This window comes from Sciurus carolinensis, chromosome 16, assembly GCF_902686445.1.
Source record: "Sciurus carolinensis chromosome 16, mSciCar1.2, whole genome shotgun sequence".
NCBI lineage: Eukaryota > Metazoa > Chordata > Mammalia > Rodentia > Sciuridae > Sciurus > Sciurus carolinensis.
In genome coordinates this window covers 56,313,266-56,374,213 of record NC_062228.1, presented here as the reverse complement: position 1 = coordinate 56,374,213, position 60,948 = coordinate 56,313,266, and the positions used below count along the sequence as shown (strand labels likewise).

The window sequence follows — 60,948 nt, the reverse complement described above, 5'->3', positions numbered from 1 at the left end:
GTACAAGACAGACCTCTTAATAATTCATGTGTAACAATTCTGAATAAAATACTGAAACTAAAACATGAATCACTGAAAACCTAATATGCATTCCTATATCATATGAAGTAAAAACAGTAAGAAAGAGGCTACCACCCTCAGGAAGCCTACAGTCTAGTTGGGAAAAAAAAAAAAAAAGGATCTAGACAAATAAAATTTGACTGTTTCTTAGCTGTAGGATAGGAGGAGAGACAGAAATTAAAGAGGTCCAGTTGTCACCCTTGGGGAATTTGTGTTTTATCTGAGAACTTGTGCTCCCGAGACTCATAGAAAGGGAAAGCACCTCTGCCTAAGAAAAGCACGATTCAGGGTGGGCTCCCTGGAGGGCATGCCATTTGAGCAAGGCCTTGAAGGAAAATTTTGGCGATGAAGAGTGCGAGCATTGAAGTCAAGTAAAACAAATCAAATTCCAGCTCTCCAGTGTCCTTGCTGTGTGATCTTGGGCAAATGACCTCCCCTCCCTGTGCCTCGACTTATAAATTGAAGCATTTCACCCTGTCTGTGGGTTGATATGAGAACTACCTTGCTGTGGTCTGGATATGATTTAACTGTGTCCCCCTCTCTAAGGTTTGTGGGATTAGAGGCTGGTCCTTGAGATGACGCTATCGGGAAATGCTATGGCCCCTTTAAAAGGTGGGGCGGCTCTGGGAAGGCGGGTCTCCCGCAGTTCCTTGCCTCTCATAGGCTAGTTGAGCAAGCCTGGCCCCGCCCCGCTCTGTGCTCCGGATTGGCAGGCGGTCTGCCCCTGCGCACACACTCCCACCTGCTGTCCGCTAGTAGGCGGTGCAGACCAGGGGACCCTCACTGAGCCTGTGCTATGCTACTCGGACTTTCAGCTTCCTAACCTGCAAACCAAACCTCTTGTGTTTCTTTTTTCCCCATAAGTAGCCTGTGTCAAGTATGTGGTAACAGTAACAAAAAGGTGACTAATGTGTACTCTCACGGAGAAATATGTGCAGAGTGCCATCCATACACAGGTGCCACTACCACACGGTTCAAAAGACCCAAGCAGTCAGGCACGGTAGCACATGCCTGCAATCCCAGCAACATGCGAGGCTGAGGCAGGAGGATTGCAAGTTCAAGGTCAGCCTCAGCAATTTAGTGAGGCCCTAAGCAACTTAGTGAGATCCTCTCTTAAATTTTTTAAATTTTTCAAAAGGGCAAGGGGATGTAGTTCAGTGGTAAAGCACCCCTGGGTTCACTCCCCAGTACAAAAAAAGGAAAAAAAGGGGGGGGGGGGGGGTAAATCCCCAAGCCGTTGAAATTCTAGAGGAGATTCTAGAGAGGCAGGGTCTTATGGAACTTTCCACAGTGTTGGGAATGTTCTATACCTTTGCAGTCCAGAATGGCAGACACCAACCACATTTGGCTCTTGGACCTTCAACTATGGCCAGGGTACCTGAGGACTAAATTTTAAACTGCAGTTAATTTTAGTTCAGATAGTCAGAGGTGACTTGTGATCACCGAATCAGACAGCACAGATGAGACAGGCATTCCAGCCAGCTTGAAAAAAGGCTCAGAGGCTTGAGAAGAAGCTGCCCAGGCAGTTTGTATAAGCTCCCTGTAGCTGCCGTAACAAGCACAGTGACTGAAAACAGTGACTGAATATGACATATTCTCTTAAAATGTTGGCAGTCCAAAGTTTAGAGTCAGGGTGTCGGCAGTTCTGCTTTCCTTCTGGAGGTTTGGGAGAGACTCTGTCCCTGCCTTTTTTCAGCTTCTGGAGGCCACCTGCATTCCTTGGCTTGCAGAACCTTCCTCTTGTCCCTGGAACCTCTGTTCCAGTCATCACATCTTCTGCTACTGACTCCAATCTCCTGTCTTACTCTTTAAAGGATCCTTGTGATGACTTTGGGCCCACCTGGACAGACCAGAATAATGTCCCCATCCTTAACTTCATTATATCTGCAAGTCCCTTTTGCCATGTAAGGTTCCCTAGTGTCAGGAGGTTAGGATGTGCACAACATCGGCAGCCATTAGTATGTCTACTACAGGGTCTGAGAAGCTAGAGCAGAAGTGGTGGAGAGAAGCCTTGAATGCCAAGCCAAGGGGCTTGGACTTGGCCTTTTCTTCAAAATGCCATAATTCATCAGCATCCCAGTACGTCTGCTCTACCACCCTGATCCAAGTTACTACCACGTCTTTTTTGCTTGGACTATTGCAGTAGCCTCCTCACTGGGTTCCTCACTCCTTGCTTCCCATAGCCATCTCCACCAGCAACCAGAGAGGGGTTTTATTAAAATCTAAGTCAAATCAAGATGCTCACAGTAAGGAACTTGGAAAAGAAATATTGAATGCTCTGCCTTCAAATTTTAGATAAACAACAAATAATTTTTTGAGTATAAGTATGTCCAAAATATTTCATGGGACTTACTAGGCCAGTGCTCTACCATGAGCTACACCCCCAGGTGACCTCAGGGCCTTTGCACTTACTGCTTGGCTGGTCCCTCTGCTTGGAACAATTTTTTTCTCTCAATTATGCTCTCCCTTGTTCAGGTTTTGGCTCCCATTTCACCTTCCCTGAGGGACCCTTCTTGACTGATCTCCACTGTCCCACCCAGCCCTCTTTGTCTTCTTTAGATTTCTTAGCACAGATCATCCTTCACATGTTCCATATTCATTTATTTGTTGGTTTATGGTCTGTCTTCTTCCCCCATAATGTCAGCTGTCTGAGTGCAGGATTTATGTCTCTTCTGGTCACTACTATGCCCCCGTGCCTATATCAGTGCCTTGCATACAGCAAGTGGATAATGAATGTTCTTTGAATGAATGGATAAAATGAGCCCCTGGATCCAGCCATGCCTGATGCTGTTTGCGAAATGGACTAGGAGATTAAAAGACAGTGTCCCTCTTGCCTACACCTCCATCTCTGACACCAGGTCATGACTGGTGAATACCTTGCTTACCACATTTTCCTCTTCATCCTGGGACGACCTCAGGGCAAAGTGACAGGCAGCTGGCAGTGACCTACGCAGTTGAGCCCGCCCAAAATACAGGAAGAACATAGGATTGAGGCAGCTATGAGCAAGGGCCAGGCCCACGACCAGGGGTTCAGCCCGCAGGGCCCGGGCCAGGAGCGCGGAGTTGGGGGCAGCCACGGTGAGCACCAGCCCCAGGAGGTGGTAGGGGGCCCAGCAGATGAAAAACCCCACCACGACGGCCACGCCCAGAGGCCAGTGTCGTCGGGTCACCCGGCACAGGAGGACGCCGTGGCAGCCGACCACGAAGACCAGCGGCCCCAGGAAGCCAAAAGTAAACCGAAGGGCCGTCACGGTGTACTCGGCCGCGGCGGAGCCCCCGTAGTCCACCACGCACAGCAGCCGGGCCGGGAAGTGCTCCTGGTGCAGGCGGCGGTGCAGCGCCGAGGGCACCGTCAGCAGCAAGGCCAGGGTCCAGGCTGCGCCCTGAGCCGCCCGCACGGCACGCGGCCGCCGCACCGCAGCCCACCCCGGGAGCCCGAGGGCCCGCAGGCAGAGGTCGGCGCTGAGCGCGGCCAGGAGCAGCACGCTGGCGTACATGGACAGCAGGATGGCCGAGGGCAGCAGCCGGCAGCCGGCCGCGCCGTAGGGCCAGTGGCCTTCGCGGGCGATGGGCACCGCCAGGATGGGGAGGGACAGGCAGCACAGCAGATCGGCCACGGCCAGGTGGAGGAGCCAGGTGGCCCCCGCCCGCCGGCCGGCCTCCTTCCCGGCCACCCAGGCCACCATGACGTTGCCCGGCACCCCCACCAGGAAGACTGCGGCATACAGCAGCAGAGGGGCCACGCGGAGGGTGTCGGTGGCGACGCAGGAGCCATCCGGGCAGTCCACGGGGACATCCAGAAGGTCACTGTAGTCCCCGTACTCCAAGGGGTAGCTGAGAGAATCGTTCTCCATCTGGGTCCAGACACCTGGGCAGGAGAGAAACCCAGCGAGATTTCAGAGTAGCAAGCTCCGGAGGGTTTGGGACTCCTGGGGTAGTGGAAGCCACTCCACCAGCATCCTGGGCACCGGAATACCGGGGCCCTAGCCCACTGGCATCTGGAAGACTGGAGCTTTCAGCACTTGCTCCCTGGAATTCTGGAATATTGCAACCTGGAATTCCAGCACAACCGAAGTTTTGTTTGTCTGTCTGTCTGTCTTTGATACTGGAAATTGAACCTAGGGGTGCTCTACCACTGAGCCACATCCCCAGCTCTTTTTATTTTTTAATTTGAAACAGGGTCCCAGGCTGGCCTCTAACTTGCCATCCCCCTGCCCCAGCCTCCCAACTCACTGAGACTCCAGGCGTGTGCTATTGCACCCAGTACAGAAGCCTGGAACTCCTGGATGCTCAGATGTTAGAACGCCGGCTTGTGCACGGTCTGGAGTTGTAGGGTATTGAATCTTTAGAACCCCAGTAGGTCAGAAAACTGTGATTCCAGAATGTGAACACACTGGAGCCCGAGTTCATCGCTAGCTTGAAATTCTACAATAGGACAGCAATGGTAGAACACTGTCACAATAAAAATCTTGGAATTATAAAATATTAATTTATTAGAACCCTGGCCAATTATTATTTGAGTCAGGAGAATCACCTTGGGACCTGCCTGGGCAACATAGCAAGATCCCATTTTGAAAGAAAGAAAGACATCTCCTTTTATAATTATAAAAAATTAAAAATAAAAATGAAAAGCAAATGAAACAAAATATTGTACTCTAACTGTTCATCAAGAGGGGAAAACAGCCAGGTACGGTGGCGCACACCTGTAATCCCAGCAGTTCAGGAGGCTGAGGCAGGATTGTGAGTTCAAAGCCAGCCTCAGCAACTTAGCAAGGTCCTAAGCAACTCAGTGAGACCCTGTCTCTAAATAAAATACAAAATAGGGCTGGGGATGTGGCTCAGTGGTGGAGTGCCCCTGAGTTCAATTCCCAGTGTCAAAAAAAAAAAAAAAAAAAAGAGGGAAAACATCCATCTGTGTTCACAGCCAAAGTATTTGTCTTAGTTCTTTTTCATCTGCATTTTCTGATCTTGATACCATGGAAATGCACCTGTGAGCAATCTTTCCATCCTTTTTTAGCATAAACAAGATCGTGGGAAAACACGCGGACAGCGGAGTGCTCATGTCACACAGGTTCAGCTTTCTGGATTTTGTACCCTGAATATGCCACGTAACTGGCACACAGATGGAGAGCCAGAGCCCTTACAGAATCCTACTGCTTTTCATTCTTAAAATCATGTTAATACTGAGAAGGCGCGACCATGAAAGATGGAATTCGTGACCATTCATTCATTCACACAACACAGTTCCTGAGCCCTTGTTCTGTTCCACGTGCTGTTCCAGGTCCTGAGGCACAGCAGGGGGTCAAGACAGACAAAAGACTTTCTCCTGGGAGCTCACGCTCCAGTGGGAGGATTCAGTCATCAAGACAGAGTGAGCAAAATACATTGTGTCTCATAAGGTGACAAATGCCATGGGGAAGCTGCCACGGGGGAAGTTACATGAGTGGGCAGGAAATGCTTCTCTCAGTTGGTGACACTTGAGGAAAAAAACTAAAGGAGCCAGGCGCGGTGGCACACCCCTGTCATCCTAGCAGTTCGGGAGGCTGAGGCAGGAGGATTGTGAGTTCAAGGCCAGCCTCAGCAACTTAGCAAGGCCCTAAGTAACGTAGCCAGACCCTGTCTCTAATGTAATATAAAAAAGGGTTACAGGGGCTGGGGTTGTGGCTCAGTGATACAGTGCTTGCCTGGCATGCGTGAGGCCCTGGGTTCCATCCTCAGCACCATATAAATAGAAAAGATAAAGGTATTGTGTCCACCAATAACTAAAAATAAAAAGAGCTGGGGAGGCGGCTCAGTGGTTCAGTGCCTCTGGGTTAATCCCCAGTAGAAACAAAAATCTAAAGGAATTGAGGGAGGGTACTATGTGAAGATCTGGGGGAAGAGTGTTCCAGGCAGAGGGAACAGCCAGTGCGAAGGCCGTGAGGCCAGAACATGATCAAGTTCAAGGAAGAGCAGTGAGGAGCAGATGAGGGGGACAGGGTGGCGGGGCTGGAGTACCTCGGGCCACACGGGCTGGTAAGGACTTAATCTTGTATTGCTAACAAGATGGGAGCCAGGGGAGGGTGCTGAGCAGAGAAGCAATAGGATCTACCACCAATAATCACGTCACCATTTATTATGCGCATCCAGTTGTGTACCAGGCATTGGTCCAAGCGGCTTTAAGTGGCTTTAAACATTGTGTCGTCGCACCCTCCTACACCAACCCTCTGATTTTGATACTGCTTTGTTAAACCCATTCTGCAGATGAGGAAACTGAAGCACAGAGAAGGTGACTTACCCAAGATCACTCAGGTAAGTCGAGGACAGAACCGAGTTTCCAGCCATGTCAGCCCCACTCTGGAGCCCCGTGACCTGGGGCGTCCGTCATCCCCGAATCTGGGACTCCAGAGCTGGAGGGCAACACAGCTTGTGGCCCCAGTGGATCGCGGCTCTGTGACCGCGCTGGTCATTGCAGCGGTCTCCCTCACTTCCTGCCCTGGGGAGGGAGTCACTGAGGTGGACCCCCTCGCCCGTCCGGGGAGACCCTGAGGGGTGATGGGCGCCGCGCACCTGGCTCACAGGGGAACTCGACTGGACGGAGCTCTGGGGACAAGAGGAGCCAGACGGGAGTCCCCGCCCTGCCCCATGTCAAAGTGGCCCTGTGGCCCTCTGCTGACTATTATGGGTTGGCTGGCACTGCCCCAAGCTCTATCTGGTGCTGACATAACAGGAAGGACAGAGAGGAAGCCAGGCTCCCCACCCTGCCTGGCAGCACCTGAGGTCAAGCCGCTTTTTTGTGGTCGTGGAGTTGGGCACTCTGCTGCCGTCATCCCCAGAGTGAAATGTGCTGGCCTCTACAAACCACAGCCCTCACCATCCTGTGGCCTTGGGCAAGTCCCCTGGGCCTCAGCTTCCTCCTCTGGAGAGGGGATAATGGCATGCCTGCCCCCAGGGCGACCTAAGAATCCAGCTCGTTGAACGGGCACATCAAGGAGGGAAGCGGCAATAGCACTAGGCCACAGTGAGCGCCACTCACCTGAGCTGCCATTGTGCCCATCCCCAAGACCCCCGGGACCCACCCTGCTCAGCTCCTGCTGATTCAAACCGACAAACTTCCTGTGCACAGGCAACGGTATCGTCTGCCACATTTCCTCCTGAACATTCTAAGCAGAAATGGGGACAGGACACCGACGTCCCATCTCTTCACCTTTTCCTTTTAGTTTGCCTTGGATCCGCTTCCCCCTCTGTCTACTCGCATCTGCCTCACACTTCACGACAGCTTCGAACTTAGTCCAGAGCTGGATGGGTCATGCCTACTCACCAGCCTCAAACTAAAGGCCTTTCATAAGAACCGTGAGGATCATCATGAGAAGCATTCTTCTCTCGGTTTTATAATAAATCACCTTTGTGTATTTATATAGACTGCATTTACATGCTTCCATCTACAGATAAAACATCATGGCCATTATTATTTTTAATAATTAAAATAACAGGTGATGTTCATTGAACACCTATTATGTGCCTCTAACAATCCTAGGAAGTGAGTATGACTTTATCCCCATTTCCCAGAACACCAGCATCGCCCCGCCCTGAGCTCCACACCATTCCCGGCATCCAGGACAGTGCTCAGCACACGGTAAGTTCCCGTTCAACACCTGGCCAGTGAAAGAAAGAAGACAGAAATGGACACACAGAAGCCAAGAGCCTTCTTTCAGCCTCTCAAGAGCTGGGGATGTAACTCAGTGGCAAGGCCCTTGCCTAGCATGTGTGAGGTTCTGAGTTCAGTGCCCAGCACGTCCAAAACAAAAACTACCCAATTTCTTTCAGCTGTTCGAGAGGACGAGCGTCGTCGGACGTGCTCTCTGCACATGCGTGCTCGGCCATGGGCCAGTTTTGCTGGAACTTGTGCCCTGGATCAGCTACAGCTGAATGTGGGAGTCCTCTTCCATGACCCAGCGATCCTCCCCGCTTCCTGGAAAAGCACATACATGCTCACCAAAAGACATGCGCTAGAAGGTTCCCAGCAGCGCAGCTGGGAACGCACCCCGTCCCACCGTGGCATGGTTACCCAGTGGAGTGGTCTACACAGGGGAAGGACCGGGCACGGATTCCATCGCGCTGAGGACTGAATGATTCCATCCAGGTGATGCTCAGAAACAAAGGAGCAGGCTGCGGTGGCCCACGCCTGCAATCCCAGCTACTTGGGAGGCTGAGACAGGAGGATGGGGAGTTCAAAGCCAGCCTCAGCAACAGTAAAGGGAGATCCTGTCACAAAATAAAAACTAAAAAGGCTGGGGATATGGCCCAGTGGGTACCAATCCCTGGTACCAAAAAAAAAAAAAAGTCAAAGGGACTCTGTGGTGTTAAAAGTCACAATCGGCTGCCCTCTAGGGGCCCCTGGGGCACCAGAGATGGGGCTCATGCTAAGGCTAATACATGGGTGTGTTCAGTTTATGGAGAGTCACAGGGCTGGGGTGTAGCTCAGTGACACAGCAGCTGCCTGGCACGTGTGAGGTTCTGGGCTCCATCCCCGGCATTAAAAAAAGAAAGAAAGAAAAGAAAAGAGTCCCCAAGCTGCACTGTTGGGCATGGATGGGTCACAGGTCAGTGTGAAATGCAAGAAGCTGTCTTAGGAAGCAGAGTCGCCACGCTACAGGCTGGCTCAGCAGGCTCGCTGCTGAGCTCGGTTGCTTTACCACCAAGGCAAGAATTCCGGCAAGTCAGAGAGGGACAAAGGACATCCAAACGTAACAAAAGCACTTTCCAGCCTTCTCGGGGGCTTTTCCTTTGGGCAGCCCCAGTTCGTTCCAAGAGCCCAGGACTCTGACATGGATTCCAACGTGGTGACGGTAAGACTTCACGTCTCTGCCCAGATTCTGAAGGAAACGGTTCCAAGAAGCCAAGATCTGGAAGCCCCTCCCTCCCCCCTTCCCTCCCTCCTCCCCCCAGCCTTACCTTCTCTGCCAGGAGGTTCCCAGGTGGCCCAAACACCGCTGCAGGCCACCGATTGGCCCTGCGTGCCAGGTTGCTGTTGGATTCTCCAGGCGCTGGCCCCAGCGAACCTTAACCAGGAAAAACAGGAGTGGCCCCTTCCACCCCAGGCTGTTTGTCCTGTCTTCCCGTGACGCACATACCAAAATTACAGGACGGCCTGTGAAGGTCGGAGAGGGCTCGGGTAGGCAGAGGTGGGTGGAGAGCCGACCCCGCCCCAGACCCTACACTTGAGGTCACCCGCTTCCTGGTGTGGTTTGACCCCCAGGGTTTGGTGGTCTTGGCTTGGCCTCCGACCCCCACAGCGCCCTTTGAGGTCCTTCTGGCAAGAACCAACTGCCCACTACCCCCCTCCTGGCTTCCAGCTGTGTGCCCAGCTCTCCCTCTGGTATCCGCAGACAGATAAATATTCTGCCTTCCTTGCACGTTCTGAGGAAAACATCCTGCACCAAAAGGTCAAGGCCGCTAAGCCCAGGGCCCAAACACAGTCCTATCCCTTCTCTGGGCCTCAATTTTCTACCTATAAAAATGGGAAGACGTTGGCCATAATGGTTCTCGTTTTGTTTTGTTTTGTTACCAAGGATTGAACCCAGCGGTGCTTAACCACTGAGCCACCTCCCCAGCCCTTTTTATTTTTTATTTTGAGACAGGGTCCCACTAAGTTGCTTAAAGTCTTGGATAAATTGCTGAGGCTGGCCTCCAACATCCTCCTGCCTCAGCCTCCCCAGCTACTGGGATTACAGGGTACACCACTACGCCCAGCTCCATAGTAGTTCTTTTTTTTTTTTTTTTTTTTTTTTTTTGGGTGCTGGGGATCGAACCCAGGGCCTTGTGCTTGCAAGGTAAGCACTCTACCAACTGAGTTATCTCCCCAGCCCCTCCATAGTAGTTCTTAACCGCCTCTCCCAGTTTACCATGACTGAAAACATGAACTAAGGAACCAGAATGATAAGATTCCTCTCCTAGGTCCACTGCTGATGAGTTTCAGGTCTCAGCCCCTCTCAGCCTTGACTTCCTCATCTATGAAGCAGGTGGATACAATGAGCAGTAAATGGCTGACTAGACTTAAAACCCACAGACCAGCACCTGGCACCTAGTACAGATCGAGCATCGCTTATCCAAAATGCTTGAGACCAGAAGTGTTCCAGACTTTGGAATATTGGCTTATGCATAATGCCACATCTTGGGGATGGGACAAAAAGTCCAAACATGAAATTCACTTTGTTTCATATATATACCTGGAGCCTGAAGATAATTTCCCTTGGGGGTGGGGGACAGTACTGAAGCCATATCCCCAGTCCTTTTTATTTTATTTGAAGACAGGGTCTAAGTTTCCCAGGCTGGCCTCCAACTTGCAATCCTCCTGCCTCAGCCTCTCAAGTACCTGGGATTGCAGGTGTACACCACATGTCCAGCTGAGCCTGAAGTTAATTTTTATGGAGTATTTTCAATGCATCTGTATTTTGATGGCAACTCTTCCCATGAGGTCAGGTGTGGAACTTTCCTCCCGTGGTGTCCCATTCGTATGCCACAAGTTTCAGACTTTGGAGCATTTCAGATTTTACATTTCCCAATTAGGGATGCTCAACCTGAACACGCTAGCTGCATGTTTGTCAAATTAACAACAGCACAAGGCCCTGGGTTCCATCCCCAGCACTGCAACAGAGTGAGAGAGAGAGAGAGAGAGAGAGAGACATTAACAGCAACAACAAAGAACAGAGTGGACGCTGGCCGTCCTTAGGACGCACGCACAGTGTAGGCCTCACAAGAGGAAGTGGCTCCAGCCCGACCCAGGAACCTCTTCATTCAGCAGATTTTTCTCTTTGCTCTTCTGTCTGCATGCTTCAGGAGTTGAAGGGGATCTATTTACACTTTTGTTGCTGTTTGAGAATAAAATCATGTTGCTAGAGGAAGTCATTTCTGAGTCAAGAAGCTGGGACTGGGGGCCAGGGTTGTGGCTCAGGAAGAGCACTCCCCTGGCATGTGAGGCACGGGGTTCGCTTCTCAGAACCTCATAGAAATAAATAAAATATAAAGGTCCATCAACAACTAAAAAAAAAAAAAAATTAAAAAAAAGAAGCTGGGTCTGGCTCTGTGACCCAGGCATTTCCGTCCCCTCTCTGGGTGGCCCTGTCCTGGCTGAGCCTGACCCCTCCCCCACAGAGACAAACATCCCCTGGGTCCCCTTGCCCCCACTCTGTCCTGGGGGCCTCCTCATCTCCCACCTCCTGCCAACCCCCGGCCCCTAGAGAAAACATCCCTGGTCAGAAAGTCCCTAGGCTGGATGCCACCCAGGGCAGGCCCCCAGCCTTCGTCCACTCAGTTCTGAGTCTGAAGAGGGTGCCAGGTGTTTCTCAGGTTGATTCGGCTTGGCGAAGTCCTCAGCAGGTCATGGGGTCATTGGCATAAGGTTCTCTGATTCTGGCTGGCAAACATTTCTGGTGTCCCTGGAGCTGGAGGCTCTTACTTGGAGACATGGGGGTGGCCATGCACAGGGCCCCCACGAGCTTAAGGAGAGGCCTCGCGGGGCTCCATTCTCAGTCACCCTGTGGGTGGCTGAGCACAAACCCCTCAGCTCACTAGTCATTTCCTGCCAGGAGAAACCTAAGATGAGAACATCCTAGAAAATGAGCAAGTGGACCCAGTTGAAGTGGCCATTTCTGTAAGTCCAAGTAAATCATGGCAAATCCATAGACACAAAGCAGATCCACGGTTTTCAGGGGCTGGGGAGGTAGGGATGGAGAAGCAATTGCTTTAGGGACACAGGACTTCCTCTTGGGTTTCCTCTTGGGGTGTTGAAAATGTTCTGGGACCAGAGAGCAGTAACAATTGCACAACTGTCCATAACACACTGAACCTACTAAACGCCACTGGTGGGAAATTTTAGGGTATGTGCCTTCTGTCACAAGTTTTCAAAAACAACAAGTAGCCAGATGCAGTGGCAGAGGCCTGTAATCCCAGCAACTTGGGAGGCTGAGGCAGGAGGATTGCAAGTTCCAAACCAGCCTCAACAACTTAGTGAGATCCTGCTCCAAAATAAAAAAGTAAAAAGGACTGGGGGTGTAGCTCAGTGGTAGAGCACCACCAAAAAAAAAAAAAAAAAAAAAAAAAAAAAAAAAGAAAGAAAGAAAGAAAGAAAAGAAAAGAATAAAAGGCAAATAAACTGTCAGGTCCCCACACCCCAGAGTAATTTGACTCTTGACCATTTTATTGGGTTCGACCTAATGGAAGGACAGGAGCCTGCTAGAGTGAGTGGCTAAGATGGGGGAAGCATAATCTCATTTCATTTTTGAACAATATGCTGTAGAACAGAACATATTAGATGATTCTGATGCATGAAAAAGAATGTCTTAACCTATGTTCAAGTTACTAAACAATCATAAAATAGACATCTGTGAAGCCACATCTTAGAATCTTTGACTATCTAGATCAAGGGTTGGTGTCTTTGTTTTCGGTTGCTGTAACTGAGTACCGCAGACTGGATAATTTATAAAGAATAAAGGTTTATTCAGCTTACAGTTCTGGAGGCTGAGAGGTCCAAGGTCGAGGAGCTGCATCTTTTAATTGCCCTCTGCTGGTGGCAGCATAAGGACATCACGTGCTGACTCATGGTAAGCACAGATCTCTCTTCCCTTCTGTAAAACCAGTTTCACTTAACCTTAATTACCTCCCAAATGTCCCACCTCCAAATACCATAGACAGATCAAGTTTCACCCTTCCTCATACCTCATAATGGGGATTAAATTTCATGAGTTTTCAGCAGTTTATTTCTGCAAAAAGAAAGTATTTTTGTTTTTGTGGGTCAAGAAGACAGCCAGGGTCTTATCACTACTTCCCACCTATGTCCCAGCAGCATGAAAGTGGCCACAGATAGAACAGGCATGACCACATTCCAATAAAACTTTATTGACAAAAACAAGTCATGGGCCAGATTTGCTGACCCCTGCCCTTGATCTAAATCAAAGACTCTGAGGTAGAGTGTTACAATCACAGACTCGTAGCAAAAAGTCAGAACCTCTGGCTATTTGGCCCAAGGGGTCCTGCAATGTGAGTTACAGACTATTTAAATTGCAGGATTCTAGAATGTCACAGCAGCCTCAGAGGGCAAGAGGCACAGAGCTCTAGGTGTTAGATGTTAGAAATCCATAGATGCTGCCAGGTGCCCGGTGGTACACACCTGAAACTCCAGAGGCTCAGGAGGCTGAGGCAGGAGGATCACAGATTTGAAGCCAGCCTCCGCAACTGAGCAAGGTCCAAGCAACTGAGCAAGACTCTGTCTGAAAATTTAAAAAATTTTAAAAAACAGGCTGGGGATGTGGTCAGTAGTTAAGCACCCTGGGTTCAAACCCTGGTTAAAAAGAAAGAAAGAAAAGAAATTTGTGGATGCCCTGAACGTTAGCCAAGAAAGTCTCTCCCTGAGGGCCTCACGCTGTAACCACTGGTCACAGGAAACTGCTGAGCACTTGAATGAGGCAGGTCCACACTGAGGTGTTTTGAGTATAAAATTCACACCAGATTTCAGAGACTTAGTACAAAAAAAAAAAGATGAACAGATCAGAGTTTTGCTCATTTGTTTGTGCGCAGTGCCGGGACGACCCAGGCGTGATGCCCAGAGCGCGAGGGAGGCGCCCTCCGCCAGCACATCCCAGCCCTAGGACGCGATCTCAAGCAGACTGAGTCAGGTAAAATGTGTTCCCCAAGTTACTCTGACCTGACCTTTTCGTATCTTTTGACGTGCCCCCTGCTTGACGCCAGAAGTGAGGACCACGTCCACAACACATTGCATTGCTCGGGGCAGCTCCCGTCCAGAGTGGCAAGCTCCTGGCCCCTAGTCACATGAGGTGCAGGGCTCAGTCACATGGCCCTGACGCAGGTGGCTCTGGCCCCGGGCCTCGGGAGATCCAGGGCCAAACAGCAGATGGGTGAATGAGAGCCAAGGGTCCAGGAGGCTGGGACTGGGGTGGCCAAGCCCATTGTCCACTTCCTTTCCCCACCACTTCCCCTTTCCAACCTGTTGACCCAGCAGATTCCCCAGACCACACGTTGGGCAATCCTCTGGCCTTCAGCCCACTTCCCTCTCAGAATGGGCTGGTCCAGCCACAGGCAGAGGCTGCCTGGGGAAGGACCCCTGAATCCCACTCGGCAGCCTCCAACTGTTTCTAGAAGACTCTTGCGGGCCTGGATTTGGGGATGGATCTCCTTCCTGAAGCGGGATGAGCCTCGCTGGCTCCCACTTACTCCTCAGACCAGGAGAGCTAGAAGGTGGCCAGGAGCAGAGGAGGAAGGTGGGGGAGTGGAGAGAGGCAGACAGGAAGTCGGGGGGCCTCGGGGGGCAGGCAGGCACTCTGAAGGAAGGCAGAGAGGGGGAAGAGGGTCTTAGAAAGACAGGCTGGGCATCTGGGAGAACAGGGCTGGGCAAGGCAGGGCCCCGCAGGGAGAGGATGGAGGGCGTGGACCAAGATGAGGAAGAAGACAAAGGTCAGGATGAGTCGGCCTGGGTGACCAAGTGGACAACAGGGTTGTCCCTGAGATGGGGAGGCAAGGGGAAGAAGAGGTTTGAGGGAGGATGCTGAGGTCAGTCTTGGTGTGGTGATGGGTGGGGAGGTCAGAAGCAGAATGAGAGATATCAAAGATATGAGGTGAAGTCACAAAAGCTAGTAAGAAGAGAAGTGCCTTGAAGAGTGAGCATATCTGGGTGCGGTAGTGCACACCTGCTACTCAGGAGGCTGAGGCAGGAGGATCCAGAGTGGAGGCCAGTCTCAGCAACTTGATGAGACCCTGTCTCAAAATAAATCATACAGAGGTCTGGGGGGCGGGGTATTGCTCAGTGGCAGAGTACTTGCCTAGCATGGGTGAGGCCCTGAGCCACGAAAAAAATAAATCAATAAATAAAAATAGAAAGAGTGAGGTCCAGAGAGACAATGTTGAAGAGCAGATGTGCAAGTCAGCTTTCGTTACACAACTATAACAAACACCTGCAATAATCAACTTGTGTTAGTCAGCCTCCCATCACTGTGACAAAATACCTGAGAAAATCAACTTATAAGGAGGAAAGGTTAATTTGGGGTCACAGTTGCAGAGTTTTCAGTCCGTGCTTACCTGGCCCTGTTGCTTTGGGCCTGTGCTGAAGCAGCACATCACGGCAGGAAGTGTGGGGTATAGAGGAGCTTCCCACCTCATGGTGGTGGGCAAGCAAGGAGATAAGTGGGGTTAGGGTTCCAGTAGCCTGTTCAAGGTCACACTCCCACGATCTAACTTTCTTCCAGAAGATTCCACCACCTCCTGAGAGCATCATGCTCTGGCTTGCAGTTTTGGGGGTTCTAGTCCCTCACTGGCTGGCCCCACTCCTCTGGGCCTGTGGCAAGGCAGCCCATCATGGTGGATCACACTGTGAAGCAAAGTCACTTACCTCATGACCAGGAAGCAAAAGAGTGCAGAGGGGGCTGAGTCCCATGACTCCCTTCAAGGGCACACCCCCAGTGACCAAAAGGCCTCCAGCTAGGCCACACCTCTTAAAGATCTCAGCACCACATCCTAGTGCCACCCTGGCCAAACCCTTTAAGGGCCTCTGGGCTGTGTTGATAACCAAACCACAGGAGCAGAGAAAGAAAATGCAACAGAGGCAGAGAAGGATCAAGCTGGGAGGGAGCCAATCAGCAAGGAAGAGGTAGAAGAGCCATTCGGGATTAGGAGGCTCTTGGGAGAAGGCTCAGGAGCCCCTCCCTAAGCACTAGGGGTGCTTGGGGCTCAGGTATCCTCCCGAGGCCTGCTCCCAGGAGGTCTGCGTAAGTGAACACAAGTCTCAGAGCACATCTTGTCCCAGATATACCAACGTTCACTATCAAGCAGGCACAAAATTCACACAGAGCGCTTGGGAGGCTGAGGCAGGAGGATCACAAGTTCAAGGCCAGCTTCAGCAATTTAGGGAGGCCCTAAGCAATTTAGTGAGACCCTGTCTCAAAACAAAAAATACAAAAAGGGCTGGGGATGTGGTTCAATGGTTAAGCGCCCCTGGGTTCAATCCCTGATAACAAAAAACAAATAAAATAAAAAATAAAATCACACAAGCCTTGCCAGAAGCTTAACATGGTCTGCTACCTATATTTTACTTTGTGTGTGTGTACGTGTGTGTGTGTGTGTGTGTGTGTGTGTGTGTGTGTGTGATAGAGAGAGAGAGAGAGAGAAAGAGAGCAGGGATCAAACCCAGGGGTGCTCTACCACTGAGCCACCTTCACAGCCCTTATGTACTTTCTATTTTGAAACAGGGACCCACTAAGTTGCTGTGGTTGGTCTCAAACTTTGGATCCTCCTGCCTCAGACTCCTCAGTTGCTTGGATTGCAGGTGTGCACCACCATGCTAGGCTGAAAAGGAGATTTACTTAGGTCACAGTTTTGGAGGTTCAAGGTCATGACCTGCATCATTTCTGGTGAGAGCCCGGTTTTAATATGGAGAATGGCCATAGCAGATGCCCGTAGCAAGTGTTCACATCCCCATTAAAAACAGAGGCCTGGGTAGGGCCAATCAGACTTTTATAACCACCTCCCAGTGAGAGCCACCAAGGAGTCCCTTAGATGGGCTGGGGAGATAGCTCAGTTGGTAGAGTGCTTGGGTTCAATCCCCAGCACCACAAAAAAAAAAAAAAAAAAAAAAAAAAAGGAGTCCCTTAGAGCTTCCTTCGGAGGACACTTCCCAGCACCGAAGGCCCTCCCACTGAGCCCCACCTCCCAAAGGTTCCTCTGCCTTCCAACAGCACCACACTGCAGACCAAGCCTTCAATCACAGAGCCCTGGAGAACATTCCAACCACCCAAACCATGGCACATCTATGACAATGATCATTTCATCACTTTTCTATTTTATTTCTTTTTCTTTTTCTTTTCTTTTTTTTTTTTTTTTTTTTTTTTTGGTATTGGGGATTGAACTCAGGGGCACTGGACCCCTGAGACACATCCCCAGCCTTATTTTGTATTTTATTTAGAGTCGGGGTCTCACTAAGTTGCTCAGCACCTCACTGTTGCTGAGGCTGGCTTTGAACTGGTGATCCTCCTGCCTCAGCCTCCGCAGTCCAGTCTCTGGGATGACGCGAGCGCCAACGCATCCAGCCATTTCATCACTCTTTCACGTGTCTACTAGGACATTAAAAACTGCATGTGCCCCTGCTTTACACTATGGCACTTCTTATGTTGGTCTGTACTTATTTTCTAGCTAATCCACACACACAAACATGCACACACAGCATGCTGAAATTATACATTATAGATAACATGTTTCCATATTTGTTTATTTTCATAATACAAGTCATACAGGCTAGTTTTCAAAAAGCTTGCAAGGTTAGATATAGTAGGATTCTATTGAAAAGTGTTCTTGAAATGGCAAGATCGCAGATATAGAGGGTGGTAAACCACATTGGTGGTTTACTGGGGTAAGGGACAAGGCTGGGTGGGGAGGTGGGTGGACTTGACCATTGAAGGACAACTCCAGGGATCCCAGCAGTGATGGGGATGTCCCTGGACCCTTGGCTGTGTCGAGTTCAACATGCTGATGTGAGGAAACGCAGGTTCCCTTCCTACTAGTCCTTACAACATGAATCTGCCATGGTTTCAGAATAAAATGTCCACAGAAAAAGAAAGCACAGGGCTGGAGGTGTCGCCCAGTGGAAGAACTTCCCTGGTATGCACAAGGCCTTGGGTTCCACGCCCAGCACCACACACCCACACACACAGAAACAGCAGTTTTCGAAGCAAAACAGTCACATTTTCTATTACTCCACTTCCGGTGGATAACGCCGGATGTGTCAGCCCACCTCAGTCTTGCTCCTCCATTTCGCCATAACCACATAGCATCGTTCCACTCACTACTTAAAAAAAAAAAAAAAAAAAAAAAAAAAACCAACTCCCATTAAATCTCATATTAACTTAAAGCTTTTCTTTACGTGAACTCGCAAATTCCCAGCAGCTCAGAAGGCTGAAGCTCGAGGATCTCAAGTTCAAGGCCAGCCTCAGCAACTCATGGAGGCCCTAAGTAACTTAGCGAAATCTTGTCTCAAAAAAATAAAAAGGGCTGGGGCGTGGCTCAGTGAATCCCTGGTACCAAAAAAAAAAAAAAAAAAAAAAAGTGCAGAAAGATAGTGACCGCCCAGGAAGGGGGACTCCGGGGTGCTGGAGGCCAAGGAAGCCCCCGTCTCACACCGCTTGGGTCTTCTGCGGCAGGGTGTCCATCGTGGAGCGCGTGAAAGACTTGCTCTCCCGGCACTGGGATTCCTCGGTCAAGGCGTTGCGGAGAATGCTGGGGAGCGACCTGCGGAGCCGGCCCTGGAAGCCCCGGCCCGCCACCACGTAGATGACCGGGTTGATGCAGCAGTTGAGGTAGGCGATGGAGACGCACAGGGAGTCCAGCCTGCTCACCCGATGGAAGACGTGCGAGGAGTTGGGGAACAAGGCCATCATCATCCCTGTCACCTGGTAAGGCAGCCAGAAGATGAAGAAGCAGGTCACCACCGCCACCACCACCTTGAGCGTCTTGGTGGAGCGCGTGGCCTTGCGTCTCCACGTCCGGATCAGGAGGAAGGTGTAGCAGGTAGTGAGCGTGAAGAGCGGCCACAGGAAGCCCGCCACCAGGCGGACGATGGCCACCGCCTTCTCCTTGCGCCTGCCGTCCCTGCCGTAGTCGATGCCACAGATGACCTTGGATGGGAAGTGCTCCTGGTGCAGCGAGCGGTACAGGAAGGAGGGAATGGTCAGGAGCAGGGCCAAGCCCCAGGCCACCCCGCAGGCCATCCAGGCCACGCCCGCCCTGCGGAAGTTCTGGCACCAGATGGGATTGAACACCAGCAAGAAGCGATCGGCGCTGATGGTGGCCAGGAGCAGGATGCTGGCGAACATGTTGAGCAGGATGAGGGACGGCAGGATCCGGCACGCCGCCTCGCCGAAGGGCCAGTCGCTTTGCCGCACGACGGACACAAACAAGATGGGCAGCGCCAGGCAGGAGAGGAGATCAGCCACCGCCAGGTTAAGAAACCAGATGGCGTTGATGGCTCGCCTGACCTCGAATGCTGTCACCCAGACTACCAGGGCGTTGCCCGGCACGCCCACCAGAAAGACCACCGTGAAGATGATCAAGGCAATGATGTCCGCAGCTCGCAGGGCATAGGAAGTGTTATCCACAGGTTCGTCGGGGTCCAGGGTGCCCCAGGGGTAATCGTAGGGGTACTCGTCGGGGTAATGACTTGTGCCGTTATCCATGAGGACCTGTGTGGAATCGGGGAGACAGAGAGGGCCTGAGTTGGGGCCGTGCGTGGGGGTGGGGTCGGCACAACCGTGCGAGTTTCCGGTCACCTCTCTGAGCCTCCCTCCTCTGCAGCAGTAGGAATGCTGAAGACTGAAGGTAGTTGGGATGTCACGTCACTCATTAAAATGCTGAAAAAACGTCCATCCTGATGGGTCTACCTGCTCCCCTGCCCCCTGACCCAGAAGTCCCTGGACCTGGACTTCCCCATGACCCAGCACCAGCTACACCCTAGCCTGACTGCAAAGCTATCACCACTGTCCATTCTGATTGGTCAGTGCACATAACTGCTTGCTAGAGTTTTAATATTCCTAAAATCTCAGATGGTGTTAAGGGATAACTTTCCCCACACACGTCTACCACCATAACCCCTTTTCCTGGCTTCTGTCCACTGAGGTCCATGGCTGGTTCAAAGGTTCAGTGCTGGGGCTACCCGGAGAAGGCAGTGGTTTGGCAGTGCCTTGCTTACCTTGGGCACAAAACCTGGGGGGTACCCAAAAGACCCAGTCATCAAGATAAATAATATTTTACTTATTTATTATTGTCATCATCATTATTATTAATTCGTGGTGCTGGGGATCAAACCCAGGACCTTGTGCATGCCAGGCAAACACTTTACCACTGAGCCACATCCCCAGCCCTTTTTACTTTTTTATTTTGAGACAGGGTCTCACTAAGTACTTTGGGACTTGCTTAGTTGCTGAGGCTGGCTTTGAACTTGCGATCCTCCTGCCTCAGCCTCCCAAGCTGCTGGGATTACAGATGTGCCCACTGCTCCCAGCCAAATGTTGAATTTCTGACATCAATGACTACCAATGCTCGTGGAGGTGAATGTCCTCACTCGTGAGAAAGGGACACTGAAGTTTTGCAGCATAAAACAGCATGATGCTTGCACCGTACACCAAAAAATAAAAATAAAAAACACAACAGATGAGAGAAAGAAACAGAGAAAGAGAGAAGGGAGGTCTAGATGGTTGGATGATGAACAGATAGAAAATCGGATGGATAGATTGTATGGAAGATAGATAGTGGATAGATAGATAATGGATAGATAAGTTTGGAAAATCTGGGAAATTTTTATATGAGACTTCTTGTACTATTCTTGTAATTTTTCTGTAACTCTGAAAACATTTCAAAAGAGAAAGTTCAAATATTTGAAATATTTCCTTTGGTAAATAGCCCCTGCCCTAGGCACAGACTCCGCTCCCCTGCCCCCGGGGCCAGCTTCTCTGGGCTCCGCCCCCTCCTGGAGGCGCATGCTCAGGTTTCCACAGAACTCTGCAGGGCACAGCTGCAAGCCCCTGCTCTGGGAAGTTCTGCACCTGAGCAGGTTGTCAGACATTTTGCATGTCCCCTTTGGATGTGACACATGAAGCTAACATCTGCCTCTGCTGACTTCACAAGCCTTCAGCAGTCCTTGGCTGCAGAATGGTTCAGACCTCAAAAGCAAGGCCTCCTGATCCTTGCTCCCCACTTGCGCCATCATCCCCACCCCGCAGCTGACAAAGCTCCTTTCCTGCATGATGTCACTCTGTCCTTTCCTTTTGCTGACTTCATGAGGACAGAACACTCCGATTTCCAGAATCTTCTCCGTGCAAACAGCTCACCAAGTTTTGGTCCTTGCAGTATCCCTAACAAAGTTTGGAAATAACTGAAGTGCTCAGCAAGGGGGGATTGGCAAGCTAATTAGGCAGCAAGAGGGAACTGGATAAATTAATGGTGACATATTTTGACCAAAGAACTTGCAAAAAAAAAAAAAAAATGAGGAAGTTGTTAAAGTACAGATGTGAACATATTTCCAAGATCTAGGGTAAAGTAGAAAAGATCAGACACTCAGTCACAAAGCATAAGTGCCTGCAAAAGGGGAAACACTCTCGTGTGTGTGTGTTTACTTATGTATACTCAGGCTAGCTCGGGGATCTTGTCACAGTGTTTGCCCCTGGGGAGGGGGCTGGGGGAACTGAAATTAGAAGGCAATTTTTTTCTACATATGCTTTTGTTCTTCTTGGATAGAGAACCACGAAGTGCATTGCCGATTCCCAAACCTGAAAATTACGCAGGAGATGCTAGGCCTTTCGTGTGCCCAGGTTTGGACTCAACCAAACACAGATGGAAACTATTGGAAAAGAATAATCGTGTGGGTATTGAAAATGACACTTTTTTTCTCATTGTTATTCCCTAAACAATTATCTGCATGGCATTTAGATCATATAGGTATCCTAAGTCATCTAGAAATGATTGAAAGGACAAGGGAACAGGGCACGGTGGCCCATACCTGTAATCTCAGCAGGGCAGGAGGGCGAGGCGGAAGGATCACAAGTTCAAGGCCAGCCTCAGTGATTTAGTAAGGCCCTAAGCAATTCAGTGAGACCCTGTCTCAAAATAAAAAAAATAAAAAGAGCTGGGGATGTGGCTTTGTGGCTAAGGATCTCTGAGTTCAATCTCTAGTACCAGAAAGTACATAAATAAACAACATATAGGGAAGAATGTGCAGAGTTTAATGCAAACACTGAGCCATTTTATACAGGGACTTGCCATCTTTGGACTTGGGTACCTCTGAAGTCCCGGAACCAATACACTGTGGATGCCAAGGGAGAGGGTATCCCACAACCCAGTTATCTGTTCTACGATTCCAAGAGTCTAAGATAAAGATCCTAGGAGCATTCCTTCTGCAGGTAAATATTCACCGCCAGGGGACATCCCAGACATTCCTGACCTCTGCTCTTCGAGAGGTTCTGGTCTACAGGGAGAGGGAGAGTCAAGTGCCCTGATTAGAATCGTGAGTGTTTCACAGAGTCCGGCCTGGTGTGAGGCTTGGAAAAACATCCTGGAGAAAAAAGATTGCTGCCCTGTCCAACTGAACGTTCCTTGATGACCTACCACCATCTGTGAAGTTCAAGATGGCAGCCCCAGCCACACGTGGCTGTCGAGCACTTGAAATAGGGCCAGCTCTCTGAGGAACTGAACTTTTAATCGTATGTCATTTTAATTAAATTTAGATGGCCCATGTGGCTAGTGGCTAACTCAGGGGGCAGCACTGGCCGCGAAATGTTCCTGAGTGCCACGCACTGTTGGAGGGACTTCCCCGGGGTTGGCTCATTAATTACCTAATCACAGTGTCTTCAGGAGGGGAGCTCAGGGGCAGAGCAGCAGCCCTGGGCCCCACCCAGCACGGCAGATAAAACAGTAACTATGTCGCAGCCGGGAAGACACAGGGTACTCTTACTGCTTCTGAGTTCATGTGCTCATTTTAACCAGAGCTCTGGTCCGTTGCACAGAGAGAGAGAGACTCAGAGCAGACACTGGGAAGAATAGGAGATTGAAAGGGTCCGGGGAGGCAGGGGACAGGGGTGGCTTAGACCACAGGGTTGGCCGGGCGGACCCATGAATGGATAAGAGGTGAACAGGGCAAGGACAGCTGTAGTAATCGCCGAGCTCCGTCCTACATTCCGTTCCCGTTCGGGTGTTATCTCCTTTACTCCAGCTTGGGGCAGGTTGTTGCCGTGGTAATGCCCACTTTACAGATGAGTACACTGAGGCTTCTGAGAGGCGAGGAGACCTTTCTAACTGCTCAGTTGGCAAGAGCAGACATGGAAGAGCCCTCTCTGAGTCATGAGTGGCCACAAGAAAAAGAATGTGCATTCTAGATGGAAGGACCCGAGGCAAGAGGGAGGGCATGTGCCGCGCACTGGAAGATCAGAGGTCAGGGTGGCTGGCCGGTGTCTAAGCGAGGTTGAAAGACCCCAGGCACCATGTCAACGAGTTTGGGTTTTATCCTGGGGTAATGGGGAGCCATCCATGGTCTATGAGCTAGGGGCACCACGTTCAAGTTTAGGGTTAGAACTATCCCTCCAGCCGCTCTGAGGAGGTCAGACCAGAGGCGGGAGCACCAGAGAGGAGCTGGGGCAAGGATTCAGGTCAGTGAGGCTGGAGGCCTGCAGCGGGGATGGCCGAAGGAAGAGAAGAGACCCTGCCTGGCCACAGCCGAGCGGCGGACACTCGGGAAGAGCGATGGTCTTTACTCAGCTGCCCCGTTCTCTGTGCTTGGGTTTCCCCATTCTTCCAACAGGGGAAGTCCGACCACCTGTCCCCTATGGAAGTGGCAGTCACAGACCCGTGGAGGACTGCCTGGGCCCACCCTGGCCAGGCCTGCTCATTTTCTTGAATGCCCCCCCACCCCATCCCCACACAACACACTGGCTTCAAACAGTCCCCTCATAGAAGCACAGAGAGCCACCAGAGCATGTGGCCCTGCAGACGGGGGGCAAGTGCAGGGTCAGCAGGCAACGCTTAGGTTAAAGTTCTTCAGTTTGTACAGTCTTTGTAAAGAGAAAGCCCCGCACATCCCAAAACCAGAAATGGTCAGATTATAAGAAGCAAGGGAGGGCTGGGGACGCAGCTCGGTGGAAGAGCCCTCGCCTAGCGTGTGAGAGGCCCTGGGTTCAACTCCTAGTACTGTCCAAACCAAAAGTGAAAATGCAAATCTGTGGACCCTGAGAGGCTGCAAAGAACTACCTCTGAGATTGACAATGGCAAAAAGAGACAAAAAGAAAACTTTGGTAAGGTCTGGGATGAAGGGAAGGCCAGCAGGTGCTCTCCTGCACCATAGGTGGAAAGAGAAATTGGTACAGCTATTGGCCACGTCTGTCAAAATGACGTCTACCTGTGCCTTGGGTTCTGGAAAACCAGGGGTGAGTCCAGAGATATTAGTAGAGGTACAGACTTAGTTTTAAAGACAAAACCTGTAATCCCAGCAACTCAGGAGGTTGAGGCAGGAGGATTGTGAGTTCAAAGCCAGCTTCAGCAATTTATGATGCCCTAAGCAACTTAGGGAGAACCCTGTCTCTCTCTATAAAATATAAAAAGGGGAGAGGATGTGGCTCAGTGGTTAAGCACCTCTAGGTTCAATCCTTGGTACAAAAAAAAAAAAAAAAAGGTAAAAAAAAATACTGGAAATAACCAAAATCTCCATTGATAGGGAATGAAATTTCCCACTGGAATATTATATGACGGTTAAAAAGGATCTCAGCTCCCTTAAAATACGTGGGAATCTGGTACCTTTCTTATAGTTTAAGGTGAAATGTGTGAATGTAAAGTGTTTAGCATGATTCTTGGCATGCAGTAAGCTCTCAATAAAAGCTGGTTAATAATCTATGTTAACTGGGTGTGGTGGCACATGCCTGTAATCCCAGCAACTCAGGGGGCTGAGGCAGGAGGATCACAAATTCAAGGGCAACCTCAGCCACTTATAGTGAGGCTCTCAACAACTTATGGAGACCCCGTCTCAAAATAAAAAATAAAAAGGACCGGGGATATACCTCGGTGGTAAAGCACCACTAGGTTCGATCCCCAGTACCATAAGAAAAAAATAGATGATAGTCATGAAAAAACAAGATATGAAATAATGTACAAAACGTACAGCTGTTTGCAAGGGAAGGGTAGACATCTGGGGTGCAGGAGAGTGGCTTCTCTGAATACCCTTTGGTACTTCAGAACACTTTATGGGGGGCAGGGGAGCAGCAGCTGGTGGTTGGTCAGGTTCTGAAGGCCCAGTTTGCTCAAATGGCCCCGAGGGTGGGCTGAGGGGGGTGAGGCAATGTCGCACCCCTTCCTGCTCCATCAGCTGCTTCCCGTTTCCTCCCACACGCAGATGAAGCAAGGCCAGGGCCTCAGGCGCTGCAGATGCTAACGAGCATCTCTGCTGGCACAGTGCCCGGCCCGCGGGATGCAGGTAAGGAAGGGGAGCCCTGATTTAGCTAGCAGATGGGCTCCTCTGAGACTCAGAGTCCATGGGGCAGCTGGGTCTGCCACCAACGCCTGACGGACCCAGGAATGTGCTCCTGCCTGGGCGCCCGTTCCCCCATCTCTATAATCCCCCATCTGAAACACCTGCGTGGATCTTGACCATTCTTCCAGACCGGCTCTTTCCAGCCTGCCGACCTTGACCCTGCCATGACCCCTGCCTCGAAGACCTCTTCGGGATTCCTCCACTGGTGGAACTTTCCCCCTCTGCCGGGGACTCCACCCAGGGCTTCAATGCGTGGCATGCCAGGACGCGACCGCTGAGCCACATCCCCCGTCTTTTATTTGTTCAACTAGAGACGGGGCCTCCCTAAGTTGCTGAGGCTGGCCTGCAACTCCAGATCCTCCTGCCTCAGCCTCCCGGGGCAGCTGGGGTCACAGGTGCGTGTCACCACACCCGGCTACTTTGTGGAATTCTTAATCATCTTATGAGACCCAGCTCGAAGGCTTCCTGCCCTGGGGAAACTTCTGTCCTGTGAAGTGGCTGTAGCCCACATAATGACAGTTTTATTCCTTGGCCAGATCCCATCCCTGGAGCGTGAGAGCGTGAGAGGAGGGAGAGGGGGGAAGAGGGGACATTGAGGACGGGGAGGAGGCAGTGGCACTCACCATGTCCTGTGCTCCAGGGCTGTGTGGCGACTGAGGTCCCTCCTGCCCGTCTGGGCTGTGGTTTTTAAAGCCTCAAGGGACGATGCAGAGAGCGAGGAGGAAATGACCCATCTTTTCTCCCGGGGGCACCCATTGGTCTGTGCACTGGGCACCCTGGCTGGGGCTCCCTCCCTGGGGCACACCCCCAGGGAACCCCACACCTTCTCTCGGTCGGGGAAGACAGTTCAGGGCTTGGAAGCTGAGGAAGCTCCTGGTTCAAGAAGGGAGGAAGCCAGTGGAAAGGACCCCTCCCGTCTGGCTCAGTCCTTCTCCTGGCCTTGGTGTCCCCATCTGAGGATGCCCTGCCCTTCCCTTCCCCTCCCTCTCCCTCCCCTCCCTCCCTCCATCCCCTCCCCTGCCCCAGGTTTCTGGGGAAACTCTGGGGTCCAGTTGGCTTAAGGAGGATCCTGGAAGGCAGGGACTGTGTCTCCCCCAGCCCCCGCAGAAAGGGCATCCAGGTTGGCAGAGGTGGCCCAGCACTTGTGTGCGCTGTGCTGGTGAATCTTCCCTGTAGGGTTTTTTTTTGTTTGTTTGTTTGTTTGGTTGGTTTTTTTCGGGTTTCAAATGCACTTTTTATTCACTATTTTTGATGACAATAAATAAGTGTTTCCACTATGGAAAAGAAAGTTAGCACAGCACATTTTCATGACTGGGGAATGGATTTTCTCAAGTCATCTTCAATAGGGTAAAAACTTAAGAAAAAACCCTGAATGTTGGAATTCAGCTCTTTATATAAAGTCCCTTATGAAAACATAACAGAATAAAAATAAACCCAAAAGGAGGGGCAGGGCAAAATTAAAAAAGAAAAAGAAAAGGGAAAAGAAATTAAGACGACTCATTGCTTCTCCAGTTTCTCCTGGGTCTCCTCTCTAGGCTCCTTGTTCTCCTCCTTCACAGAACGAGCTTCCAGCTTTTCAGTCACTTTTTCAGCATTATCATTTTTTCCCAGTCCTACTTTCTTTTCTCTCTCTTCAATGGCTTTCCTGCGTTCTTCAAACTTTGTTTTGAATGTTTGTGCGTCCGCAGAGTTTAGGAAGTGGAGGGAAAGCAGCTCGGGCTTAGGGTACTCGTCAGCAAAGTCAGCATGGGTTCCAAACCCGGGCGGTCACTGCCAGCATTTGGCTTCAGTTCCATCTTTGGTGTGATATAGTGGTTGGTGCATATCTTCAGGGTCTTATCCCTCCTCATGAGAAGGCCAATGGTCCCCTTCTCCTTGTGTTTCAGGAGTTTGACTTCGCTGGTGCCTTGTTCCTTCCACTCTGGAAGATCGTTCTCTGAAGCAAATCGAAATAGCTTTGCTCGAATCTTAAAAGTTCCTCTTCATCTTCCTCCAGCGTTTTAATTTCTTGCTCAGGGAGTGAAACTATCGGCTCGAACTGGGGGTTGTGGTTGGACTCATCTGCTCCTGGGTTCACTCCCCCACACAAAAAGTGCCATCAGGGCCGCGTTCACTGCAGACTCCAGGGAGAAGTGTTCCTTGCCTCTTCTAACTCCTGACAGGTACCCTGGCCTGTGGCTGCCTCTCTCCTCTCCTGTCTCTGTGTCCACATCACCTCCTCCTCTACTGTGTGCTAAGATACCCTCTGCTTCTCTCAAAGGAGAACTGTTGTGAGCACTTGGAGCCCACTGGATAATGCAGGACAGTGTCCCCATCTCAAGATCCTCAACTCAGTCATGACAGCAAAGTGCCTTTTACCGCGTCAGAGTCACTATTTGCAGCTGCTGGGAGTTAGACGTGGCGTCACTGGGGGCCTTTTTCAACCTCCCGAATGAGTGTGGTTCTGCTGATACAGAAACAGGCTCATTTTTTCCCCCAGGCTGTCCTGCAACTCCACAGTATACCACCCCCATGATATTTTTCCTACAGAAACCTTCAATCTTTGAAAATCAAGTTTTCTGAACTGGGCACATGAGGCAGGAGGATCACTTGATCCCAGGAGTTTGAGGCCAACCTGGAAAAGACAGCAAGACCCCGTCTCAAAAAACAGGAAAGACAGAAATCAAGATTTCTTTTCATTGCAAAGGTAATCATGCTCTTTGTAAATATTCAACAATCTGGAAATGCCAGTCCCTCAAAAAGCATTGAAAGTCCCAACTTGCCTTCCCACCCCCCCATCATTCAGCCTCCAGTCTTCCGCTGCTTTTCCGAATTTACAGTTTGGAAGGGAGGCACCTAGACTTCCTCAAGTGTGGCATTTCAGACACACGGGTGCAGATGTTCAATTACATGTGTGGTTACTCTGGGAGGATTTTGAAGGAGGATTTGTGGGGATTCTGGGCCTTGTTGTTCTGACCCAGACCTGAAGGGAGCGCTGGAGAGGAGAGACTTGGGAAGCCAGGACATACATCCACTTGACCTACATATTCTATGACCTGGACCTTTGATAAATCTTTTGTTTTGGTATCAGGGATTGAACCCAGGGGTGCTTAACCACTGAGCCTCATCCCCAGACTGTTTTAATATTTTATTTAGAGTTGCTTAGGGCCTCACTAAGTTGCTGAGGCTGGCTTTGAACTTGTGATCCTCCTACCTCAGCTTCCCGAGCCACCGGGATTACAGGCAAACACCACCACACCCAGCTGGAATTGTGTTTTTTGTAAGTACATTTTTAGAATACCTTGTTTTGTCTCACCAGCATGATAAGTCCTTCGTTAGTTTGAAAACTGTTTGTTTACTCATTTCCCTATTGATAGACTTTTAGGTGGTTTCCGTACCATCGAAAGCTTTATACAGACCCTCGTGCATATATCCCAGTGCCAGCATGCAATTACTTATTGCGGATGACTCTCTAGGACTGCAATCGCAGGGCCAGGTGTGTATTCACCATCCCGTGTATGTCCCCTTCATGCTGGGGTATCTGCCTCCCGTCTTCAAGATCCAGACCTACACTGCCCAACACAGCAGGCATCAGCCTGGCGCACACTGGGTCCCTAAAATCCCACCAGTCTGAATTGAAATGGCTGTGACTATAACACACACGGTTTCAAAGGCAGGACAAAAAAGACAGGATTGTAAAAGACCTCGATAGCAGTTTTTAGACTGATTACATCTTAATATTTTGGATGAATTGAAATAAGCAAAATCTATTATTAATTCACATATAATGGCACACTAGAAATAATATTACTGTGGCTATAAGATAGTTTCACTAGTATCATTGCTATTAATATAACATTAATAATTATAGTACATCATTAAATATGTTACTGTTATCACTTCATCTGTTCTTCTGTATTTTCTTTTTAACAAGGTCGCTAAAAATTTTTGGATAGTATTTAGGACTCGCACTATATTTTTACAGGACAGTCCTGCTGGAGATCCAGCCTCAGCCCACCAGGAGCTTTTGTGTGGACACCGGGCAGTCAGACACACAGCAGGGCACACATGTGATGTCACAGGGACCCCCACTTCTGACCCCTCCCTTAAGTTCCTTATCCCTCACAGACCACCCCGTGTACAACCTGTGGCTGCCACTTTGGGGTCAGAGGTGACTGAGTTCTCCCCCACTCCCAACAGGAAGGGAAAGGGGTCTGGGGAGAGACGGCCACTGCCACCAAGGGTGAGCCTGGGAGTGGCACACTGGACCTCTGGCTCACAGCCCGTTGGCTGGAGCAGAGTCACTTGGCCACACCTAGCTACAAGGAAGGCTGGGAAACCCATTCTGGGCAGCAACCACGTGTCCCTTTAAAATCCTGTTCCAGCAAGGTGCAGTGCGCACACCTGTAATCCCAGCTACTCGGGAGGCTGAGGCAGGAGGATCACAAGTTCAAAACCAGCCTCAGCAACTTAGTGAGGCCCTAAGCAACTCAGTGAGACTCTGTCTCTAAATACAGTACAAAAAAAGGGCTGGAGGTGTGGCTCAGGGGTTAAGTGCCCATAGGTTCCATCCCCAGTGCAGGAAAAAGAAAGAAAGAAAGAAAAAGAAATAAAGAAAGGAAAGAAAGAAAGGAAAGAAAGAAAGAAAGAAAGAAAGAAAGAAAGAAAGAAAGAAAGAAAGAAAGAAAGAAAGAAAGAAAGGAAGGAAGGAAAGAAAAGAAAAGAAAAAGAAAAACCTTAGATTCTGGTGTTATAGGCCAGGATAGAGGTTACTTTCTGGGGTAGCAACTTGAAGGGGTACCAGGGACTCCAGAGTCTGGAAACTTTTTTTTTCTTCTTGATCTGAGTGTTGGTGGTAAAAATTAATTAAGCTGGTGTGTGAACTTTCCTGTCTGTGTTTAGACTTCAATACAGTCGTGTGTGTGTGTGTGTGTGTGTGTGTGTGTGTGTGTGTGATTTTTAAAGTAGAGCTGAAGGGCTCAAAAGAAACGGAATAGAAAGGAAAGAAGCAATAAAGCTTCCTGACCAAGTGGCACACGGAGCAGCACAGACCTTGGCACCCGGTGAAAGGCGCCCAAATTGGAGGGGAAGGAGCTGAGCCGGGACCGCGGACTCCACGCCCCGAAGAGAAGCCACTGCTTATCACCAGCCCCCACGCCCAAACTGAGACTCCGCCAGCTGCTGGCTTTCGAGGCAGGATGTGGTGGTCACCCGAGCAGCACTGCTTGGTTCTGGGCAACCTTCCCACCTTGGCTTGACCAGAAATCCCAGCATGCCCTGGGCCTGAGGACCAGGAGGCGGAGGCTGGACTCGACCCCAGCGCTGACAGCACCACCCGGGCGCGCTCAGGCCGCGCTGCACAGAGTGCAGAGAAATGGCAAAGCGGGAGCTTGTGTTACTGTTACCCTGAAAAGTCTAGAAGTTTCTAACTCTAAAGTGTATGAGTGTGGTTCAAAGATGTCAGTTCCTGGATCAGATGATTTTGTATGTGTGTGTGTGCCAGAGGTTGAACCCAGGGGTGCTTAACCACTGAGCCACATCCCCAGCCCTTTTAGAATCTTTTATTTTGAGACAGGATCTCACTGGGTTGCTTAGGGACTCACTAAGTTGCTGAGGCTGGCTTCGAACTCGTGATCCTCCTGCCTCAGCCTCTCCAGCCACTGGGATTACAGGCATGCCACACGGTGCCCAGCTAAGATTGTCTGATTGATTGATTTTTAACTCACAACAAAATGCACTCTTGCTTTCTTTTTTTCTTTTCTTTTCTTTTCTTTTCTTTTCTTTTTTTTTTTTGGTGTATAGTTCTAGGAGTTTCAACAAGAGCGACGCCATACAACACGGCTGCAAATAAGACACAAAGCAGCCACATCACCCAGGAAATTCTCTCAAGCTGCTCCTTTTAGAGAACCTCTCTCCCACCCCCACAAGCCCCCCACTCTCCAACCTCTGGCAACCACAGTTCTTTTCTCCATCACTGTGGCTTTACCTTTTCCAGAACATTATTTGAATGAAATTATATGATATGTAGTGCTTTTTTTTTTTTTTTTTTCAGTACTGAGGCTTAAATCCAGGGGTGCTCTACCACTGAGCTACATCCCCAGCCCCTTTTTAAAATTTTATTTGGAGACAGGGTCTCCCTAGGTTGCCCAGACTGGCCTTGCACTTGGCGATCCTCCCGCCTCAGGCTCTGGCCATGGGATGATGGTGTGCACCACCTCAGGCAGCAGGAAGGGGCCTTTTGACTCAGCTTCTTTCACTTAGCCTGATACCCCTGAAATCCATCTGTGTTGCTGCATGCATCTTCACTTCCTGTTGCCAGGTGAGGTGGTGTGGCGCCTGCCCGCAGTCTCAGCTTTATAGAATTTGGACCTGGAACGTCCCCAAGCCCATGTGTTAAAGGCCTGGTCTCCAACCTCAGGGCTCATGGAAAGAGATGGAAACTTTGAGGGGTGGGGCCACCTTGGAGAGGTTCAGTTACTGGGGACATGCCCTTCAAGGGGATATGGGACCCTCACCCCTTCCTGTCTCTTGCTTCGCAGCCACCATGAGGCGAATGGCCTCCTGCACCAAGTGCTCCCACCAGGATGCCACAGGCCCCAAGCAGCAGTCAAGCCAGCACAGACGGAAACCTATGAAGCCATAAGCCAAAACAAACCTTCCCTTCTTATAAATTCATTATCTCGAGCATTTGTCACAGTAACAGAAAACTGACTAACACACAGCTACTCGGAGTCTGAGGCAGGAGAGTCACTTGAACGCAGAAGTTCAAGGCCAGCCTGGGCAACACAGTGAGGCTGCACCACAAAATAAAATAAAATAAATTAAATTGAAAAATGCCTACCAAAAGTACTGTTCCCTTGTACAGAGATATCATAGTTTATTTGTTCATTCACCATGGAAGGACCTTGATGTTTCCACAGTTCAGACAATTTTGAAAAAAACCCTCTATAAACATTCTTACAGCTGGTCTCAGTGGTGCACGCCTGTAATTCCAGCAACTTGGGAGGCTGAGGCAGGAGGATCTCATGTTCGGGGCCAGTCTCAGCAACTTGGCAAGACCTTGTTTCAAAATAAAAATCAAAAAGAGTTGGGGGGTGTAGTTCAGAGATAAAGCACCCTGGGTCCAATTCCCAGTATGAAAGAAAGAGAGAGAGAGAGAGAGAGAGAGAGAGAGAGAGAGAGAGAGAGAGAGGAAGAACAACAACAAGAAGAATAAGAAGAAAAGAAAGAAAGAAAAAGAAAAAGAAAGAAGAAAGGAAGAAAGAAAAAAAGAAAGAAATTGTACGGGGTTTTCTGTAATTCCTGTTTTTGTTTTTTTTGGTTTTTTTTTTTTGGGTGCTGGGGATCAAACCCATCCTGTTTTTATTTCTACTGAGCAAACACCTATAACTATAAGCAGTGGGTGCAGCCGGGTATGGTGGCACAGGCCTGTAATCCCAGCTACTCAGGACCCCGAGGCAGGAAACCCACAGACGTGAGGCCGGGGCAGCACATCGAAACCTCTGTCTCACAAAACAAACAAAACAGATTGCATTAGTTTCCTGTGGTCGCTATAAGAAACGACCACAGACCGGGAGACTTGTGACAACTCAAAATGATGGTCTCACAGTTCTGAGGACAGGAGTTCAAATCGAGATGTAGGTAGAGCTGAACTCCTACCAGACGCTCCAGGGTGGGATCTTTCCTTGCCCCTTCCAGCTTCTGGGGGCCGCTGGCCTTCCTGGACCTGTGGCCGCATCTCTCCAGTCTCTGCCTCCATCTCCACATGGTCTGTGTGTCACTTGTCACTGGGTTTAGGGTCACCACCTGGATAATTTAGGCTGTCATCTTAAAATACATACCTTAATTATGTCCAAGAAGACCCATTTCTCCCCCCACCCTCTCTTTGGTACTAGGAATTAAACCCAGAGGTGTTTTACCACTGAGACACATCCCTAGTCCTTTTTATTTTTAGTGTCATTTTTTAATTTTGAGACAGGGTCTCACTAAGTTGCTTATGGCCTTGCTAAATTGCTGGCCTCCCACTTGCAATCCTCCTGCCTCAGCCTCCCAAATTGCTGGGATTACACTGTGCCCGGCCCTGCTTTTCAAATAAGTAATTTTACAGGTGCCAGGTGAGCACATATTTGGGGGACACCATTCTACCTACTACGCCCACAACCTGTGCTACACAGTGGCTGTACCATTCCGTGGTTCGCCATCACACTCCCACCCGCAGAGTCTGTTTTGAAGATCCTAACCAGAGTTGGGCGAGGGGGAACAAGGGAGAGGGGTCAGGATGAGCAGTGTGACATCTTCTTAGGTTACCCACATTTAGGGACAACCCCTCACTACCCAAAGTAGTTCCCAGGTCCACAGCATCCGCATCTCCTGAGCACGAGGGAAATTCAGGAGCTCAGGCCCCACCCAGCCCTGTTAAGTAAGAACCTGATCTGCTGGGCTCAGTGGCGCACGCCTGAAATCCCAGTGCCTTCAGAGGCTGAGACAGGAGGATCACAAGTTCAAGGCCAGCTTTAGCAACTTAGAGAGGCCCTAAGCAACTTAGTGAAATTCTGTCCCTAAATAAAATACAAAAAAGGACTGGGGGTATGGCTCCATGTTTAAGCCCCCCTGGGTTCAATTCCCAATACCAGAAAAAAACAGAAAGAACCCAAATCTTAGCAGGATGCTCAGGTGAGCGTGGTCACCTTAAAGGTGAAGTAAGCAGACAATCTCAGGGAGAAAGGTCTCCTCTCCTCCTCTCCTGCTCTCGCTGAGCAGATGGCGCCCTCCTGTGGAGTGTGCTGAGCCTTCTCCTTTTCCACTCAAGTTGGGTTTCACAATTGCAAGCAGCTGAAAATCTGAAATGGACAGAAAGGTTTTCTTAGAACTAATCAATTTATATGAATCTCTCACCTTTAAACCACTTACCATGCCCCCCAAGATGAGGTCTGGGCGGGGACGAGCCGACCAGATGTGAAAAATCAAAACAGAACAAGATCTCTAAAGACCAGCAGCTTCTTGGCTCTCCCCAAAGCAGACTATGAGATAAGGAGCTGGGAGTGGACAATTGTTTGGGAGGTGATCCCAGGAGGCAAGAGTGAAGTAAGGAACGGAGTCAGAGAAAGAAGAAAAACCAGCAAAGGGCATTGCAATCAGTGAGTGACAGCTAGGGCAACTGGGGCTCCGTCCTGAAGAATGGGTGACCTTAAAAAGAACAGGCCTCAGAATCGTCTTCTGTGGACAATCGTTTCCCTAGGGGATGTGTATAAGTCTATTTCTATTGCTACGACAAAAGACCTGAGGCTGGGTACTTTATAAAGTAAGTAGGTTTAAGCTGGGTGTGGTGGCTCATGCCCGTAATCCAGCAACACAGGAGGCATGAAACTTCCTGAGGATCACAAGTCAAGGTCAACCTGTACAATTTAGCAAGACTCTGTCTAGAAATAAAGTAAAAGGGTTGGGGATATAGCTCAGTGGTAGAGCATCCCTGGGTTCAATCTCCAGTATTGCAAAATAAATAAAGAAAATAATTCAGTAGTCCACAATGGGTTGGCTCCATGTGTTCAGCTTCTGGTGAGGGTTCCCATGGCTGCATCTCAACATGGCAGTGATGTCACATTAAGAACACACTTGAGAAGGAGATGATGTCACCTGGCAAGACAGGAAGCCAGAGAGATTTGAGGGTCAAGTCTGCTTGATTCACCTGCTCCCATAGGAACTGATTATAATCCCTCAAGAACCACATTAATCCCTCCCAAAGACAGCACACCCAATAACCTGACCACCTTCCACGGGGCCCCACCTCTTTTTATGGAGGGAGTACTAGGGGTTGAACACGAGGATACTTAACCACTGAGCCATAGCCGCAGTCCTTTTTATTTTCTACTTGGACACAGGGGCTTGATAAGTTGTTTAGAGCCTCTGCTAAATTGCTGAGGCTGGCCTTGAACTTGTGATCTTCCTGCCTCAGCCTTCTGAGTCATGCTCAGGCCCTGCCTCTTAAATGTCCCATGACTTCTCTTCATCACCAACCTGGAGACCAAGTTTCCAGCACAAGAACTTGTCGGAGACACATCCACACTGTTGCTGAGGCTGACTTTGAACTTGTTAAGCTGACCCACACTTTTGAGGTAAAATCCAAGGAAGGTCAGTGGTTCCAAAGAAAACCACAAGTGGGGACATGGGTGCTCAGCTGAGTGATTGCGTGGCTATCCAAGCCCTGGAAACTATGGGGCAGGTGAACACAGGTGGGCCATGGGGCAGTGGGGAGGGGCACCAACAGTGTCCACCACAAGGGACAATTCTTGACTATTTTTTTTATCAGAAAATTCTCTCTCCTCTAGCCAGAAGCTGTAATCCTCTTTCTGCCCATAGGATTTCCCTTTTAATTAGTATCTTCACTTCACCTCTAAGTCAATGCTCAAAAGAGTAATAGAAGCCCATCTGGTTTAAGGAGACCTGAAATTATCATTTTTTCTGAAGTGCAAAATGATCAGCACACCCTGGAGGCTCAACTGGGCTGGGGAGAAACTGTCCCCAATGAAGGAGGGCTAACTGGGCGTGTAAAACAAGCATAACGAACCTCTTCAGAGAATTAAGGAGGACATGGGCTACCTGAAGCAAGAAGAGGAAGTTATGAAGTCGAACCCAACTGGAGATAAGGGATGTGAACAACATGAGTATTGAAATAAAGGACTCAGTCGGCGCACCCCATAGCAGAGTAGACACAGCTAAAAAAGGAATGAGCGAGGAGAAGGTCCTATCCCAGATGACCCCGGTAAGGATCAGGAGAGGCCTGGAGATGGAGGCCTACGACACATAGGGTCCGGGGTTCAATCTCCAGCACCAGGAAGAAAAGGGAGGGGCAGGACAGAGAAATGGAAACTCTAAAGGAAAAATTATGATACAGTCATCCCTTGGGATCCACAGGGGACTGGACCCAGGACCACCCTGGATACCGAAACCTGAGGATGCTCAGGTCCCTGGTATAAAGTGGTGTCATAGTTGCATAGACCTACACACATCCTACCATATATTTTATTTATTTACTTACTGACTTATTTAACCCAGGTGCACTTAACCACTGAGCCACATCCCCAGCCCTTTTTATCTTATTTAGAGACAGGATCTCCCTAAGTTACTTAAGGCCTCCCTAAGTTGCTGAGGCTGGCTTTGAACTTGTGATCCTCCTGCCTCAGCCTCCCGAGTCGCTGGGATCACAGGCGTGCACCACCGCACCCAACTTTCTCCTGCATGCTCTAAATCTTCTCTAGATTGTGTATAATGCAAAGCAGGTGCTATGTGAATAGTTAAACTATGTTGTTTACAACAAAGGAAAAGATCTGAACGTATTCAGTGCAGACAGAATTTTTAAAACGTCTCCAATCCTCATGTGGTTGAAACCAGATGCAGGAACTGCAGATGTGCCTGATGACCGTGCAAGCAGAACGAAGCGAATGTACGAGAGCGCCGGAAGATGCACATGGAAGGCCTGCGGCTTCACAGATCGCTTTGTCATAACCAAGAACTGGAAGCTGAAGCTGGGGCCGGGGCTCAGTGGTGGAGCACTTGCCTAGCACGTGCGAGGCACTGGGTTCCATCCTCAGCGCCTCATAAAAATAAATAAATTAAATAAAGGTATTGCGTCCATGGGGGGGGACAGAAGTTGCCTGGATATCCATTAACAATAGAATGAATGAATGAACACATCACACAACAGAATATCATACAACAACAAACGATCTACACCTACAGACAAAACCTGGATGAATTTCACAAATACGCTGAGAAACAGGAACCAGTTACCAAGATAATGACTTCCTGTACAATTCTGTGAATGAAACACAGAACAGACCAAAATAATCAATGGTGTTGGAAGCTGGGATAGTGGTTATCTTTGGTGGGGGAGACCCAGAAGAGGACAAGGGAATTTCAGGGGAACCTGGTCAAACTGTTTCTTTCTTTTTTTTTTTTTTTTTAGTACCGGGAATTGAACCCAGGGGCGCTTAACCCCTGAGCCACATCTCCAGCCCTTTTTATGTTTTATTTAGAGATAGGCTCTTGCTCAGTTGCTTAGGGTCTCACTAAGTTGCTGAGGCTGGCTTGGAACTCACGATCCTCCTGCCTCAGCCTCCTGAGCTGCTAGGATCACAGGTCAACACGCAGGACTATGTATATCATCTTATTTAGTTCCCGCAACGCCTCTCTGAGTCATGTGCTATATTATTAACTCTATTTCATGCGTGATGTAAATAAAGCCCAGAGAAGTAGAGTGACTTACCCACTGGCTCCTGGCCACGCTGTTTCTTACTGAGTGCTGACTACGCAGCTGTGTTCAGCAGGAGAAAATGTGAGTCTTACGTCCCCCGTCCACAGTTTTCCATAGGCCTATTACAGTTCAGTTTCCCCCCCTCCCAAATCACTTAGTAATGAACTTTTCTCACTCTCAGAGGCTCCTAATTACTTATGATGAAAATGCTTCCGGTTGTGGAACCAGGCGACTGGCTTTCCAGGAAGGGAGGGTTCCATCCTGCCCTCGGGCTCGTTCTGCAGAATTGGTTCTTCCACGTTGCGATCCAGGATCCTGCCCTTCGCCCAGAGCCGTCTGCCCCTCACTGTGAGGTAGAGCATCCCAGGGCGCAGGCTCATGACCTTTGCAAACATTTCCAGGTAGATTCCAGCTCTGTGCCGCCCAGTGTGGCAGCTACTGAGCCCTGAGATGTGACTGTCCCCAACCCAACTGAGCTGCTGGGTTGTGACGCAGTGGATCTCAAAATCTTTTCAATATACCTCCCTGATATCTTTGTATGGATGACATATTTAAAGGATAACATTTTAGCCAGGCAGGGTGGCCACGCCTGTAGTCCTAGCGACACTGGAGACTAAGGTAGGAGGACTGCAAACTCAAAGCCAGCCTCAGCAACTTAGCAAGACCCTGTCTCAAAATGAACACTAAAAAGGGCTGGGGATGCGGCTCAATGGCAGAGTGCCCCTGGCTTCAATTCCCAGTACCACAAAAGGAAAAAAAAAAATGTTCAATATAGTGGCTAAATTAAATGTATCATTAAAATTAGTTTTAACCTCTTATTGGCTTAATACAGATGTAAGAATCTTTAATTACCTATGAGGGTTGCATTTTACTTCCGTTAGTGCTATGCTAGAAATGTTCCTCCATAATTTAGAACCACTATTAAATGGTTGCCAATTTTTTCTGTTTCCTGAATTCTAAAGTTGCCTTGAGTTTTAGGTAAGGAAAAACTTATGTGTATTTTAGTGGAACGAAGCTTCATTTTATTCCTCGGTGGTAAAGTTTATATGACTCCAACTATAATCATTCAATCCTCTCTGGGGAGAGGCAGTTATAATCAAAGATGTCAGTCATGCCAGACACTAAAATAACAAAGAAGATAGCTCGCTAGGAGGTATATGAATACGTGGACATATGTGTGGGCAATTTTCTCTCCAAAGAGAAATGTTTTGTTCTAAAAAAGGAAGTCTTAAAGGACCTACATTGAGTCATCTTATATTTTTAAATGTCAAACTTGATCAAATGTTAGATAACAAAAAAGAATGGATTTATCACACAGTGCCAATTTTTTTTCTTCAGAAACTGAAAAAGTGAAGTAAAACTTTTTTTTTTTTTTTTTTTTTTTTTAATATAAAAGTCTAGTTTCTGGGCCAAGAATGCCAGCCTCAGTTTCTACCTGGGAGCCACGCAGCCTTGATCAAATTACGTCACCTCACTCAGATTAGCTTCCTAACCCTTCAAATGAAGATGCTGATTCCTACTCTATCGGTGGTTACCAGATCCAATGACATGGTTAGGGTTTAGATATGCGCTTATGTGTGAGAGAATGCAAGATTGTTTGGAGGTGAAGGGATTGGGTTATGAGAGTTGTAACCTCATCAGTGGATTAATCCACTTAAATGGATTAGCTGGGTGATAACTGTAGGCAGACAGGGTGTGACTAGAGGAAGTAGGTCACTGGGGGCGTGACTTTGGGGTTTATATTGTGTTCCTGGTGAGCACAGCTCTCCCTCCACTGCCTGGTTGCTCTGTCCTGAGCTGCTTTCCTCCACCGTGCCCTTCCACCATGATGTTCTGCCTCACCTTGGGCCCAGAGCAATGGAGGCAGTCAACCATGGATGAAACCTCAGAAACCATGAGCCAGGATAAACTTTTCCTCCTCCAAAATTGTTCTTCTCAGGTCTTTTGATCATAGCGACACAAAGTTGATTAAAACAGAGATCAAACTGATAAAATGACCAGAATAGTTGGTGGTATGTGACGTTGTTTTGTCCAATTATTGGAAGCTGGTCCATGGGAGATCACAATCCTCTGTTCTCAGGGAATCAATACCATTAAAAGGAAAAGACTTGAGCTGGGCACAGTGGCATGCTGGTCATCCCTTAGGAGACTGAAGCTGGAGGATCACAAGTTCAAGGCCCTCCTGGGCAACTTAGCAAGACCTTGTCTCAAGATAAAAAATAAAAAGGGTTGGGGATGTAGCTCAGTGTTAGCACGCTCCTGGCTTCAATCCTCAGTGCCACAAATAAAATAAAGTAAAATAAAAGATACATAGGCTGTTGTGTTTTCTCCTCTATCACCGTTGCTAATTTTCTGAGACTGAGGCAAAGAGGTCTTCTGATAACTTATTTAAGAAAACCGGGATCCTTAGAGGACATGGACACAAACCCAAATAAATACAATTTTCTCATACTAGACAAAGGTGCCAAAAATATGCAATGGAGAAAAGATAGCCTCTTCAACAAATGGTGCTGGGAAAACTGGAAGTCCATATGCAACAGAATGAAACTAAACCCCTATCTCTCACCCTGCACAAAAATCAACTCACAATGGATCAAGGACCTCAGAATCAGACCTTATAGACAAAAAGTAGGTCCAAATCTTCAACACGTTGGCTTAGGATCAGACTTCCTTTAACAGGACTCCCATAGCACAAGAAATAAAGCAAGAATCAATAACTGGGATAGATTCAAACTAAAAAGCTTTCTCTCAGCAAAGGAAACTATCAGCAATGTGAAAAGAGAACCTACAGAGTGGGAGAAAATCTTTGCCACTCATACTTCAGATAAAGCACTAATTTCCAGAATATACAAAGAATTCAAAAAATTCTACACCAAGAATACAAATAACGCAATCAACAAATGGGCTAAGGAAATGAATATACACTTCACAGAAGATCTACAAGCAATCAACAGATATATGAAAAAATGTTCAACATCTCTAGTAATAAGAGAAATGCAAATCAAAACTACTCTAAGATTCCATCTCACCCCAATTAGAATGGTGATTATCAAGAATACAAGCAACAATAGGTGTTGGAGAGGATGTGGTGAAAAAGGTACACTCATACATTGCTGGTGGGGTTGCAAATTAGTGCAGCCAGTCTGGAAAGCAGTGTGGAGATTCCTCAGAAAGCTTGGAATGGAACCACCATTTGACCCAGCTATCCCACTCCTCGGCCTATACCCAAAGGACTTAAAATCAGCGTACTACAGAGATACAGCCACATCAATGTTCATAGCTGCTCAATTCACAATAGCCAGTTTGTGGAACCAACCTAGATGTCCTTCAATTGATGAATGGATAAAGAAACTGTGGCATATATATACAATGGAATATTACTCAGCTATAAAGAATAGTAAAATTATGGCATTTGCAGGCAAATGGATGAAATTGGAGAATATCATGCTAAGTGAGATAAGCCAATCTCAAAAAACCAAAGGACGAATGATCTTGCTGATAAGTGGATGATGACACATAATGGGGGGTGGGAGGGGGGCAAGAATGGAGGAAGGAGGAACTGTATAGAGGGAATAGAGGGTGGGAGGGGTGGGGGGGAAGGAAAAAATAACAGAATGAATCAAACATCATTACCCTATGTAAATGTATGATTACGCAACTGGTATGCTGTTACTCCATGTACAAACAGAAACAACATGTATCCCATTTGTTTACAATAAAAATAAATTTTAAAAAAAAAGACAACTTTTGGGAAGACACTGCTCTTGATCTGCATGCTGGCCAGGTGTGTGCACTCTCTGTTAGAATTTCACACCTGGGGCTGGAGTTGTGGCTCAGGGGTAGAGAGCTTGCCTGGCATGAGTGAGGCCCTGGGTTCCATCCTCAGCACCGCAGAAAAATGAATAAAGCTATTGTGTCCACCTACAAAAAAAAAAAAAAAGAAAGAAAGAAAGGAAAGAAAACCAGGATTCTAACACTATTATACTTTAAGCATATAGTAAATTTTGTGTATTCTTTATCCTATTAAAAAAAAAAAGAACAAGAAAAACTGGCCTTAGTTTATAAACCCAGTCCTACTCCTTGAGTAGGAAAAACTCATTTCATGATGTATCACTTAACAGGCCACCTGAGTGTTGACCCCTGATCTGTCCCTCCCTCTAGATAATCTCAACCCTCCTAGATAATAAAACCAGGAGAGGTAAAGCCAGCCCGATCTGATGTTCTCAGGGTACTAAGAGAGCAAGTATCAAATCAGCAGGCAGAGACCACACCAGGTATGCTGACAGAGAGAATTTAATATGGGATTTGTTAACTTGGTTGGTACTGAACTAAAGCATTGATTCTCCAAGTGTGGCTCCCAGACCAGCAGTATCGGTATGACCTGGGAACTTGTTAGAAATGCAGATTATTGGCCCCATCCCCCACACACTGGATCAGAAACTCCGGAGTTGGATGTCAGCAACCTATATTATTTTTTTAATAAAGCCTCTGGTTGACACACACTCGAATTTGAGAACAATTGGCCATTAGTATTTTGCAGAGGAAACAAAGGGGGAAAACCAGGATTGTTAAAAGTTGTAATCTGGAGTGCTGGGATTTAGGTACCCTCCCCCCACTTTCTCACTAACAAATAAAACGACAGGACGCCCAGTTCAATGTGAATTTCAGATAAACAATCAGTGGCAACAACGGGAAGAGGAAACCGAAAGAAGAGGGGATGTAACTCAAGTGACAGAGCAATTGTCTAGCTTGCTCAAGGCCCTGAGAAGGAAGGAAGGAAGGAAAGAAAGGAGGAAGGGAGGGAGGAAACCGGACCAGGAAGAGGAAGCGCCTGGCAGAGTCTGGCAGGAAGCTGCTGGTAAAGGGGAAAGTGGGCTTGCAGAATCCCCGCTCCAGCGTCTCCGAGCAGAGTATAAAATATGGATTTAGAGCCAGGAGAAAACAGAACTGGAACGGCAAATGTCTTTTCCTAATCTTTAGTCCCTTCGGGGCAGGAATGCCTACCAGTGAACCAGGCCAACCAATGTGGGCCAGTAACTTCAAGATTTATTGCCCACATAGGGTATGACCAGAGTCAGTGGAATGTGAGCAGAGGTGACACTGAAGGCCAGAAGGGGACACAGGTGCAGGGTGCTGTGGGGTGCTTCCTTCAGTTTTTTCTCTCCTTCCAGCTGGGAACTGGATGTGGTGAGCCAGTCTTACAAATAATGACAAGGTTCTAGGGCATGGTGGAGCCATGAGGAGCCTGGAGACTCAGCTGATGTTTGGAGAAAATCCACCTGCCAACCTAGAGGACTACATGTAATACACAAATGAGAAAAAAAAAAAAAAAAAAAAAAAAACTTCTTTTTTTTTTTTTTTTTTAATATTTTTAGTTGTAGGTGGACACAATCTTTATTTTTATGTGGTGCTGAGGATAGAACCCAGTGCCTTGCACGTGCGAGGCAAGCGCTCTACCACTGAGCTACAGCCCCAGCCCCACAAACTTCTTTTTAAAGTCACTATTGGTTGGGGTCTATTTGTTACAGCACCTTATCTACCCTAACCATGTACATGCCACTCTGCACCATGCACGGTATTCCTCTTCGTGGCCTTGCGGCTCACATCCTTCTCAGTCCTTCCCCAGATCTTCTCCCAAGGTAGGGCTAATCGATGGGTGGCCCTGGCACCGATCACTTTTTAATTCATTTGCAGGCATTTTTTTCTTATTCCATCAACTTTTATTAGGTTTGGGAGAGGTGTCCTGTTGCCAAGGCAACTGAGAGTGAAGAATGCCCAGTGCAGCCTTAACAGGAACACCAAGGTGTCAGTTGCAACTTTAGGACCAGGACAACACATTACCATGACAGATGGACAAGCAGAACAACAGGCTTCCCTTCAAAGGTTATGTTCACGGGGTTTGGCAACAAGTCTAACCCTTCAGAACCTTACCAGACCCTCTGTTCATATGACACTTCTAAGACAGATTCCTTTAGTAAAGAACATAACAAGCTGGTAGCAGTTATTAATATTCATGCAAGCCCCCATGTTGCACAGGAAAACAAGGCTGATACTATGAATTCTTTAAATTTTACATCCGATTTACTCATTATTTTAACTAGTGTCTGATGCAGAATAATATTCCACTGTATATAGACAGTATGCCACCTTCGTCTCTGCAAGAGGTTCATTTTTTTAATTTTTTTTAATTATGGTAAAATATATGTAACCTAAAATTTACCACTATAGCCATTTTTCAGGGTACAGTTTAGTGGCATTAGGCATGACTGTGATGTGGGGCAACCATCAATGCTCTCCGTCCATAGAACTATTTTCAGGGGGAAATGGGTACAGGGAATTGAACCCCAGGGGATCACTTAGCCACTAAGTCACATCCCCAACCCTTTTTTTTTTTTTTTTTTTTTTTTTTCTGGGGGAATTGAACTCAGGGCCTTCTGCTTGCAAGGCAAACACTCTACCAACTGAGCTATATCCCCAGCCCTTCCCCAGACCTTTTTATGAGACAAGGCCTTACTAAGTTGCTTAGAGACTTGCTGAATTACTGCGGCTGGCCTTGAACTTGCAATTCTCCTGCCTCAGCCCCCGCAAGTCACTGGGATTACAGGTGTGTGCCACAATGACCGGCTCACAGAACTCTTTTCATGTCACAAAACAAACTCTTTACCCATTAAACATTGGATCTCCACCCCCACCCCCAGTCCCTGGCAGCTACTATCCTATTGTCTGTCTCTAGGGATTTGACTACTCTAAGTGTCTCCAGGGAGTGGAATCACACAACACCTGTCCTTTTGTGACTTTTGCTTAGCATAATCTCCTCCCAGTTCTTCCATGGGGGTGGGGGGGGCACGTGCAGACTGTCTTGTAAAGGTGGACAACATTTAATCATCTGGTCACCCATCAGGGGCCACTCGGGCTGCCTCCACCTTTTGGTTATGTGAATAATGCCACCTACTATGCCATGGGTGTTCTCTTTGAGACCCAGCTTTTAATTGTTTTGGGTATTCCCATGGTTTGAATGTGTCCCCCAAAATTCATACATGGGAGCCAGGTGCAGTGGCGCACACCTGTAATCCCGGTGACACCAGAGGCTGAGGCAGGAAAATCGCGAGTTCAGGGCCAGACTCAGCAACTTAGTGAGACCCTCAGCAACTTAGTGAGATCCTGATTCGGAATTTTAAAAAATAATTAAAATTAAAATTTTAAAAATGCATGTGCGGGGGAAATTAATTCGCAACACAATAGTGGGTAGAGGTGGGGCCCAAGGAGCAGTTGGGAAGTCATCCTGCCTTCATGAGTGAATCGACACCACTGAGTGGAAAGACTTGGCAGCCTCTCTGGGGACTGCCCAAAGAGGGGGCGACCCCAGTTCAAATGCCAAGGCAGATTCTGAAGGCACTGTCCAAGTCCCTGTGGCTGCTATAACCAACTCAACTGGGTGGCTTATAAACACCAGAAACATTTCTGTGCAGTTCAGGAGGCTGGAAAGTCCAAAATCAAGGCACAGGCAGATTGTGTCTGGAAGGCCCACTTGCTACTGGAGGCCACGGGCCCACTGCAGCCTTCCCCGGCGGAGGAGCTAGCTAGCGAGCTGTGGTCTCTTTATAAGACAGTAGTCCCAGAGGGCCCTACCTCCTAATGCCATCACCTGGGGTCAGGATCCAAGCCCTGTCCGAGTGCATTTGTGGTGCTCTAACAGAACAGATGGACTGGGTGATTCATAAGCAGAAATGTATTGGCTCCAGGCCTTGAGACCGAGAAGTCCAACGTCAAGGTCAAGTGCAGGAAGGTCAGTGACTGATTCCAAGAAGGCGCCTTGAACGCTGTGTGCTCCGGAGGGAGGGAATGCTTCACAACACGACCTGAAACCGAAGGGCAAAGAAGCAGGGGGGCCCCTTGGCTTTTCCTGATGGCATTAATCCTACCCACGAGGACAGAGCTCTGATGACCTATCACCTCCCAAAGTCCCACCTCCCAATGCCGCCAAAAGAGCAACCACAACTTCTATGTGGCTTTCTGGAGGAAGAAAAAATCAAACCAGAGCAACCCCCAGAGGAGAGCTCAGCGGCACGTATCCCGGTCTCTCACAGGAAGTCTCTCAGCGCTCTAATTAGCATCCTCCCGGCCAGAGTTTGACTTTCCTGTATCATCGTAGCATCTATTTATTGGAATGAAGAAGAGATGGAATGTCGAGCAATTAACATGGCATTTTTCCTCTTATAAATTATTCAAGTGGCTCATAAATCTCCTTATAAACAATTTCAATAATGCAGATGTCAAGAGAGTTAAAAAAAAAAAGGGTGGGGGGCTGGGGGGGTGGAGCGCTTGCCTAGCACATGTGAGGCACTGGGTTCGATCCTCAGCACCACATAAAAATAAATGAGTAAAATAAAGGTCCACAACAACCAAAAAAATTATTTTTTTTAAAAAAATTGGTGCCCTGAGCATCCTTGTGTAAGCACCTTGGTGCTCCTCTAGGATAGGACAGAGACCTAGATGTGAAACTGCTGCCCTTAAGATCTAAGGTAGATAACATCGTTGGACCCAGTTCTTCACCCCTCCCTGTCTCCAAAACCTTGAAATGTAATTTTACATCATTTCCTTCACACTTACATCCTCTCCAGTTTTCTTTTTCTTTTTCTTTTTCTTTTTCTTTTTTATTTTTTTTTTGGTTTCAGGAATTGAACCCAGGGACACTAAACCATAGAGCCACATCTCCAACCCTTTTTTTAATTTTAAGACAAGGTCTCACTGAGTTGCTTAGAGCCTTGCTAAGTTGCGGAGGCTGGCTTTGAACTCGAAATCCTCCTGCCTCAGCCTCCTAAGCTGCTGGAACAATAGGTGTGCACCACTGCACCTGGAAGGCACACTGCTTTCTTATACCTCTACTGACTTCATAAGCAGGATATGCCCAGGCTAGACCACTGGTCCCAGAAGACAGCAAAGGAGTTGGATGTAGAGGCACATGCCTGTAATCCCAGTGGCTTGGGAGGCTGAAACAGGAGGACCACAAGTTTGAGGCCGGCCTCAGCAAGTTAGTGAGGCCCTAAGCAATTTAATGAGATCCTAGTTCTAAATAAACTATATAAAAAAGGGCTGGGGATGTAGTTCAGTGGTTGAGTGTCCCTGAATTCAATTCCTGGTACCAAAAAGAAAAAAAGAAGAAGAAGAAGAAGGAGAAGGAGGAGGTGAAGGAGATGGAGGAGGAGGAGGAGGAGGAAGAGAAGCGGGAGAGAGAAAGAGCAGGAGAGGGGGAGGGGGAGGGGGAGAAGAAGAAGAAGAAGAAGTAGAAGAAGAGGACAGCAGAGGATACAAGGAGCAAAATGACACTCCTTGAATCCCACTAATTCAGCCAAACCTGGCTGACTTCAGAGTCATGAAAAATACTTCATGGCTTTAATCTACTGAGCTTGGGACTCATTTATTACACAGCATCAATCAACTGATACTACAATTTATACTTCTTACTCTGAATCAGCAGTCCCCTCATCCCCGCGCTCAGGGGAATATTTCTCAATTATGTATCAGGCGTGGACATTTGAGTTCACAGCATGTTTTCCTGGACTGAACCAGGCCTCTCTCCTGCTTAACTGATTCTCTCTGAACCCCATTCCCTTCAACCAACAGGCAAGCATTCTGGGTTCCACACACATTACTCAGGATCATTAACGTTAGCTGCTCTAAGAAACAAGTGTCTCAAAGACCTAAAATAAAAAATAAGGATTCATTATCATCTGCATAGTCAGATAGTTCCTGCCGCCTCCTCCCCATGTGGCTACACCATCAGTGCCTGGGAGAGAGAGGTGGAGGAAGATGCCAGTTTTTAGCTGCCTCGCCCCACAGGTTACTGTCACTTCTGTTGGGCAGTCTTCATCACATGACCCCAAACTAGTTCTGACCAACTAAGGAAGCATGTGAATTGGGTGGGTCTTTGGTGATCTTTATGCCTGCTACATTATGTTCAAGTTAAGTGACTTTTTTGCCTGCAGGTATTTTCATTTTGCATAAGCAATAGTACGTGACAAATGACATTGTTTCTATCTGTTCACTCAGCACCACATTCCTAAGATCCATGTGTACCTCTGGTTCCTCATCTCCATGGCACACGACCAACACCATTCCTGTGATTGAGGGTTATCACAAACTACTCCAAACGTTTGGCACTTGAAGCAACAACAATTATTAAAATGCAAATTGTAAAAACAGAAAGAAGGGCCAACACTCCCCAGGAGGTGCTTCTATTTTTATTTTCCATCTTTAACAGTCATAGCTGCCCCTGTCCCGAAGGACTTGTGCTGCACTAACCACTGCAGGGGACTTTTGCTTTGTTTGCACTCATCCACCTCAGATGACTCTGTCCTGCAGCCTCCCTGGATGACTCTGCTCCTCACCAGCCACTTTAGCTGTCCCCAGTCTGGTGCATGAGGAGTCCCTCTGTTACCCATGACTAAGCATGAAGTCTAGAGTTAACTGGAAGGACACTGCGCATGTGTCCTGTCACCTTTTTTTTTCTATATCAGCAGCCTTCCTCATATGCTTATCAGAGCAATTCATTCCTCTTATGCTGCAGCACAAATCCTAGTGAAATCTCTTTTTGGTGGTAATATTTTGCCTATTCATGATTTCTCTCTTGGGTAAAGTAGGCTGAGTTGGAGCTAGTAACATAGACGCTGCTGATACTGAGAGCAGTCAATATCCAGGGCTCATAATGCTGAGGGCACCTAGCAGCAAGAGAACAGCAGGGAGTGTCTCCATTGAGAGCTGCTGGGAGCTACTAGCCGTGGCTGCTGGAAGAACTCCAGAGAGCTGTCAGTACCTGCTGGCTGCAGCTGCTAGTCTAGCACGGGGAGAGCTGCTAGGACTATGAGCTGAGAGCTGCCAGCCCTTAAAGCTCCAAACTGCTAATGCTAAGGGAGCTGCACTTTGCCTATTCATGATTTCTATCCAAATTGAGCAAAAGAACCCTCAGCCAATAGGTGACAACCGGAGAGGTGCCAGGAGAGACAGCTCATCTGTGCTCCACATGATGCCAGTTACAGCGTCTGAAAGGCTGGAGACTGAAGTCATCCAAAGCAGGCACCACTCCCGTGCCTGCAGATGATGTGCCTGTTAGCTAGAGCCCTGCTGAGGTTGTTGGCTGGGACCCTGTTTTAAGTAGGGTTCTTCAGAGGAAGAAAACCAACAGGAGGTATGCAAGAGATAGAGGCGGAGATATGTAGATACATGTAGAGAAAGATTTATTATGGGGAATTGGCCCATGCAATATGAAATCTGAGAAGTCCCACTATCTTCCATCACAAACTGGAGACCCAGGAGATGCAAATCTGGAGGTCTGAGGACCATCGATGGTATAAGTTTCAGTGCAAAGACAGGAGAAAATGAGATGAAATGTCCCAGTTGGATAGTGAGGGAAAAAAGGAGGAGAAGGAGAAACAGAAGAGGAATAAAAAGTATTCATAGTAGTGGGAAAGCAAATTCCTCCTTCCTCTGCTTTCTGTTCTATTTAATCCTCAAAGGACTGGACGGTGACCACCCACATCACAAGGACAATCTACATTGCTGAGTCCACCAATTCAAATGTTAATCTCTTCTGGAAATACCCACAAAGACACACCCAGAAATTTTGTGAACTGTCATTCCATAGTCCAGTCAAGGTGACACATAGTTGGGCACGGTTATGCTCACCTGCAATCCCAGCAGCTCAGGAGGTTGAGGCAGGAGGATTCAAGTTCAAAGTCAGCCTCAGCAACTTAGTGAGGCCCTAAACAACACAGCAAGACAATAAAAAAAGACAAGGGATGTGGCTCAGTGGTAAAGCACCCCTGGGTTCAATCCCCACTACCAAAAAGAAGTGAGTCACTAAATCTGGCCCATCTTCAAGGGGAGGAGGATCAGACTCCACCTCTTGATGGGATAGAAAGAATGTCAAGGAATTAGTGAACACATTTTAAAACTATCATGATCATACTGTACCCATATTAATGTTCACCTTCACCCCATAAATAGAAACTCGGGGTGCCTCCAAAACTGTGCAGTCAACATCCAGAGGCACTGCCATCAACTTCTCACCTATGCCAGATGTGTTGGTGCACGCCTATAATCCCAGCTACTTGGGAGGCTGAAACAGGAGGATTCCAAGTTGGAGGCCAGCCTCAGCAACTTGGCAAAACCCCGTCTCAAAATAAAAAGGGCTGGGGATGTAATTCAGTGGTAAAGCGTCCCTGGGCTCAATCCCTAGTTACCCAAACAAAAAATACACAGTCAGATACTGTGGCACATACCTCTAATCCCAGCAACTCAGGAGGTTGGATCATGAGTTCAAAGCCACCCTCAGCAAAAGTGAGATGCTAAGCAATTCAGTGAGATCCTGCCTCTAAATAAAATACAAAATAGGGCTGGGGATGTGGCTCAGTGGTCAAGTGCCCCTGAGTTCAATCCCCGGTACCCAAACACACACACACACACCCAAAACGCCACCTGTGGCTCCTGTGCATGTGGAGTCCCCCAAAACTCACACTCTACTGACTGAGAGGTTTAATGAAGGATGCAAAATGTACTAGATATTCCACAGAGGTGACAGAGGGGAAGGATCCCAATTGAAACACCTCCGCCTGCGAGAACTCAGCTCTCCCGGCAGGTGCCAGTCCCGCTCCTTTCACGCTCCCCCTCCCCTGGCTCTCTGCTTCTTGGGTCCTGGACATCAGATGTTGCCATCCACCACCCACTGAATCTCTGCCTGCACTTTTTATAACACTAAAATCTGCCGAAGGACTTTTTGTTTTCAAATGGAAAAGAGCTCACCATGACAGAGCCTTTTTAATGACTGTAGGATGCTCTCTGCAATTGAGGATGCAAAGCCGAAGCAAGAGATTTAATCATTCTCTTGGGAAATCCATTAAGAGCATAATAAAGCTGCCCTGAACTATTTTTTACAACTGTATGAGGCATAACTGATGAACAAGAATAGCCACATTCAGAATGAAAAGACATCCGTGAAACCTTCACTATGATCGATTTAGCAGCAGACTCAAGATCCTCACCCCCAACCATACCGTTGTCCACGACTTCACCTCGCAGGTATCTCATGAGCATTGGAGGAGCACAGCAGACCAGCAGTTCTCAGAGTAGGACCTGCAGAACCTCTAGGGTCCCTGAGACCCTGCCAGGGGATCTGCAAAGCCAAAACTCTTTTCATAATAGTATGAAGACTTGGTTTGACTTTTTCATTTTTCTCATAAACATCAGTGGATTTTTCTGGAGGCTGGATCACTTGTGGCACTGGAACAGATTAAACCCCAAAACAGACATAAGAATCCAGCTGTTGGTCCCGGCCTGGTGGCATTCACCTATAATCCCAAACTTGGGAGGTGGAGGCAGGAGCATTACCAGTTTGAAGCCAGCCTCCAGCAACTTACTTAGCAAGGCCCTAAACAGTTTATCGAGACCCTGTCTCAAAATAAAAAATAAGAGGGGCTGGGAGGTAGTTCAGTGGTTAAGTGCCCCCGAGTTCAATCTCTAGTACCAAAAAAATAAAAAGGCAAATTTTATGTTATGCATATTTTATGACAATAAACAAATCATGAAAAAAATGCAGTGGATTTATTATAGCTCCTCTTTAATGAAATAAGTATTATGAAATGTCTCCATCTTAATTTAATACCTAAATATTTTTAAAATTTATTTTGATTCATTGTACACAAATGGGGTACAAGTATCGTTTCTCTGGTTGTACACGAAGTAGAGTTGCACCATTTGTGTAATCATACAAGTACATAGGGTAATGATGTTTGTCTCATTCTGTCATTTTTCCTTCCCCCCACCCCCTCCCCAATACCTAAATATTGATAGTACAACCCACATAAACAAAATGGTTGAGTAATTTTTAAGAACATGAAAGAATCTTGAGACCAGTAACTTGGAGGTACAGCTGGGTGAGTCTGAAGGCAGCAGCTAACATCTGCCTCCCTCCACACCCCTCCCCACAGCCGTATCCCCTCATCTCTGGAAGAATCTGCAAACTCCTAGGTATTAAATGGCAAAAATGTAAATTAGTTTCCTTCTGCCAAAGCGGGCAGGCGACCTCTAGTGGAATGAAGGGGTATTGCCTGAAAGCACACAATTTTCCTTGCTTATTTTAGAGTCCTCTGAAATTCTAAAGCAGAAGCTCAAATGGTTGCTTAAAATGAAGACATTGTTTCAGCATATAAATTATAAACACCCCCCAATTCTAATTCACTGCACCCCGCCTCCTCTCGTGAACATTCACACACACACGCACACAGACACAACTAGACATGCATACACGCTCTCACAGAGTCCATGAACACAATGAAACCCACATGCACACAAACCAAAACAAAAAACAAAAAAAACAAAAACTCAGACCCACATATGCATACACATAGAATCACTGTGGCACACAAACACTCTCCAACATGGACACGCTCATACAGACAGACACACACACACACACACACCCCACTAAAAACGGCATATCATTAGCAGAAGGGACTTGGTAAGATGACGTTGTTTTCTATTTTTAAAAATCTGTAATGGAAAATTAGTTTCTTTCCAAAGCCATTAAATAAAAGTTGAAACAATAATTAAGGTAAATCTAGGTTTGGCAGAGTGCCAGATTACAGGTCCATGATCCCTTAGCTGAGGTCCTGAGGGACAGAGGGATTTCGGAACTCAGAATTGCTCCAATTTTAGAAAGGCAATTCACAGATTATGTAACGCTGCGGGGGGCGTGAGGCAGCCGCCCCACACCCTACCTCCAGCAGATGTTAATATTTTTGCAGCAAAATGTGTGCATATTCACACTAAATGGGATAAATAAAGAGTATAATAGTTCAAATCAAATTTGTTGATTTGCCACCAAGTGAGACAGGCAAAATTATTCCCCCAAAATGTTTAAAGTTGTCAGAGCTTTCAGGAATTCGGAACTGCAGATAAGGGATTCGGGATTCTGTTAGCAGAACCCTCAACTGCTCTGATGGTAAATCATCTCTTCCTGGGTTTACAAGTTGGAGGAGAGGGTGTCAGGATCCAGGAAAGCGGGGGCCCTTGAGCGCCCCCTCCTGGCCGCCTGGCCCTTGCAGTTCGGCTGCCCATAGGTCAAATGCAGGGCTGGGTTCTGATTGGTCTAAAACTTCGTAATTATCCCGCCTTCACTTGTGAATGGATCAGGAACTCAAACCTTAACCAACCAGCCGTTGACAGTGCTCAGGTACAGGCGCTGCTTCCAAGGTTATCTTGAGACTCCTGTTCATTCAATCAGATGGAAGGAAAGCCCCTGGGTTCGCCAGCAGGGGTCAGGCCTGTTTATGTCTCAGGGATGGTAATGAGCAGCTCACAGATGCCTGAACTCTGGGCACCTGGCCTTCAGCCTTGAGAAGCAGCCTGTAGATGAGGCCAACCCCGTGCACGGAAAGAACTGGATGCAGTTGTGGTCAGCTGTCTGGCTCTCAGGAACAAGTCGTGGAATATAATTAAGGAACCTCCTCCAGGAGACGCTCCCATCGCCCGGACTGAATCACAGCTCCTTCAAGACTCCTTCGGCACACTGAACACCCCCATCAGGTCTTTCCTCCATGGAATTCGAAACCCATGACGGCAGGGGCGGGGCTGCGGTGGTCACCCCATGTCCCCAGCTCTGCTCCCCTCTCCACAGGGGATCATCATCATCCTCAGGGATAAGACTGTCCCAAGCCCTGTCCTAACACTTGACACAGGCCTTACTTGACTATTATGATCCCCTGAAAGACTGAGTCAGAGGGGCAAAGTTACAGGAGAGTTTTAGGAATCCTTTTGATATCCTAAAACTCAAGAAGGGCAGGAATTAATCCCTTTGAGGGTCCCTGGAAGGTGAAAGGCGGGAAGTGAGGGGAGAATGTAGAGGGTGAGCTGCTTTTTAATCAATACAACTCAGGTTTGTTGGAAGAAGGAGAGAGGAGAGTCTCAGGAAGAGGACCAAGGGTCTGGAGGAGAGAAGGTAAGCTGTACACTAACCCTGATGGTCCCCCGGTCTCCTGTCCCAGACTCAGGCCCAGCCTTGACCTTCTCCAACACATCCCACAACCAGTCCAAGTTGGTTGCATCTTCAAAATATATACAGACCTTAAGGGTTCCTCCATAGGTTAAACAGATTACCACAGGATGCAGCGATCCACTCCTAGGTACATCGTAAGGATTAAAAACAGGTGGGCGCTCCCAGCAGCATGACTCACAATGGCCAGAAGGAAGAAGCAACCCCAAAGTTCAGCTAATGAGCAGATCCACAACCTGGTCCTGACAGTGGCAGGCCACTCAGCCATGGAGAGCCAGGGTAAGCCGACATCCAGTGCCGCAGGGCGGTTCTCAAGTGAAGGAGGTGCTTCCTGAGGGAGGAGGACGCCGAAGATGGCACAGCACATGATTCCAAGGATGCGAGACGGATTCAGAGTGATGGAGGCCAGGGAGCCAGGACCAGGGCTTTTGGTGTGGGAGAGCGTGGTGGAAATGGTTGCACAGCCATGTGAATGTATTTAACACCACTGAACTGTGTACTTTAAAATAGTAACTTTGTATTTTACCACTGCAGAGAGAGGTTTTAACTAACCACTTCTCTTCTCCGGTCAACACCCTCTTTGCTGGGCTCCCAGCTTCTGTGGCAGCCAGAGGCTAACATGTAAGTCAGCAGAGACCCTCCTCAGCTCAGGAGCCTCTGGCAGCTCCTGCCTCATTCAAAGTAAAAACCAGAGACCACGCTGTGGCCCATGAGGCCCTGAACAATCACCCACATCATGCCTGTCACCTCTCTCCCTCTCACTCACTCTTGCTCCAGCCCCACTTGTGTGTTGCTGTTTGTAAACAAGCCAAGCCCCTCCAGCCACAGGGCCTTTGCACTTGCTTGGCTTGGAGCACTCTTTCCCTGGAGATCTGCCTGTCGTATGCCCAGTAACCAGTTCTCCCATCTCCCCAGTCACCTTCACCCTGCTTCATTTTTCTCCTCCCTGCTTGTGGCTACCTGACATAACACATATGGAAGTTATTGATGATACTGTCGGCTTTCCCCTTAATATGCCAGTTCTAATGACAGTAGCAAGTTTTGCCAGTTCAGTGCTATGCTCCCAGCATTTAAAGTAAGTCCTTACACACCGTAGATGTTAATTTTTATTTTTATTTTTTTTTTGCAAAATGAAAGATTGAGGGACCGAGAGACTGAAAGAGATTGAGAAGCAGTAGAGGAAGAGAAAACAAAAGGGAAGGAGCCAGAGGAGGGTTTGGAGGCTGAGATGGGGGTGGGGGGAGCAACAGAGAGGAGCTGAGAGTGGAAGAGACAGAGACCATATGGACACACAGAAAGCGGGTGAGGAGACAGTAGAGATGCAGAGGAGACTGGCGATTACCAGGGCCGGGAGAGTTAGAAACTAGAAAGAGCAGTCCCTCCCCTGAACTCACTACTTGCTGGTGTCCAGGGCCTCAGACTAACTTGATAGCCCATGGGATCCAAGCTGTGGTTCTTATATCCCTGAAGGACAGAGGAGATGGAGAGAGAGAACACATGGCTTTGCTGTGAAGGTCTTAGGTCACTTGCTTATTGAATTCTCACAGGAGCTTGGTTAAATGCTGTCCTCTTCATTTTACGGGAACAGAGAGGTCAAGTAACCTGCCCAAAGTCGCATAGACGATGAGAGGAAGACCTGGGATTTGAATCTGGGTAATTCAGCCCCAAGTTCGTGCCCCTAGCCACCATCTGGGCTGGCTATAGAGTGCTGGCTTCCTGCATTCTGCTTCTGACCCTGTCACCCACTGGGGAATGCTGGAGCAAGCAGAGTAACTGACACTCCTCCTCCACATCCAGGGACTGGCCATCTGCAAGAAGAGGCTCAGCCTCACTCTCCTGGGATAGTCTCCAGTTTTGGTGGTGGTGGTGGGGGGGGGCCAAGACAGAAAAACCACTTCCTGCATGCAGGATCCCAGGCCCTGCCCAGGGCCAGGTCTCAATTCTCTGAAAGGAAAATGTACTCAACAATCTGACTCCTTCGCCAGAAGCTCGATCTGTTTCTTGGCCATGGCTTACCAGCAGCATTCCAGGTCAGAGGCTGTACTCACCTTTAGAAGCAGCACAGCACTTTGCTAATTTGCTTCATGGCTTCCAGAGAGGCAAAAAATTCCCACAGTCACCCGTCCACCCTCATTTCTAAAACCAGGAAGGCAGCAAGCATCATTCCATCCTAGCTGCATCCTCGTCAGGGTGATTTAATCTCTCTTCCTAACGTTGTGATTAAAACAACAGCATTTCTCAGAACCCCAGAGCTGGTCTCCCGTGCTGTAGGAGCAGATACCCTCTTTTTAAAATTTTTTTCTTCAAAAAGGCACTTGTTCTCTGTTTCAAGCACATCAAAAACTGGTAAGTCCTTTATGCTGTCTGACCTTCAGTGGCCCGGTACTGATAGGCCTCTTCTCCCCACCCTAACCTAAAAATTACATAAAGGTGATGAAAAAAGCAAAAGGGTCCCCTGGAGAAGGGGGAAAGCCCACAAAATCCACCCATGGCAAAAGACAAAGGCCAAACCCCCCGAGAGTTCTCCTCAGACTTGGAAAAGGAGGCTTCTTTGCAAACACCACAGACACAGCACGAGGCAGCTAGGGCTGGAGTTTATTGCAGTCGGGTGCGAAGATTCGGGGAGAGTAGCGGGGTGGGCGGTGGGCGCCGTGCTCAGAATCCCATGGGGGCTGGGTCAAGAGGCAGAGGTCGGTGGGAATCTGCCAGATGGTGGACAGGTCTGACCGCGGAAGAGCCGCCCAGGGCGAGGCCCCGAGTCAGCGCCCGCTGCCCTCATTCTTCAGGATGACGGCTCCGAAGGCTGGGCGATGTCACTGAGCCCGGGACCATCCGGGGACGGCATGCATGCTCGGCGGGGAGCACCGGGCTCTCGAGGGCTGACGATCGGGTCGGGTGGAAGGGTCGGTTACCCGGGCCCTCGCCCCCCCGTGGCCTCGGGCGTCTCTTCCGGAGTCAGGCGGCGGTTGTGGTCGTTGTGGCGACGGCGGCGGCTCCGCGGCAGTTCGTGCTGGGGTCGCGGCCCGCCCGGGGCGCCCAGGAGGCAGGACACCGAGGCGGCGGCGGGCACCGGGACAGGCGGCGCGCCGGAGCGAGAGGCACAGGGAGGGGACGGCGCGCTGGGCGGCGGGCCGGCGGGGCCCGCGGGGGGCCGCGTGGGGACCCAGATGAGGCCGTAGTACACGGCGAGCAGCACCGCGGCCAGCGAGACGCAGAGAAAGTAGGCGCAGACGGGGGCCAGGCGCAGCCAGCGGCCCCGCGGGCCCTCGCTCAGCCCCGCGCTGCCAGGGCTCTCGCCGCCGCCACCCACGCAGCTCGTGCCCCGCATCGCCGCGGCCCACCCGCCCAGCACCGCGGTCCGCAAGGCCCCGCCCCCGCGCCGCCCCGCGTCCTCCACCGCCCGCCCCAGCGTGGGCGGGCCTCCACCGCCCCGAGGCGCGCCGCCGCGTCTGCCTCCCGCCAGCCGCCGTCAAACCAGCCCGTCCTAAGCCCGCTGCTCCCCGAGACCGCAGCTCCACCGTCCCCGTCTCCTCGGAGGCTTCAGACTCCTACGCGCCCCCCGCCCGCCTTCCAGGCTGAAGCCTCGCCTCGTACTCTAGTGCTGCCTCTCCGCGCCTCTGCCCTCAGGTCCCACTCCCCTGCCTACGAACCGATCTATCCCAACATTCGAGCCCGGCCCGCCTGCCCTCCGGCCTCGCTAGTCGGCTTCCAACACTGCACTCTTCGCCCCAACCACGCCCCCTCCGGCGGCCCCGCCCCCTCCCGATCTGGACCCGCTAGCTCAGGCATAGCCCCGCCCAGGCGCTGGCCCCACCCACTCTAACTCCTCCCAGATTCGGGCCCCGCCCAGTCATCCCAACCGGGCCCCTTAAAACACCTGCCACCTACTGCTCTTTCAGGTGTTCTGAGATTCTAACCTCATGCCCGAGGTTCCAACTTCACCCTCACCCTGATCACTCCCTTTCCCCCAGCAACTCCGCCACCACCCTCAATTCCTCTCTCGCCCTACAGCCGTGGGGTCGGGTGGGCTCGGAGGAAAGGGAACACAGCCTGGTGATCCAGATAAAACCCCTCCTGCCGCCCCCTCCCCATCAAGGCGGGGAAGCTTCAGTCCCCTCCCAGCAGCATCTTCAGGAATTCAGGGAGGCCTGCGGGAGGGGGGGAGGGAAGACGAATCAGGGGGGTGAAAAAAGGAAGACCCCTTTATCCCGCCTCTTCCGCCAGAGAAAAGCCCGCCAAGCACAGCAACCCAGCCTGTCCCGGCCAGAAATACAGTTCAAAGGTTAGCGGAAGCACTGCGTTTAATAAAGAGGCGGGCCGGTGCCCGATTAATTCAAGTCCTGCGGAGGAGTCACAGGCGATTTGCCATGCCCCAGATGTAGGCGCCTGGAGACGGGAAATTCGGCCAGGAGACTGGCACCTACCCCGCAATGCCTCCTTAGGGCGCTAATTCGGAGGCATCTCGGCCATCCCAGTACGTCCCCCATTGATAGGGCCTGGACTGAATCCTCACCAATTTACACTACTGCCCTGGCCCCGCCCCATACAGTGACCCTCGCTCCTCCCCTCCCCTTACATTTAACCCTCTCCTGGCAGGAGTGTGGCGGAAGCAGAGGAGCGAGGCGGTGGGAGGTTAGTGCAGAGGACCGATGCCCGGGTCCAGCGGATGCGGTCAGCGGGCGGCCCCTGGGGGCGGAGCGGCCGCTACCACCTTGCAGAAACGCACCCTCTGGAAGTCGGTGATCTCCGCCGTCTCCTGGCCTTCGGGGCCCACCTCTGGGGAGAGAAGGGGCTGTCAGCAGAGGGAAGCAAGACTCCCTGCCTCCCCCAGTTTCGGGCCACCCTCCCCCATCTGGCCCTGCCCCTCATCCCAATCCAGCCTGGCTGCACCCCGCCGAGCACTAAGCGGTTTATGGGGCCAGGGAAGTCTTAATCTTCAGTGCACCCACGAAGCAGCATATACCCTCAACATAACCGTTTCTACAATGAGGGAAATGCTAGTATATGAGATCATGGTGATCCGGACAACACGTGACCAAAGACAGCCCCAGCCCCAGCCCTATCCCTAACCATCTCCATCAGGCAAGCCCTAGGGGACCAGCCCTCCCCTTCCACCCCCACCATCGGACATTCTAACCAGTCCCTCCTTGGCTGTGGCCCAAATCCTAATCCAACTCCATAGGCAAGGGGCCGCTATCACCGGTTCAAAATGGCTCCTACCAAATGATGGAGAAAAGGGATTCAGCCTCTTGCTCCCATTCCGCAGGAGCCAAAATCGAATTGGGTTCACATTTCTAATCTCCACCCCTGGGTTGCACCCCCAAAATCCACAATCCCATCCACAGCTAAATCCTATACTCTGCCCACCCTCGTTTTTACTTTCTGCAAGTGAAACAAGCCCAGAACCACTGAGCTACGCTCCCAGCCCCTCATCTCTTATTTTGACATTCAGGGCCAAGTTTAAATTTCTAATCCTGCCCTTAGTTTCCCCTAGAGGACAAACCCACCCCATTACTTTCCCACTGCTTTCCTATTTCCTGGGGTTGACCTCTACTCTTAAATTCTTACAAATGAAACCCCTCCTGGCTGCCCCTCCTCCACACCTTCCATGCAGTTCTTACACCCAGCCCTGAAGTCCACCCCTTAGCCTTACCCTGGGTTCAGGCCCACCATAGCCACTGGGCATTCTGACCTCACACCCAAGTCCCACTGCTAGGCACAGGTCCACCCCAGCCTAACAGCCAGGGAGAGAGGTGGCCTGGTCCCTCCCCCTTCCCCTTGCTCCATGCACACCCCCACCTGGTGGTGCCTCAGACCCCTCCTCTTCAGCTTTCTGGGCTCCTGGGAGGCTGCACCCACTCTCCAGGGAGGCAGGGGCTGGCTGGTCACCTCCTGGGGAAGGGGAGGCCCAGTCAAGCCCCCTCCCCTCCAAACATCTCCCATAAGAGAGAAGAGGCCCAAGGGGAGTTAGAGGGGCCTCAAGGACACACTTAGGGGAATGTCATTTGAGGATGTGAATTCTTTATTGAGGAGGGGGCTCTGACCAGGGACAAGCTCTGGGGGTGGGCACTCTAGAGACAGGGGTATAACAGCACAGAAGGGACACAGACTGCCCTCCCCAGCAGCCAGCACTGTGGGGCACACGGATCCCAGGGCTGACACACTCCTGAGCACACACACAGGTAGCCAGCTTCATGCATTCCCAAAAGGCCAGGCCTCACCCGGAGAGGGGGCACCAACCGGGTGGGTGGTCCCGGGAGAATTCTGCTCCATTTCCTCACCCCAATCTGACACAGGCTGGTGGCCACCAGGTGGCGAGAAGGGGCTGGAAGGCGTGGCAGGGGCCTGGGGAAGTGGATCCTCAGCTCTGGAAGGCGCTGTGTCCACCTGCTCACTGGGGGCACTCCCAGAGGGCTCGGCCTCTTGGGGTTGGCGGTCAGGGGCTGGATCTTCCTCCTGCTCCTCAGTACCCTTGTCCTCCTCAATCTCCTCCTCCTCGTCCTCCTCCTCCTCGTCCTCAGTCACATCCTCACTCACATCCTCCCATTCTTCATCCTCCTCCTCCTCCTCCTCCCCGTCATCCTCAGGAGGCCGGTGAGCAGGAGCAGGTGGCTCCGGAGGCTGTAGGGAACATGGCAGGTCAGGGAAAGGATGCGGCCCCCAGCCCCCACACCTCCTTTCCTGCCTTACCTGCATGGGTGTCTCCTCCTGGGATGTGGGCTGAGGGGCTTCAGGGGCTGGGGACACTGCCTCCTCTTTTGTCTCCCAGCGGTCATCATGGTCACTAGAAGGAAAGGGGTGAGGCCTCGGGTGGACATTGAGGAAGGGGCTTCCAACCTCCCACTCCTCCCCAGAGCAGAACTGTCCAGAGAGCACTGGAATGGTAGATGTGTGTCCCCAACCATCATGGAACAGAAGAGATGAAGGGGGGCCAGGTGGCAGCAGAGATGTCTGCAAGGAGAGGAGGGGATGGATGGATGGTGAAGCTAAGATCCAGACCCCAAGTCCTCAAACCAGGCACCTCAGAGACAGATGAGGTCAAGACAGACAGCCCCATCCAAGTCAGAGAAAAGAAGGAACCGCGGTACCACCAGAGATGTGAACACGCTGGGGAAGGGGTGTCCTCACCTGTAGGCCCGGGGCACTGCCTTGGCCTGGGGCCGGCTGCTCTTTCTCCTTCTGCGGCTGCTGACCTCAGCTTTACGCTGTGACAGAAACTCCCCAAAAGTGGGGGGTTTGGGAGGCCGGGCCCAGGCCTGTTCATCTGCATCAGAACCAGAACCCGAGGAGTCAAGGAAGGGGGAGACTTGGCAAACCACGTCCCACCCAACACTTGGGCCAGCCGTCTCCTCAGTCCGTCCAAGACCACTCACCATAGCGGTGGGACAGTTCGTGAGCAGGGGTTGGGCCATCCTTGAACCTGGGAAAGAGAGCAGGGGTGAGCAGGAACAAGGAAGCAAGAAGCAGGAGGAGAACAGAGGGAGTGCTGGTGGTCAGGGTCGGAAAAAAGGGCAGAGGACAGAGGGGCAACAGAAAGGGGCACCAGCAAGAGGTCAGGATCAGGAGGTGCAT

At 49.5% G+C, this 60,948-nt stretch overlaps 4 protein-coding genes, 1 long non-coding RNA gene and 1 pseudogene across 17 annotated transcripts in view; 1 reads left to right on the top strand and 5 right to left on the bottom strand.

The window, feature by feature from the left end:
• Positions 1 to 1,649: 1,649 nt before the first annotated feature.
• Positions 1,650 to 10,864, bottom strand: C5ar2 (complement C5a receptor 2). Of its 5 annotated transcripts, XM_047528860.1 has the most exons (4): positions 10,783 to 10,851; positions 10,415 to 10,686; positions 8,995 to 9,190; positions 1,650 to 3,928 (listed from the first exon to the last, which is right to left on the bottom strand). In XM_047528860.1, the coding sequence occupies exon 4, from the start codon at positions 3,912 to 3,914 to the stop codon at positions 2,895 to 2,897; it is 1,020 nt and encodes a 339-aa protein (XP_047384816.1). In that variant the 5' UTR covers positions 3,915 to 3,928; positions 8,995 to 9,190; positions 10,415 to 10,686; positions 10,783 to 10,851; the 3' UTR covers positions 1,650 to 2,894. The 5 variants fall into 5 exon arrangements, with proteins under 5 accessions (XP_047384816.1, XP_047384815.1, XP_047384817.1 ...); XM_047528859.1 differs by having other exon boundaries at positions 10,415 to 10,864; XM_047528861.1 differs by having other exon boundaries at positions 8,995 to 9,101; positions 10,415 to 10,864.
• A 7,032-nt stretch (positions 10,865 to 17,896) lies between these two features.
• Positions 17,897 to 26,028, bottom strand: C5ar1 (complement C5a receptor 1). The gene is made up of 2 exons (XM_047530093.1): positions 25,726 to 26,028; positions 17,897 to 19,277 (listed from the first exon to the last, which is right to left on the bottom strand). Exons 1-2 carry the CDS (start codon positions 25,726 to 25,728, stop codon positions 18,213 to 18,215), a joined length of 1,068 nt encoding a protein of 355 aa, XP_047386049.1. The 5' UTR covers positions 25,729 to 26,028; the 3' UTR covers positions 17,897 to 18,212.
• A 335-nt stretch (positions 26,029 to 26,363) lies between these two features.
• Positions 26,364 to 27,314, bottom strand: LOC124966159 (ran-specific GTPase-activating protein-like; annotated as a pseudogene).
• A 991-nt stretch (positions 27,315 to 28,305) lies between these two features.
• LOC124967615 (uncharacterized) lies at positions 28,306 to 31,822 on the top strand. The gene is made up of 3 exons (XR_007105556.1): positions 28,306 to 28,361; positions 28,459 to 28,577; positions 31,621 to 31,822. It is a non-coding gene; the product is annotated as an uncharacterized LOC124967615 (long non-coding RNA).
• A 22,699-nt stretch (positions 31,823 to 54,521) lies between these two features.
• Inafm1 (InaF motif containing 1) lies at positions 54,522 to 57,069 on the bottom strand. Its single transcript, XM_047529486.1, has one exon. It carries the CDS (start codon positions 56,702 to 56,704, stop codon positions 56,285 to 56,287), a length of 420 nt encoding a protein of 139 aa, XP_047385442.1. The 5' UTR covers positions 56,705 to 57,069; the 3' UTR covers positions 54,522 to 56,284.
• A 130-nt stretch (positions 57,070 to 57,199) lies between these two features.
• Positions 57,200 to 60,948, bottom strand: part of Ccdc9 (coiled-coil domain containing 9) — a 12,894-nt gene continuing 9,145 nt past the window's right edge. For 2 of the 9 annotated variants that reach the window (XM_047529478.1, XM_047529477.1), the window contains exons 10-15: positions 60,750 to 60,796; positions 60,505 to 60,640; positions 60,067 to 60,160; positions 59,658 to 59,997; positions 59,176 to 59,268; positions 57,649 to 58,152 (exon numbers count right to left, since the gene is read on the bottom strand). In XM_047529478.1, the coding sequence (XP_047385434.1) occupies positions 58,049 to 58,152; positions 59,176 to 59,268; positions 59,658 to 59,997; positions 60,067 to 60,160; positions 60,505 to 60,640; positions 60,750 to 60,796 (814 nt within the window). In that variant the 3' untranslated portion in view covers positions 57,649 to 58,048. Of the gene's footprint in view, positions 57,525 to 57,646; positions 58,153 to 58,513; positions 58,593 to 59,175; positions 59,269 to 59,379; positions 59,998 to 60,066; positions 60,161 to 60,504; positions 60,641 to 60,749; positions 60,797 to 60,948 lie in introns of those variants that run through there. The other 7 variants (XR_007105513.1, XM_047529481.1, XM_047529484.1 and 4 more) reach the window with 7 other exon arrangements.

What these genes read in the sequence shown, in the direction of transcription:
- C5ar2 (XM_047528859.1), bottom strand. Translation starts at nt 3,914, where the DNA reads ATGGAGAACGATTCTCTCAGCTACCCCTTGGAGTACGGGGACTACAGT.
- Inafm1 (XM_047529486.1), bottom strand. Translation starts at nt 56,704, where the DNA reads ATGCGGGGCACGAGCTGCGTGGGTGGCGGCGGCGAGAGCCCTGGCAGC.